Below are 72,089 nucleotides of genomic sequence, written 5' to 3' on the forward strand. Positions count from 1 at the left end.
GTACCCAAAGAAACTAAGTCTTCAAAATTGCCCACTACATCCTCCTGGATGTCATCAATGCCAATATGATCCTGGGACTCATCTGTACACACTGCCAAATATGAAAGATCATCAACACATTCCAGCAAGTATGGTCGACTGGATATATGAACAAAGCCCAACACCGGTGTATAAAAACTAATACCAACATCAGACAAGATACTGGCACAAGAAAAGACAACACTGTGTAATCTGCTAATCAATTCCATGATAGCACCCAAACAAACACTGCTACCAAAAAGTGTTAAAGATCTCCAGTCAACTGAATCCCAAACACCAATATAACAATCTCGAGTCCATATCCATAAACTAGAATCAACTGGTAACTCAAGCAAACTCCTCACCTGAGTAATATGACCAATACTGACTAACTCCACATACTTGTCATGATGAGGTAATGAAGTCACAATACTATCTTCACTCACCTTCAGCTGGCGGGATAAATCATGTGAAGTACTACCTGTCTCAACCTCATGTGATGAAGCATCTAACTGTGCCTGGTACTCTTTCTCAGCAAAGTCATGAATGCTCAATGTTTGCTCATCTTTACCAGGTATCTCACCATCCTGCACAACAACATCCTCATAATCATCATCTGAACCCACTACACTGTAGTCACTGCCTGTTGTAACTATACCATCCTGAATACCTGTGGCATCACCCTTTGACAACCTGTAAACAATTGTCTCAATTTGAGTATCAAGTTGACTGTTACTATCAATCTGTGTAATATCCTTTCCCACCACCTCCTGTGGCAAAGTAGAATCTGAGACCTCTACCTGGCTATCAGCTAGTTTCTCAAACTCCTCATGCAAGTTCTTGGGAATTGTGTCATCTGTCCTGTGAGAAAATATGCCAAATAGAAATCTAGTCAACTTATCCACCTTAGCTGGGTCAGATAACATGTCATTCATTATACGGTGGTGCTCAACCAACTGTTCAGACATGTCATGGCTTATTTTCATAAGTTTATCTCGAATGTCTAAATAACCATCCTTTCTACTATTTTGACTCTGGTTATCAATTGTCCAAGATCGTGTCCTCTGAGACTCTGTACTTTACCTGTACATTCTGGATAAAGTAGAGTGTAACCCCAATAGGATATAACTTCTTCAAACACCAAGAACTAACATGCAAATGATTAGAAGTAGCATGCAACCATAGATTTGGACATGCAACTAATTAGAAGCAACATGCAACCACCAAATTATGACATGCAAGATCTGGGTAGTTGTCAAAACTGACATGCAAACTTCTACAACCACCAAATTCACCAAGAACTAACATGAAAATGATTAGAAGTAGCATGCAACCATAGATTTTGACATGCAACTGATTAGAAGCAACATGCAACCACCAAATTATGACACGCAAGATCTGGGTAGTTGACAAAACTGACATGCAAGATCTGGGTAGTTGTCAAAACTGAAATGCAAACTTCTACAACCACCAAATTCACCAAGAACTAACATGAAAATGATTAGAAGTAGAATGTAACCATAAATTTTAACATGCATCTGATTATAAGAAACATGCAACCATAAATTATGACATGCAAAATCTGGGTAGTTGTCAAAACTGACATGCAAGATCTGGGTAGTTGTCAAAACTGACCTGCAACTTCTACAAACCCTCAGGCTGGCAAGATCATGGCTCTGATACCACTGAAATGTCCCTTTTCTGATTTTTCATGATATTTCCAACCTCTAATCAGATCTTTAAAATCAAACAGCTAATATCCCAAAGATCCACCAAATTCCTCAAAAAACCCCAAATCGGGTATGTTGAAAATAGTGCTAAAAGCTTCACAACTTCACAAATTATTAATGAATCTGAAAATGGAAATTTTTATAGAACTTTCAGCAGCATAACAGCCTACAAATTGACATTTCCAGATCCGTATAGCCTTTACACAACAGCTCAAAAATGTAGGACCAAAACTATGCTCATCGGGCTCCCGAAATAGCACAAAATATGCCCGGAAACACCACAAGAACACTAATAATCTATCTCAGAAGTTTAATCATGTCACAATATATATATTCAGCTCTATTTAAATATATTAAAGTATAAAATACAGCAGCAACTAAAACTGATATGAAATACTCAACCGGAAACACCAAACTCTTACAAAAATACACCCGAAAACTCACAAATCTGCACTGTTCAGCACAAAGGCAAACTCTGTATGAGCATGCACATGGAATGGATTCAAACTCCCGTCCTTAGCCTTCCTGGAAACCTACAAACTCCCATTCTTGGGTCTCCCTGGAAACCTGCAAACTCCCGTTCTTGGGTCTCCTTCTCCACAGGTTTGGCAGCCTCTGAAGAATAACAAAGAATGAGCAAAATCCCAGTTCTGTAATCCCCACCAAAATGCCTCCAAACCTCTTTAAAAAGGGCATAACTGTAACTCACATCCAAGAGAGGTTAATGAAACATATTTTAATAATAATTATCATTTATTAGTCCAACGGTTACCAAAGATTAACTCCCTTTTTCCGAAACTTCACTTTCTTGGGCCTGCCTGTCTTAGCAAAGATTATTATTTTTTAATTATTTGAAAAGGGGACATGACAGCTTTACTTATACTTTCAATCAACACCTTCTTCCATTTCTCTATTATATGTTTGAAATTTTTCTACCATCATTTGCTAGCCCATTTATTGCCAATGTTTCATTACTCTATCTCATTTTTAGTTTTGAGCTAGCTTGCCAATCATTTTTTAATGATCAATTAGCATAAGTAAAGTTTAGCTTTAATTTTTTCTTTGACTTGTATTGTTACTCTATAAGACTATAATTTTAATTATTTCATACCTTCAATGTCATTTCTTATCCTACTTTTATATTGGTGAAAATTTCTTTTCTTTTCCAATTATTCCCTTCGATTGATAAGTTTTTTAAGTATTAATTATGTCATCTACTAATGTAGGAGCATCTTGGGTAAGAGCAATCTTGCATAACCAAAAAATATTTTCTTTTCAGTCTTTTTTATTTTAATAAGGACTGGTAGACATGGTGGTTACTATTTATGAGAACTTGCTATTTTTAGTAAGTTTTTTATACAAGCTCAAAATGTTCTCATTTTTTACATGAAGGTTCATTTTGGAATTATAAGCCTAGCATAAAAATATAATTGCTCCAACTTAAGTATCAAAGAATTTATTGCAAATTTTCGGTGGAAAAATTTGCAAAAAAATATTCAAGCTCACTATTGGAGGCCTTACAATGCTTAGATGAGGTCCAAAAACTCAATAGAAGGGCGCTTGTGCAAGTTCGAGCATGTAAATCAAGAGCTAACATTTCCAAAAAGTGGTTATAATAGCCAATCAAAGCAATGGTTCAAGAGTTATGACCTTCCAAAGTTGGGCTACCAAAATTTCTAAAATAATTTGTCAAAAATGCATTTAGCCAACTCTACATGTATTCTTAGGGTTTGTCAGCCCTAGGTATTAAGTTTGAGCATCTAGAACCTTTTTGAATGGCATAAAATTTCCTATTTAAGAAAGACCAGAACATTGTCCAGGATAGTGAAGGATGGTAGTACATAGCTTAGTCTTGCAAATTTCTATAATCAAGGTGACCATGTGGGTTAGCATATTGTACTTGCAAATTCTATAATTTGGCATTTGAGACACAAATAAGAAGTCTATATTTTGTTCTCACATTTCTTTTTGTTTCTTTTTTTTTGTTATGATTTATGGTATTAAGGGAAGTAGCCTTCATCAGTGGTATTGGAGCTAGAGTTCTTGAGTGTGTGGATAGATCGCTGACCATGAGGTAGTTTGCACCAAGACTATGGTTTGGGTTGAGCATGTAGACAATTGTCGATTAAGAGGCAACTTGTACTAGGGTTTCAACAGAAGCATGAAAATGCCTCCATGAAGAGAGCATGGTAGAAGAGTTGTAGGTGTTACACCTAAGGGTTTTAGAGCTCTCCAAAGACAAATGCAAGCATTGGAAGAGAAAATGCATAGAGGAATAAATCTTCCTGTACGAGATGAAAGAGAGGATAAGGACAAAGTAGAAGAAAATGTAGAAGCAAAGGTAGCTCTAAACCTAGAGGAAGAGAGGGTTTTTAGGGCTATCTCCAAGATTGGAAAAGACCTAAGTTTGAGGTTCCCACATTTTCAAAAAATCTTAACCTAGAGGAGCCAATCGATTAGATCAATGAACTAGAGTACTTTGAGTATGAAGATATTGATGATCTTGATAGTGTCAAGTTTTCAAAGGTGAAATTGAAGAGACATAAAAAGATCTGGTGGCTAGAGGTTTAGTTAGAGGAAAATAGAAATGGAAAGGATAAAATAACCAAATGGGATCAGATGATAGCTAAACTGAAGTGACAATTCATTCCTATTTATTATGAGCTTGATCTGTTGAAGAAAATACAAGGGTTGAAGCAAGTAGGAAAACCTTTTCAAGAGTATACTGAAGAGTTCTACCAAGTTCTCATTAGAACTAGCCATGCAGAAGATGATAAGGAGAAAGTGGTATGTTATCTTAATGGGTTAAGCCCAAGTACTCAAGGAAAGTTGAGTCTAGTTTGAATGAACCATATTGATGAGGTATACTAGTTTTCTCTAAGAATTGAAAAAATTGAACAAAAAGTTTGACAACAAGAATAGTGGAAGAGGTCATGTTGGAAGATCTAGCAGATGATCTTATGGTGGCCATAATGACAATTAGAAGAACAATGATGAGGTTGGAAGTAGTAGTTAGAACTAGAGGGAAAATAATTACAATCATTTTCATGATCAAAACAATAGAGATCAAAGAGGAAGAGGCAGAGGACAAGGATCTAGAAGAGGAGGCTTCCATGGAAAATGTTTTCACTATGGAGAAGATAGGCATAGAGTATTTGAATGTTTGCAATGCTAAGGAAGGAAAAATCAAAGAACAGAAGGTCAAGCTAAAGTTGCACATATTGATGAAGATGCAAGATCCTCACATTTTGGAGATGCTGAAAGAGAAGTCCTAGTTAATAGAAAGGTCTTGATAAGTGGTGAGAATGAACCTTATCAAAGAAGGAGCTCGTTTAGCACAAGTTGTAGATGTGGAGATAAGTGTTGTGATGTGATCATTGATGGTGGAAGTACTAACAATATAGTGTCTAAAATGATGGTCACCGAGTTGAAGCTAAAGAGGCAGAAATACCCACATCCATATTGTATTGCTTGGGTACAAGATGACCATAATGTCATAGTCAATGAGTAGTGCTTAGTGAAGTTCAAGATTGGAAGCTACCAAGATGAGGTACTATGCCATATCATACCTATGGACATATGTCATATGTTGTTGGGTGGGTCATGACAGATTGATAGGCATGTTATACATGATGGGTGAGCAAATACCTACAATATGACCAAGGATTGAATAAAACATAAGTTGAATTATTGAAGGAGAAAGAAAAAAAGGTATGTAGTGCTGCTAGAATATTTTTTGTTGATGGAAAAGATTTTCTTAAAGGTATGAAGTGTGAGCATATGTGTTTTTATATAATTCAAAAAGATAGTAAATAAGAAGTAGAGGAGGTACCTTCAGAAGTTGTAAATATGTTGGGAGGGTTTTCTAATATTGTATCAGATTATGTGCTTGATGGATATCCCCCAATGAGGAAGATCAGTCACCAAATGGATTTGGTTCTAGTAGTCAATTTTCCAAACAAGGTAGTGCAGAGAATGCCACTAACAGAAAGTGAAGAGTTGCATAGGAAAGTTCATGAGATGTTGTAGAAGGGGTTGACTTAGGAGAGTCTAAGTCCATGTGTTGTACTACCCATATTAGCACCAAAGAAGAATGGAGATTGGAGGATGTGTATAGATTCTCATGCTATCAATAAGATCATGATCAAGTATAAATTTCCATTGCCAAGGATGCATGATAGTATGGACTATTTGAGTGGAGTTGAGTATTTCATGAAGATAGATCTGAAGAGTGAATACCATCAGATTATTATTAGAGAAGGTGATGAGTGGAAAACCACTTTCAAGATCAAAGAAGGACTATATGAGTGGTTGGCCATGCCTTTTGGGCTAACCAATGCTTCGAACACTTTCATGAGGTACTGAAGAAGTTTCTAGGTAAGTTTGTCAATGTTTACCTAGATGATATTTTTATCTTTAGTAAGGCATTGGAGGAGAATTTGATTCATATTGCCAAGGTGTTTGATAAATTGAGGGAAGAAAAGCTTTTGATAAATCTAAAGAAGCAAAGTTTTGTGAAAAAAGAGTTGGTGTACTTGGGATTTGAAGTATTAGTAGAAGGTCTGAAAATGGACTTAGAAAAAGTGAAGGCTATCCTTGAATGGCCTACTCCAAAGAGTGTGATAGAGGTAAGATCTTTTCATGGACTAACTACTTTTTATAGAAAGTTCATAAGAGGTTTTAGTAGTATTTGTGGACCCTTGACTGAAACAATGAGAGGAGATAAGAAATAATTTAAGTGGACTATAGGAGTGGATAAGAGTTTTAATCTATTGAAACAAAAAGTTACTAAGTAGCCTATTTTAGCACTTCTTGATTTTAACAAGGTGTTTCAAGCAGACTATGATGCTAGTGGTACTACAATAGGACCTATTATGAGCCAAGAAGGTAGACCTGCTACTTATTTTAGTGAAAAGTTAAATGATGCAAAAAGAAAATATTTTGTTTATGATCAGGAATTTTATGCTATAGTTCAAGCATTGAAGAAGTGGAGACATTGTCTTCTTCCTAAGGAGTTTTTATATATATTGATCATCAAGCTTTGCAATATTTGAATAGTTAAGGAAAATTAAACCAAAGGCATTTGAAGTGGGTTGAGTGTTTGTAGAGTTATACATTTGTTTTGAATCACAGGAGTGGGAGTCTAACAGAGTTGAATATACTCTTAGTAGAAGACAAATTTTGCTAACAAGAATGCAGATAGTGGTGGTTGGGTTTAAGGAACTCAATACTTTGTATCTAGATGATCCTAATTTTGGGGAAGCATGGAAGGCTTGTATAGAACCTATTACACTTGAAATGAAAAAGTGGCTAGATTTCATGGTTCAGGATAGTATGTTGTTTAAAGGAAGTCAATTGTGCATTCCCTGAAGCTTAATGAGAGAGAATCTCATCAAGGAGAAACATAGTGGATGATTGGTTGGGCATTTTGGCAGAGATAAAACCATAGTTTTGGTTGCTAAGAATTATTACTGGCCATAGTTGTAGCCATATGTGAAGAAGTTTGTACAAAGCTGCAAAGTATGTCAAATGGAAAAAGGAGTGAAGAAGAATACAAAGTTGTATTAGCTATTACCTGTACTAGAGAAGTTATGGGAGGATATCAACATGGATTTTGTTCTTGGATTACTGAGGACACAATGTGGGCATGATTCAATTTTTGTGGTGGTTGACAAGTTTTTAAAGATGACACATTTTATTCCTTGCAAGAAGACTAGTGATGAGTTGATGGGGCAAAGTTGTTTTTTAGAGAAGTGGTGAGACTACATGGTCTGAGAACGAGTATAGTTTCAAATTGAGATACACTATTTGTTGTGTATTTCTGGCATACATGGTGGAAGAAATTGAAGATAGAGTTGAAGTTTAGTTCATTGCATCATCCACAGATTGATGGATAGATAGAAGTTGTGAATCACAATTTGGGAAACTTGCTGAGATGTTTGGTTAGAGACAACCCAAAAGGATGGGATATGATTTTACCATAGGCATAATTTGTATATAATTATTTTTTGAATAAGAGTATTGGTAAATCACCATTCTAGATTGTGTATGGGAGCAGTTCTAAAAATTCTTCTAAATTGAGGCAGTTGGATAAAGGAGAGACCAGTAGTGCTGAAGTAGAAGAATTTGCTAAATATTTGAAGAGCATCCATGAGGAGGTAGGGAAGAACATCATAAAGATGAATACACAGTATAAAACTAAGGAATATGTGAAAAGGAGGTATAAGAAATTTCAAATTGGAGATGAAGCCATGGTTCATTTGAGAAAGGAGCATTTTCTCATGCATGTAGAGTGCATCCAACCAACTCCTCAATCCAAAAAAGAATATGTGATGCCGCTTTTTCTCTATTTTTGCTATTGAACCCCATTTGTTAAAAAATTTGACCAAATTGGGAAACCATAATTTGGTTGAAATTATGACCAAATCAAACAAAACGTCAAACTAAAGAAGGGTTCATAGGCCAATATAGCCTTTGGCCAAAAATTTAAGATAAAAAAAAGGGGAAACGTACTAGTGGGAGTGCAAGAACACATGGAGATTTTGCTAGTAGTAGCAAATCTGATGAAGAAAAGAAGATTGAGGAAGGAATATCCCTTCTTGTGAGAATAGAAAAATATGGTAAGAAAATATTTAAATGTTGGACTTGCAATGAATTTGGTCATTATGCATCTTAATGTCCTAAAAGAGAGAAAAAGTATAAAGGAAAGCTTAAGCCTAGACATGATAGAGATAGAGATTTTCTATATGCAAATGAAAATGAGGAATCTAATGAGAAAGGTCAAAGTGAAAGTGATGATGAATTAGGATTTGTGGCTATCAAGGAAGATGATCTTGATAGAGAAATTACAAAAGAAAAAGCTCTAATTTTCCAAGTGAAAAGGAAATTTGATTGGATAATTGACAGTGGTTGTTCACATCACATGACTAGTGATATGAGTAAGTTTGTTAAGTTAAAGAATCATGATGGGGGTATTGTTAGAGTTGGTAATAATGCAACATGTCATATAACAAGAATTGGATCCATTATTCTTGATGGTAAAACTAACACTGATGATATTTATTTTGTTGATGAATTGAAGAATAACTTACTAAGTGTTGGATAGTTGGTGGACAAGGGTTATTAGTTGCAATTTACTAAGAACACTTGCATTATCAAAGACAAAGGTGATAAGCTAATTGGAACTGGAACAAGATCCCAAGGTAATGTATTTTAGTTGAATCCAACTAAAATGACATGTTTGGTAGCTAAAGTTTATAATAGTTTGTTGTGGCATAGAAGATTTTGTTACCTAAACTTTGATAATATTGTGACAGTTAGTAGCACTTTTGCAGTCAGAGACTTGCCTGATATTACAAAGCCTACTAATGTTGTGTGTAAAGAATGTATTTTGGAAAAATAGAAGAAAGTGTCATTTCCTAGCAAGAAGTTCACTACCATAGAGAAGTTGGATATCGTTCACACAGATCTAAGTGGTCCCTCAAGAACAAGGGGATTTGATGGTTAAAGATACTTCATGATTTTTGTTGATGATTTCACTGGAATGATGTGGGTAGCATTTCTTAAAGATAAATCTAAAGCTTTGAGAAGCTTAAGATATTTAAGAATAGAGATCATAATGAATTTGGTGTTAAGATAAAGTGTTTGAGGTCTGATAGAGGAGGAGAATTCATCTATAAAGAGTTTAACATATTTTGTGAAGAGAATGGAATCAAAAGGTAGCTATCTTTGACTAGAACACTTGACAAAAATGAGATTGTGAAAATAAGAAATAAGTTTGTCATAGAAGCAACAAGAGTGATGTTATTTAGGAATGATGTTTCTAAGACATTTTGGAGAGAAGTACTCAATACAATAGCATACACTCTGAATAGAGTGCATATTAGAAAAGATACAAACAAGACACTTTATGAATTATACTTTGATCATTCACCATTAGTTAAGTATTTTAGAATATTTGGGAGAAAATGTTACATTATGAGAGATGATGATATTGGTAAGTTTTATCTAAGAAGTGATGAAGGTATTTTTTTTGGCTATTCATTGAAATTCAAGGCATACAAATGTTTTAATTATAGAACTAAGACAATAGTTAATTGTGAAAATGTAAGGATTGATGAAAATAGTGGAATTAAGCAAAAGATGATATATTATAATTTAAATGAAGAAGAAGAAAATTCTAGAATTGTTAAACAGATTGTTGAAGTTTTCTTTGAGACTAACAATGATGTGCTAACTGTTGAGAAAAGAGGAGAGAAAACATTTGAACCTAGAGAAGAGATATGAGTTGAGATGTCAAATCCTACTTCTAATAGGAATCTAACAAAAAATAACCCTCTTGGGTAGATAATTGGAAGCAAAGACAAAGGTGCAATGATAGGAAAAATAGTAAATGAGGAGATATGTTTGATATCTCAAGTTGAGCTTAAGAGTGTGGATGAAGCATGTAAAGATGATCATTGGATTCAAGCAATGAAGGAAGAATTAGGTAAAATTTTGAAGGATGATAGATGGGAGTTAGTTCCTAGATGTAAAGATAAGAATGTGATGGGAACCAAATGGGTATTTAGAAACAAGATGAACAAGCAAGGTGAATTTTTGTGAAATGAGGCTCGACTTGTATGCAAGGGATAGTTACAACAAGAAGGCATAGACTATGAGGACACATATACACCTATAGCCAGAATGGAATTAGTAAGGATGTTTCTAGCTTATTCAGCAAATAAGAAGTTCAAGGTTTATCAAACAGATGTTAAATAAACCTTCCTAAATGTAGAACTTGAAGAAGAGGTATGTATTGAACAACCTAAAGGTTTTCCCCTATCAAAAGAAAAAGATATGCTATGAAGATTAAATAAAGATCTATATGGTCTGAAGCAATCACCTAGAACCTGGTATGTAAGGTTGGATAGTTATTTGGAAAAGCTTGGATTTGCTAAAAGTATGATGAATAGTAACTTGTGTTTGAAAGAAGTTGAGAATGGTTTGTTGATTATTGTAATATTCATTGATAACATCATTTTTGGAGGTAATGATGAAGCAAGTCATAAGTTTTCTGAAGAGATGAAGAATGAGTTTCTAATGAGCATGATAGGAGAAATGAAGTTTTTCCTACAATTACAAGTTGTACATAATAGTGATGGTATTTTCATTTTACAAGCTAAATACTTGAATGATTTGTTATAAAGTTTTGGTTTGGAAAGTTATAAAATTGTTGGTACACCTATGATAACTAGTCACAAGTTATCTAGTAAAGATGAGACACCTATAGTAGAGCATAAGAAGTAAAGATCCATGATTAGAGGTTTGCAGTATCTGACTCACACCAAACCAGATATAGAAAATACAATTGGGATTCTAGATTTCAAGCTTATCCTAAGTATCATTATGTAGTAGATAGAGAATATTCAAATATTTGAAAAGGATATTTGACTATGGAATTTGGTATGAAAGATCAAGTGATTTCACTCTATGTGCATATACTAATGCCAATTGGGTAGGTAATATGGATGATAGAAAGAGCACCAATGGTGGAGCATTATTTCTTGGAGGAAGATTGGTTTCTAGGTTAAGCAAGAAGAAAGATTGTATTTCACAAAGTACTACTGAGGCAAAATATATTGCAACAATAAGTAACTATAATCAAGTTATGTGGATGAAGCAGATGCTTAAGGATATCATAATTGAGTTTGAAGAACCTATTATCATTTATTGTGATAACACAAGTACAATGAGTATGTCTAAGAATCTTGATTTGCATTCTAAGACTAAGTATATATCTATCAAGTATCATGTGCTGAGAGAGAAAGAAATCAAAAGGGAAATCATATTGGAGTAAGTGAGTACTAAAGATTAGATTGTAGATATATTTACGAAGCCTTTTCCTAAAGATGCATTTGATTATTTGAGAGTTATGCTTGGGGTTATGTCCCTACCTATTTTTGAGTAGGTGATATAGTAAATGCACCAGTCTAGTGGTACATAGCACTATTGTTAGTCTGGACTGAATGATGATGTTTCATGTACAGGGGAGTATTTATGATGTTTTGAGTCACTAAGGACTCTTGGTATTTAGTATTGAACAATGTCTTTGCACACTCGAGCTGGTTGAAGACTTGGTGCAACATATTAGTAATTTGTATTTAACAATTTTTATGTTTTAACGTTAAGATCAAAAACTTTGACATTGATGTCAATGGGGGAGACTATACATGAAAAACATCTTGTAGGTTATGGGGGAGAAAAACTCTTAAGCAATGGGTGAGAGATATCTCTTTAGAGAGATTTAGAAAGTTTGTGAAAGGAAGTAGAAGTATGCAGCTATTGTGCAACTACTATGTTGAGATCTATTTAGCATGTAAATAGCTAATATCGGTCCTAAAATCCAAAGGATTTTGTACTTGCTTAATGCAGAGAATTTGAGAAGATGAGAACAACAACAACAAAAAAACACTATTTGGTATTCTTGGAACTTAGATAATTTTTCATCTATGTTGTCGTCAATGCCAAATGGGGAGATTGTTAGCATGAATGTTGATGATACTACTTTGGGGGTGTATCCTAAGCATTGGAGAGTATTGACATGTTGAATTCATGACTTTGTTTGTCATTGATGTCAACATAGCATGGTTTCTATAAAGAATGCTTAAGTAGTAGACATAGATCTTAATGGTATGAACAATGTTTTGATTTTTTGGTGATGCATACTTATGGATATATTAGGCACAATTTTTTGAGGCATGGTTTAGTGAGCAGAGTCTAAGTTGAACTTGTATGAGACTTGTACTTGATTTACAAAGAGCAATTTAGATATAGAGTATTGCGAAAGTAGTTCTTGATATTTGCTAGCTATCTTAGACCAAAGATGTAATGAAGAGATGCATATTTGGGTAGTGATAGAGGAGAATATGCTAGTGATGTTAGCAAGTGCACAAGCCCTAGTATCACACATGTGAAGTTTTCAATAGATTGTGAGCCAATAGTGCTATTATAATTATAATTAACTAATTATCTTATTATAATTAATTGGGAAAGCTTCAAGGCCGACTTGAGTAATTATTATGAAGATATAATATAAAGGAAAAATGTTCTCTTTGATTGTAAGAAGTATCCATTTTTACAAGAAGTGTTGTAGTTCCTGCCCCTAGTTTACATTTCTATTATCATTGCCAAACTCTTTTAGGCCAATTTTATGCTTGATTAATAGTAGTATTGTATTGAGATTATCAGATATTGTTTCACATTCAATTGATTATATGATGAGATTACTTGGTACTCTATACTTCATGTATGCATGTTGATTATTCAGTGATTTCAATTATTGATGTTGATTAGTTAGATGGATAATCATGTGTTTTCTTACGGATACTTACTCCATACTACATGTGTATGGTGTGTGTGTGTGTGTGTGTGTGTGTGTGTGTGTGTGTGTGTTTTCTTAATGTATGGTGTTTCTGATGTAGTTAATGAAGGGAGTTGTAGTCACCTTCTAGTTGAAATCTACATGATGCACCACTTCCTACCATTGTCTATTTAACTTAGTAAATATGTGTTTGTACATACGTGGATTTTATGTAGATTGAAGGTACTAGGTATTAACATCCCTAAATTGCTAGGATGAGCGTACCCTATCACATTATCTCAATGGTAAAAGAGGGGAGATAAATTCTTAAGTCCAAATCCTAAATATTTAAGCCATTTTTCCTAGAAAATTAGGACAAGTATCTGAGTTGTTTACCTTCCAAATGCGTCAGACGATGTTAATCCATGATTATAACCTTATAGTTTGATATTTTATGTGTTTTTCTATGATGAGTTTCTATATTTTATTTTATGAGTCTTTAGTGATTTTTCTATTAATTAAGTCAAATTAAATGATTATATTAATTATTTAATTTAATGAAAAATTATAATGGCATTTCTAATATTTAATTATATTTAATTAATTGGAAAATTAATTAAATAAAAAGAATTAAATTTAAAGATAAAACTATAAGTTTAATTTTAGAACGTGATAATATTTATTTAATTTAATAATAATATACTTAGAGTTCATTTTTAAATAAATGCTAAATATTATTATTATTTAAGTTAATAAATATTTTATCAATTAACATTTCAAAAATAAATTAAAAAGTGGAAAAGATATTAATTTATTAAAATTTTAAAGATTGCATAAAGTGTACATGAGTTTAAAATTTAATAAATTAATTAAAAAGAGAAATGAAGTGAAAATTAAATAAAGTTATTTTATAATTCAATAAACGTGCATGGAAAAGATAAAAGAAAGATAAAGAAAAGATAATAAGAGTTAAAGTCTTATGAGCAAGGAATCCTCTCGAGTGAACGCATAATTAGTGACTCAATTTTAGGAGAGAATTCTTTATCACCAATTGAGGGTTCATTTTTGAAGGACCACGAATTTTGGAGGAGCAAAGGATTTTGGAAGAGAGAAGGTTTTGAGAGGAGAAATTTGTCTCACAATCTTCTTGGGTATAGTCATTAGCATTCTAGTCCAGGTAGATGCTTGTGATTATTTGCACAATTTATTATGCTTTTACCTTTCCTGTCATCTTCGTGACTGTGGATTGTAAATCCAAATTTTTTTGTGATGAACTCGGGAATATTTCTACATTGTAAATTCCTGAAGGCATGTTAATATCTTTTGTGTACGTGGAGGTTTAAAATATAGTAAAATAAATCTGATTTTGTAGATTTGGAATCTCAATTTTATTCGGGAAGGGTTTGAAATTATATGAAAATTTTATATTGAAAAGTTGACTGGTTCACTAAATTTTCCCTATTAGAGTTTGGTCATAATTCTATTTAAAAATATATTTTTAAAATAATTTAAAAGGGGAGGATTATTGTAAATTTTATATATTATACAATTTTGTAAACTAAAATTTAAAAAAAATACTATATATATATATATATATATATATATATATATATTTGGGAAGGGTGGATTTACCACACCCCCTACTTCTACCTATGACCATACGATTGTTGATGTAGGCTGCGACAATAGTAGTATAGCGTACTACTATGGTAGCAGACCCTATGATAGTAGGGTACACCGCTCGGTAGTCCCTTTATGGGAAGGCTAGTGGCCTTATTAAATTCAATGGGAGGTTATTAAATTTGTAGTTTTTTAAGTTCTTATTAAATTTAAATTTATTTAAAAAATTTAAATGTTAGTTAATTTTTATTTTAAATATTATTTATTAAATAGAAGTTTTATTAACTATTTTTGAATAATTAATAATTAATTTAAAAAATTATTATAATATGATTATTAATTAATTTAATATAATATAATATGACTCAATCAAATATAATATAATTTATTGATTTTATAATGAAAATTAGTTGATAGGGTTGTGGACTTATTTAATTTTGGCTTTAATAAAATCACAAAATATTTTATTGAAAATCAATGAGGATTATTCTAGTAATTTTAAAATAAATTCATAAATTATCCTTAGAGTATATTAAGGAAATTGACTTAATATATATATGGGGGTAATTCTATATTTTATTCAAATAAATGAATGAGTTAACTGGTAGAGCAAACTAAGAATCTTTTACTTGAAACATATTTTGAAATAAAAAATAAAACTTCAAATTTAATAGATCGTTATGTTTTCAATTCAAACCAAACTATGAAACCTACACTTTGTTATCTATATGTTGTTTATGTTTTGGGTTTGGGTTGACTAGAGCATTAACTAGTTTTAGGATGCCTACCAAAGGCTTGGAAGTTTTGTGAATGTTGTATTATGCTGAACTGAGCTTGATCTTTTTAACTCAACCATGGTAATGTGATGGTATGGTCTATGATGATTGTGATTATATTGTTGGTTACTATTTTCATTGTCATTATGGGATAGCAAGATGAGTGCTATGATATATTTGACTTAACCATTTGAGTCTTAGATTAGTATTCTTGGGATACTTTCCAATTGTTTGTAAAGAATTTATGGGTTTTGTGATTTATCATTTGGATGCTTTCCAGTCACTTGTATAGGGCTAAGGTGATTATAGTATGATTCTATGATTTGTGATTTCATCAACTTAGGGTAGGTTATCTATATGTAATGTCGAGAAGTGGCTTGCAATGGAGGTCAAGGCCCTAAGTGGATGCTAGGGTAACCCATTGTAAATTGTTTAATAAGTGAAAAAACTACACTAAATGAAAGTAAAATGAACCTAATAAGATTCTTTGTATGTTCTTATCCATGCCTCAAGTGCTAGTGTAGACTAGGATGGGAGTAGAGAGAATGCTTGGTTGTGACCATGCATTGTTAGTATGCCTTGTCAGTATGAGAGGATACTAGTGCCACATAAGATCACTAGGGGGCCATGGTCCTGAGAGACTACCAGGGTAACTCTAGCATTGATTCATGTGATAACACTTGCCCACTTACATAGTAGGTTTCCTACATGTCTTTGTGTGCTTCTAGCTCTAGATGTTGATTTATTTCGATACCTTTGAGTTAGTTACTTTTAGAATTTCTTAGACTTAGAGAGTACTTTTGAGATTTGGATTAATATCCTATTTGGAACTTGAGACTATATCCTTAGCATGGTGGGAGTGGGCCATTTAGGTTCCATGCAGTTGGATGGTAGTGCTTTTTACTCTTATCATTAAGATATGTCCATAGATACCATGGCTAGATTTTCCTTTTCTACATTTCCTTTCATTCTATCTTTGTATCATTATGATGGATGGTTATATCTTTTATGATGGATGGTTTCATTTATGGTCTTGTACTTTGTATCATGGATTTGAGGAGGATGATGTAATTATATTTATATTAATGTATATTCTTTTAGCCTTCCATACCCTGTGACATGTATAGTGGATGATTGAGCATTCCAAATTTTATTGCCAAGTGGCTTTTGGAACAAATGTATATTATTTAAATGGACTTTGGACTTTCTATTATTCTTTCATATGGATACAATATTTATTAGACTAGTATTAATTATATTTAAGTGTGATTCAACATCTTGGTATCCTTAAGGAATGTAACTTGTTGTGTATGCTAATAGATGATTGTATGTTATTGCTTCCGCTACTTTATGTTTGATGTGTATGTTATTCTTTCTTGTTAAAAAAAATGTTTGAAAAACTTAGTAAACTTTAGGTTAATTCTTTTGGATCCCTTGGTAGGGCGTTACATCTAGTATCAGAGCCCAAGTTTCTACATTGGGAGCTCTGGGTATATTGGACCACCACTAACTATTAACTAGTTGAACAAAAATAAAACTTAAAACAGTTATGTATATCTATTTAAAACTAAAACTCGAACTAGTTGAACTAAAACAAAATCTAAACTTTTAGTTGTATATTTTCATACATAAACACTTAAAATTCAAAAGTAAAATTATACACAAACCTAAAAATTAGGAAAAACTAGATAATTGAACTTATGTTGTTTTCAAAACATGTGTTTTTTATGTATGCTTTACAGTAGTAGGATTTATGGTTATTATAGCATCTTGTATCTTGGATATTATTGTAGGATGATATCTGGGACGAGATCCTCTATTAGAGGCCGTAGCCTTTGCAATGGTAGAGGTTGTGGATGAGCCAGAGCCATTAGTGTACATGAGTTTGTCCATGAAGGCCCTATTTAGAAAGAGAATAGGGAAGAGTATGCTAGTGAGCATTAGGAGGAGAACCATAGAGAGCAACAGATTGACTCTGAGGAGGTTGACCTTAGGCAAATGATGAAAACCATTATTGATTTCCCACCTCCTATTTAGAATTAGGATAGAGCATATCACAGAGGACATGAGCATAGACCTAGGTCTAGGAGCCCTTGGAGGGATTGACATAGATCCATAGTAGCTGCTTAGATGAAGGACCCTCAGAGGTCCAAGGTCAAGACCTTTAATGGGCATAGTTTAGGATATGTAGCTGAGCAGTGGCTTATTTCTCTTGATAGGTTTTTGCTATTCAGGACTTTGATAGTAATGTCAAAGTGAGGTTTTCTATTACCAACCTAGAACTCTTTGGAGCCACTTGGTGGACTACCAAAGAGAAGAAGTTGGGCATAGACATGACTAGTATAACATGGAAGATATTCTTGCAAAACTTCAATGAGTGATTCCTACCAGAGGAATGGAAGCAACATAGAGCAGATGAGTTACACAACCTAAGATAGTTCACTATGACTATAGTAGAGTATGAGCACAAGTTCTATGAGCTCATGCCCTTTTCAAGAATTAGTGATAACCCAACATAGTTGGCACAGCATTTCATCAAAGGCTTGAACAATCATCTAGTTGGGGATGTTAAGGTGTTCAAGCCTAAAACCCTCAAGGATGTGGTACATCAAGCCATTCTTGTAGAGTAGTGTCAACCTAGGACATGGGGGTTTGTGGGAGAGCCTACAACATCATGACCTAAGGACAGCCACAACTCAAGTGGGAATAGGAAGCCTCCTTTTCCTAAGGGGAATCAGAATGGCAACAACCTCAACAATCATAGCAGCAAAAAAAATCATACCCTCAAGCATAGAGTGGTGGTAGTGGTTCTAACTCTAAGAACAATTGCAACACACAGTACAATAGATGAAACTAGTACACTTAGCTTGAATAGAGCAACCAGTGTTTTCCTAGTAGGGGTAGCCACCAATAGTCAAGTGCACCTCCTATAGGAAGGGGATCTAGTAGAGGCATTGGATGTTATATGTGTGGGTAGATTGGATGCATTGCAGCTCAATGTCCATAGTGAGCACCTCAGTATTCAAGTTCTAGACTAGTAACATTTGAACCCACAATCGAAGAAGTAGGTAGAGCTCATATGGTATTTGCGTTAGTAGATCACTGTCAGGAAGACTATCAAGGGATCGTGGTTGAGACTATGTGAGCTATCCAAGATACACCTCTCTTTGTATTGTTTGATTTAGGTTCCATAGATTCTTTCATTTCACCATCATTAATTGCTTAGTGTAAGTTGGAAGTAGTTAACCAAAATTTTGTAGTTTAAAAGTGTGAGCTAAGTATAGGAGGGTTTGTGATGATAGTTGACTTTTGGATTATTCCTCTTGGCTCCTATGATTTGGTGTTAGGTATGGATTGGCTTGGCTCTCATAGAGTTAGTATAGACTAAAGGAAAAAGACCATTATATGTTAGTGTAACACCCTACCAAGGGATTCAAAAGAAATAGCCTAAAGTTTTACCAAGTTTTCCAAACATTTTTATTTATTTTGAACAAGAGAATAACATACACATCAAACACATAGTAGCAAAAGAAATAACATACATTCAACTAAAGCATAGATAATAGGTTACATTTCTTAAGAATCCCAAGACATTGAGTCATATTTAAATTTAAATTAATACTAAGTCCATCAAATACCACATGCATATGAAAGAATAACTAAAAAGTCCAAATTCCATTAAATAATTATACATTTGTTCTGAATGCCTCTTAGCAAATGAAATTTAAAATGCTCAATCATCCAATGTATACATTACAAGGTATGAAAGGCTAAAAAAATATACATATATGAAATAGAATACATCCTCCTCCTCAGATCCACGATACAAAGTACAATAAAAATAAAGGAAACCATCCACCATACTTGATATATCCATCCATCGAAAAAGATATAAACATCCATCATAAGATACAAAGATAGACAGAAAGGAAATTCAAACAAAGAATGCTCCAGCCATGGTGACTATAGATGAATCTCAATGGTAAGATTAAAAAGCACTACCATCCAATTGTGTGGAACATAAATGGCCCACTCCCACCGCCCTAAGGAGATAGTTTCAAGTCCCAAACAGGATATGAAACCACATATCAAAAATACTCTCCAAGTTTAGGAAATCCTAAAAGCAATCTAACTCAAAGGGTTCCAAGATAGGTCAACATCTATACCCAGAGGCACACAAGACACATAGGAAACCTACCATGTAAGCAGGCAAGTTTCATCACACAAATCATGCTAGAGTTACCTTGGTAGTCTCTCAAGACCCTGGCCCCCTAGTGATCCCTATGCGGCCACTAGTATCCTCTTGTACTAACAAGGTATACTACAGATGCAAGGTCGCAACAAAGCATTCTCTCTACTCCCATCCTAATATGTACTAGCACTCGAGGCATGGGTGAGAACATACAAAGACTCTTATTAGGTACATTTTACTCTCATTTAGTGTAATTTTTTCACTTATTAAAAAACTTACAATGAGTTTTCCTAGCAACCACTTAGGGCCTCGACCTCCATTGCAAGCCACTTCCCAACACTACATGTAGATAACCTACCCTAGGCTCATAAAAGTATAAATCAAGAATCATAAAAGTTCACCTTTGCCCTATACAAGTGATTGGAAAGCATCAAAAGATACTCATAATAACACATTAGCTCTCCACGAGCAACTGAAAAGCATCCCAAAATAATAATGATCATAGACTCCAAAATGGTCAAGTCAATTATGTCATATCATGATATCATTAAGAACAAATTATTCAAAACAACTCAGTCCTATCAAAGTGACTAGAAACCAATCCAAAAATAACTGATCAAAGACTCAAAAATGGTTAAGTTAGATATCTCATAGCATAAATCTTGCCATCCCACAAATGCACTAAAAACAGTAATCAGCAATATAAACACACTCAACATAGAGCATATCAACACATTACCATGGTTTAGTAAACATGATCAAGATCAAGTCAACATACTTTCACACTCATAGAACTCCCAAGCCTTTGGTAGACATCTTAGAACTAGTCAAGCTAGGACAAACCCCGAAACCCCAAATCATAGACAATACATAAAAACTAAATAGTCTCATAAATCGGTTTGATTTAGAAAATGCATCGCTGAATTAAAGTAAGGTTTTTAAGTTTCAAGTCTAATATATGTTTCAAGTATATAAAAATTCTTTGTTTATCCTATGTATATTTAACCAATCATTTATTTGGATACAACATAGAATTACCCCTCCATTATTTTTAAAACAATTTCCTAAAATAATGCAAAAGGTAATTATTTATTTATTTAAATTATTAAACTAATTCCCATTGATTTTTAATAAAAACATTTGCATTATTTTTGTTAAATAAATTTCCTCTTTACTAAGAAGTGACTTCCATTATTCAATAAATAAATTTAATTAAATCTAATGAAGTTAATTAATTTATTAAATACATATATATACAATAATTATATTTTAATTATATATTAAAAAAGCTATTAATGAAATTCTATTTAATAAATATTAACTAAGAAAATTAATATCAAATAATATAAAAATGAATTTAAAATTTAATAAAAACTAAATTTTTACAATTTAGAAATTAAAATAAAAAAATTCATAACTTTTAATGGCTGTCGGCCTTCCCTTAAAGGGACAGCCATGGTATGCACTACTACTATAGGCCTACGGTCATAGTGGTATGCTATACCACTCCTCCTGTAGTCTACAATAGCAGTCACACTGTGTACGAATTCGTAGGGGTGGGGGGTGTGGAAAAATCCACCCTTCCACTTAATTTTTATAAAATATTATGTTATATAACAAATAAATGAACACCCCCCCCCAACCACATTAAATTTTTTAAATATATATATATTTTATAGCAATCCTGACCAATCTCTGATAGGAAAAACACGGCCAACCGATCAAATTCTTCCATTTAAATTTCCAATTCCAATACAAAACCCTTCCCCATTGTATATGTATATGTATATGTATATGTATATGTATATGTATATGTATATGTATATGTATATGTATATGTATATGTATATATGTATATATATATATATATATATATATATGTGTATATATATATATATATATATATATATATATATATATATATATATATATATATGTGTATATATATATATATATATATATATATATATATATATAATTTTAAAATCTATGAGAAGGAATATTAATCATTTAAAACTTCCCATACTCAGACGAATTAACACACATAGCAGAAAATCTTAATATGATAAATTCATCACAAAAATTATCTAGACATCCATTTAATAGGCATGAAAGAGAGGAAAGAGCATATTAAAATATGCAAAAAATACAAGCATCTACCTGGATACTGATGCTAATCACTATGCCAGTTTTATACTTGATTACTAGTAGTATTGTTTTGAGATTATCAGATATTGTTTCACATTTAGTTGATTATATGATGGGATTACTTAGTACTCTATACTTCATGTATGCATGTTGATTATTCAGTGACTAAAATTATTGATGATGATTACTTAGATGGATTATCATGTGTTTTCTTATGGATATTTACCCCATACTACATGTGTATGGTGTCCGTGTATGTTTTCTTTATGTATGGTGCTTCTGATGTGGTTAAGGAAGGGAGTCATAGTCACCTACTAGTTGGAATCTACACAATGCACCACTTCCCACATTATCTATTTAGCTTAGTATATATTTGTTTGTACATGCGTGGATTTTATGCAGATTGTAGGTACCAAGTATCGACATCCCTAAATTGTCATGATGAGTGTACCCTATTGCATTATCTCAATGGTAAACGAGGGGAGATAAATTCTTAAGTCCAAATCCAAAACCTTTAAGCCATTTTTTCTAGACAAGTATCTAAGTTTTTTACTTCTTGAATGCATTGGATGACATTAATTCATGATTATAACCATTTAGTTTGATCTTATATGTGTTTTTCTATGATGGGTTTATGTATTTTGTTTTATGAGTCTTTGGTGATTTTTCTATTAATTAAGGAAAATTAAATGATTATATTAATGATTTAATTTAATATTAGAAGTTCTATCCATAATGCCCATTCTGTCTAGGGGCATCTTTGTATATATTTATTGATCCTGAAAAAATAAAAAAAAATTGATATATTTCAAAAATCCAAAAAAATGATATATTGTAAAAAAGTCTAAAAATTGAAAAATGTCCTGAAAAAAATGATCTTCTTAGTGACAACCTAGCAATAGGGACTTTGATGTATCACCAAAAAAAATCATATATTCCAAAAATACAAAAAAAAAAAAAAGAAAATCAAAAAATTCACAAACAAAAAAAATAAAATAGAAAAAGTGCCTTGGTGAAAACCTGGAAATAGGCACCTTGGTAACAAAAATACAAAAAAAAAATTATAAAAAGTACTAGAAAAAAGAAAAAGAAAAAAAAGAAAGAACCCAAGTGGTGAAAACCTGGAAACGGGTGCTACTTGAGGCCTTTGCACCCCTATTTCTTAGCGCATATCCTTAACACTTAGCCTTTCTTCATCACGCCTTGTCCTTGTTGCCTCGATTTGAAATTGGTCTTTGTCTAGGGAGCATAACTATGTTAGCTTTGGTCTCTTGGATGTGTTAGTCTTTAGGACACCTCGCAAATGGTGTTTTTCAACACCACCCCAATTGTATTTTTCAATACAACCTTTGACATCGAGTGTTTTTCAACACTTATTGGTTTGGTCTTACCCAGTATCATCATGTGATCTTCCCTTCCTGCAAGCATTTGATCCTTATCCTCAGAACTTAGTATCAGTTAACACACTTAAATTTTTAAATGCAAAACTCAATGCTTGACTTATGTCATGATATTTTCTTTGTGTGCTGACTATTATTAATTTTTGTTGAGTGTCCTTGTCTGATAAGTCTCTCCATGATGCATTGCTAGAGGACTTGGGGCATGGGACATGTTTTTATTTATTTTTTCCTTGCGGGTGTGGTCTTGAAACTCTAGAGTGTCTCTTGTTGTCCCTTTGAAACACTCAGGAGATTTGAGGCATCATCCTTGATTGTTTTTGCACAACCGTTCTTATGGTCATCTTGGCATCTATGCCTTGATGCGAGCATGGTTTTGCTACATTAAATTGGGTAAGCTAACATCGAAGTCATCTTGACCTTTATGTCTTTGATGCTTATGTTAGAATCTTTCCACATTCCAATTCGATATAAATTACATTCATATCTTCATAGTTGCACTTGTGACTAGTGATGATTGTGTGATTTTTGATGTCCGTTAATAATGGCCCAATGATGAAAATAAGTTCTTTTACATTCTTTAATGAATGATGAACACAAAAATCCTATGTAACATTTTCTCTTTTGCAAGTACACCTTTGCATTTTCATGTAGCTTGCATTATTAGACTTCATGTTAGTTTGCATTTTTAGGTTGCATTATGAGTTTGAGAGGGTTCTCCCTTCATCTTTATTGTAGACTTTTAATCAACTATGGTCACATTTTGATCTTCATTTACTTATCTTCTTTCGTGATCTCAATCGAAATTTCTATCTTAAAATAGTTGATTGATTTTGGGGTATTTTCTTTTCTTCTTTCTATTTCTTTCCATATCTTCCAAACTTCTATCTTCCATTTTCTTTTTCTCCACTTCTTTTCTTCTAAATCACCTTTGGGGCATTACATTTCATGCTTGATGATCTACCTTGGTTCTATGATTCTTATATCTTTCATCTTATATCAAGAACCTTATCTTTTGTTTGATTTGATCAAATTTAGCAATTTGTTGTTTCTCCTCTATCTCATTTTGATTTTGATCACGAGCAGGCAATAATTATCAAATTCAATCTTTGATTCATCAAATTCAATTTTTGATTCAGTTTTATCAATTTTATCCTTGACTTTTTCAAGTCAATATTTATTTGTATTCTTTTTCTTGTTGTGTTCCCAATTCGACCACACATCTGGGTTGTTTTGTGATCCCAAATCGACCTCACACTTCAATTTCTTTCTTTGATTACATGTGTTCCCAAATCGATCACACATTAGTCAAAAAGGTGCAAATGTATGCACCCTAAAATGGTCGTCTAGACTATGGACCCCCATTATTCAATTTATCAATTTATCAAATTTCCTAAATCAATGGTGTGTAATATTTTATTAAATCAATTCAAATCAATTTCCTTGATCAAATTCAATTTTTTTTTATTTCTAAGGTTAATCAATTTATCCTAAGTCTTATTTAATTAAAAGAACTTGCTCTCTTTTAATTAAATAAAATAAGTCCCCATTTAATTAAAAGAAAACCTCTCTTTTAATTAAATAGTTCATCCACATTTAATTAATTAAGAGAAAAACCTCTCTTTTAATTTAATTAAATATTTTCTATTTAATTAAAAGAACTTGCTCTCTTTTAATTAAATAAAATAAGTCCTCGTTTAATTAAAAGAAAACCTCTCTTTTAATTAAATACTTCATCCATATTTAATTAATTAAGAGAAAACCCTCTCTTTTAATTTAATTAAATATTTCCTATTTAATTATAAGAACTTGCTCTCTTTTAATTAAATAAAATAAGTCTCCATTTAATTAAAAGAAAACCTCTCTTTTAATTAAATAATTCATCTACATTTAATTAATTAAGAGAAAAACCCCTCTTTTAATTTGGTTAAATATTTCCTATTTAATTAAAAGAACTTGCTCCCTTTTAATTAAATAAAATATCCCACTTAAATCTCTTTTTGATGAAAGAGGAGTTAAAACAAATAGAAAATTAAATAAATCTTTTATCTACACTTAATATGGGACTTATCTTCATCCTTTCTCCACTTTCTTCTCAACCACTCCACTTTTCTCATTGGTGGATCTTTAGTTCACGTGGATCATTATTTCTCCACCCTTGATTAAATCTTTTTCCTCTCAATCTAGATCTTCCAATCTTCTTTATAAGGGAGAGCCCTCTCCTCATTTTAGAGACACCCATTATTATGCTATTGTTATGTTGCAGGTTTGGAGAATGATTTTTGAAGGAGTTTTGAATATTAAAGCTTTTGTGGAGAACTTCTATCTTCTTGTCTCATTCTCTCTTACATGCATGGCTTCCATCATCATGATCATACTTTGATTTTCATGTTAGCTTAGATCTTCCATTGATAGATTAGATATTGCTTTCATAGATTAGATCTGCATTGTTATTTCTTTTCATAGATTAGATTTTATTTCTTGCACTGTTTTGCATTGTTATCATTTATATTAGTTTTTCATTTCCATTTGCATGCATATTAGATCATTGAATCTCTTGTTTCGTGGTGTACTTGCATGGGCACAAACTAGGTCAGACTGAGGGCCTCCATTACAAACCCCTGCACCCCATGAATAGGGAGCTATGAGTCGCCATTCGAGACCTCATTTTTGAGAAATCTTGAATATAATGACTCATAGACGTGTGCCCACATTTTAGGCATAAAATATCTTTTATGATGGATGGTTTCATTTATGGAATTGTACTCTGTATCATGTATTCAAGGAGGATGATGTAATTCTATTTGTATAAATGTATATTCTTTTAGCCTTTCATACCCTATGAGGTGTATAGTGGATGATTGAGCATTCCAAATTTTCTTTCCAAGTGGCATTCAAAACATATGTATATTATTTAAATGGACTTTGGACTTTCTATTATTCTTTCATAGGGATGTGGTATTTATTAGACTAGTATTAATTATATTTAAATGTGATTCAACATCTTGGGATTAAGGAATGTAACTTGTTATGTATGCTTATAGATGATTTTATGTTATTGCTTCCACTACTTTTTGTTTGATGTGTAGGTTATTTTTTCTTGTTAAAAAAAAATGCTTGACAAACTTAGTAAAACTTTAGGTTAATTCTTTTGGATCCCTTGGTAGGGCATTACAAGTGTGAAGTCCAGAAAGGAGCAGAGTACTTATAGATTGCGTATAGGTGATCCAAGGGATTATTGGATTTGAGATTTGTGATCTAGTTACAGGATCTGAAGGAGAAGAAGTTTGGTTGATAGGACAAAGGGAGAGGAAGGAACAATACAATATAAATCTATTATTTTGCAAGGAATAATATTGAGATAATTTGGACAATGGGTTCATTGGTCTTGCCCTTGTAGTTGTTTGGGCAGTGGGTCTAGTTGTCTTCCACAATTCCTAATAAGGTTGGCATAACTCCTAATTGTAATGTTCTTGAATCAGAATAAACTTCACACAAGCATGTATATGGAATCCCAATGACTGGATGAGAAAGAATATTAAATTAGGATCATGTACAGACTGCTTGATGGTCATATGGCAGGTACTTGGAGGCTACACAATAGCTATGGGAGGGTCATACAGAATGGATAGAATAAAATGTATGGTGAGGGTGTGTTAGAAATAGGGTTGTATGGTGAGAGCCAATTTGACATACAGTGTTGGTAGGTATAGTCATACATTGTGGGAAAACTCATATGATGAGGCAAGGGAATCATTGTACATGAGGGGAGAGTGTTGTACAGAGAGTGTGGGGGGTATATAGTGAAGTCAATGACGTACGATGAGGTGAGGGCATTTTGGGTATGGTAGTATGGCGAGATGTTTGTATGGTGCAATTAGGAGGTTGTGCAGTGGAAGTAGGGAGGGATTCAACAATGCCACAAATAGCAATAATGTTCCTGCACATAGATAGTGCACCGAATTGCTCGATCCCAAGTGTTGAGAATATAAGTGATTACCTTCACTAGAGATACCAATAAGCATTAATAAAAGTATAAAATAACAATAAAAAATTGATATAGATATAAATATTTGCAAATAATGATGGTACTCCCATTTTCCAGATATGAACCATGTAATACACAGACAAAATAGGGTGAGGGATGAATCATGTTGAAACTGCACTAGCCAAATAGGGAAGATCTTTCACTTCTAAAATGGAAAACAATAGAGAATCCCAACTAGAATTCATAGTACAAAAGAAATAATGAAAATCACATACTAACTACAATCTACATGTTGTGCTTAAATACCCTTCGGATAAACATCCCAAGGGTTTACAAAAATAGCCAACAATCAACACCTACAAAATAATTAATTGAAAATGCATCTAAGATATACTAAATCAATCAAAACCCACCATTAGAAACATTTATAACTTGGGCCCTAGCTTTATTTAAATTTTGGGAACATTACAAATCCTTGCCACCCAAAAATTGCTTGTCCTCAAGCAATTTGCAACTCTAGGATCCCAAACCATGTGTGGAGGTCAATAGTTATATCTTTTGAAGTCTTCATGTAGCATCATGATCACATACACACACTTAGGAAAGGAGAGTAAATATTCATCAAGCTTTCATTGTGCAACTCTGATATAAACATTGCCATGTCCTTAGTCACTGGGATCCCAAGGATGACAATCATAACATACATATGTCATCATGTTCATCAATCTCTTCAGGTATGGTCATACACAAAGACATCGATGTTGATACAAACCCAACAATTCTAGCTATAGAAAAAACCTTGGTGGCACACATAACCCCGGTTAAAACCTCGATGATGGATAGAACCTCAGCAATGAGCAATATCCCAATAGTTGTAGCTACACTAGTAGACACACAATGATGACATGGATGACCATGACAATGACAACTAGCACACGCTCAATGAGAGACATAGACTTGGTGTTGGTGACAGACATAAACTTGGTGTTGGTGACAAGCATAGACTCGATGTCAGTGATGGACATAAACTCAATGATGGACTGTCATGCCCAAAATGTAAGGACAAAAAAACACACACATAATTTTTTTTTTTTGATTAATTAAGATAATGGGGTCGACAAATGTTCTTATGATTAACTAAGATTAAGCAAGACAACATGGTTGAAAAAGTTTTAGGGTTTAACTATAATGGAACTAATCATGATCAATTGTTACAACCTTAAGGATGTTCTAATTAACTAGGCCCTTACTACTAAATGAATAACTTGATTGTTGTTACATCTTTAATCCATTGCCCTAGGCTTAATGTCATGAATTAACTTCTTTCAACTTCATTCAGATTACCTTTTGAAATTTTAAACCAGAATCCAACTAACCTTTACTGTACATACCAAGGAGATAACAATATTAACGATTTTACTTTCTACGTTTTTTTTTTTTAATTTTCAAATTTATTTCCTTCGTTCTCATATCGATCTAATTAATTAATTTAATGTTCAATATAAGGTTGGTGACTATGTTCAATGGATCCATATTTTAATCTAAGCTTTATTCAAATTATTGCAATTTAAGTCCATATTAAAATTAATCTATGAAGCTCATAATAGAATAAAACTAATTAATGAGACATCAAATTTGTTTAAATTACTATATTCAATTTCACGTAGAGACTTTCTAAGACTAACAACTAAAATCTAAATATAGGTTTTAAAGTAATCCTCAATACAAAATATAACAATCTAACTTATATTAATCTATCTTTGCAATTTAAAAACTAAGATGAAGGTTAATTCAAATAAATCTACAAGTCAACTAAATGTCATTTAAACTACTAACTCTAATTTAAACAAGACTAATACTAATTTAAAAATGTAACTAACATTCTAACATTTAGAACATTGACATATAATCAACATCTAATTTCTCCAAGTCTTAGACAATATAGAAGACTAAATTCAAATTAACCATTAAAAATTTCTATTCATTGAAATACTAAGTACCTAATTAACATTCTAATGCTAAATTTACTTAAAACTATTTATAAAATTATGTATTTAAACAACCAATTCAATACTATCCTAATCTACCCTAACTACTAACCTAATTCCCTCTAACTAACAACTAATATCATAAGTCATACACAATTAAAAATACAAAAAAAGCACAAAGCTATATTAAATACCCCCCTTACCTTCCATGCAAGCCAAAGGCCTGACCACGCAAGTGGCCCCCTCTCCCTTGCATGCTACCCCAAAACCTATGCGTTGTCCAATGGCCTGCACCCGCAGACCTGTCCCCTCCCTCTGTCGCGCGTTGGATCTCGCGTGAGGCAGAGAGGAACATTGGGATTGGGGTGGGTGAAAAGCATAGGGGTATAACTATTATGTTAACCCCATTCACCACTCCCACAAGCCATCATGCCCCACGTCATCGCAGGTTTAGAAGATGCATGGGGAAAAGCGAAAACAGGTCTGACACCCATAAGAATTTAAAGAAAATTCTCATGCCCCTGCCAAGACTCGACCCCTGTACTTGCTGACAAGTGGTTGGGATAATTTTTCCTTTTCAAATATTAAAACCTTTTTATATGATTCGACTTGCATAACAAGTCTTATAGGATTAAATGCCAAAAGGATTTCTTATTGGGATGTTGAATTTAAAACATTATCATATATATATTTTGGGGCTTTGTATTCAATTCGTATTAAAGATATATTATTACAAGAATTAGCAATGATTTTTAATTTGCAAGGCAAGCAGGAATATTTGATGGAATATTCTCTATGACATGAGGAATTTTAAGGCTTCTCCATACATTTTCCAGAGAGGGTTTTTAGACCTGGAGATGCACAATTTGAAAGCCAATTTTTAAATTTTTTTTATTTTTGCCAAGTTCTAGCATGTTTTCTTGCTAAGTTCATGTTAATTCAACCATCTATAGGCAAGGTTGTATGTTTTCTATATAGTCATCATAACAAGATGTACGTTCTTTCTTCTTTATTTAAACTCAAAGATATTGAAAACTCTTAATCAAATTGCTCTTGTTCTCAATGAATCTTATCAAGGAATTATGAACTTATATTCAAAAATTCAAAAAGGTGATGAATAATTCTTATCCAATTTAATTGCCTCACTACTGTAACTTAACAATGAAAGTGCTAGCTTGGTGATCACAATATAGGGTTGATATTATAATGTGTTAATGTTCAAAACATTGAATTGAAACTTCAATACATCTATTTGCCTTTCATTATCATAATTGAAATCCAGAATTTCCCAATTCAAGACATTTACTATCATTCTAATTTCTCACATACATATGCCAAAGTTTTGAAACACATGAGGGCATTGCAAGAAGAATTCCATAATCTTTTTCTTTCCTTTATTATTCATCCTGGTTCAAGGCTCCATCGGGAAAGAACCAGTAAGAAAACCCGATATCTTTGCCACTACATCAAAATCAATTACAAATTACAAAATATTATAATTCAATGATATTTCTTCAAGACAAGAGAACTTTTATCAAATGTCTACATTACATCAAGGGTAAAGATGGAAGAGACAAGAATCAACATGGAGATAACAACACAAGGAGATAAGCAAATTGAACATGCATTCCCACCTGGTTGCACAATAGGTCCAACAATGGACCAATATAGGGGAAAGGTGGATTTTCTCAATAGGAGAAGTCAATCACCATACCTTCACTTAGCCCTTTCGGGGCTAAAACTTCAAGAACTTCCATTCTTTCACAAGGCCCTTTCGAGGCTATATCCACAAGGATTTTCATTCTATTCCACATTCAAGAATTCTCAATAACAACAAGGTATGGAATGACAAGTAGGGGCCCACACACCCTACCCTTGCTCCCTCCTCTCACCATGAGAGGAGACTCTACACCATTGAGGTCCAACTAAGGCTCTTTCCCCAACATGGCCACTTCTTCCCTATCCAAGGGTGAGTGTTTCCAAAAACATCCCCATGAAAACTTCTCAAAAACAAACAAAACATCAAGAAGGCATATGAATAACATCCAAAGAAAACAAGATAAAATCCCTCCCAAATCCACCCCCAACACACAACAAGAAATGCAAAACTACATAATGTCTCCAACATGATTCAAGCAAGATCCAAAATGTGAACACACATGAAGAACCATTCATTGAGTGAAGGACTCCTACCTTCATAAAAGAGTTATGGCAATGGTGGTTTGAGAAGAGCTTCCCTTTTTTTCCTTCAATCTTCAAGACTTCCTCCAAAACTAGAGGATTGGGTGACAAAACTAAACTCCCCCAAAAATGCCTCTAAGTATGGTCCTTGACTCCCCTAAGCTTCAAGTAACTCCAGATGGAGATTTGGTTTCACTAACCCCAGTAAAGAGCAACCCATTTTCGAAATCAGCCTATAATAGGGTTTTTAAGAGACCCTAAGAGTCAACCTAGGAGGCTAAAGGGTTGGAAAGTACCCCCACCCATACCCTTACCCATAGGGGTACTTAAATTTAATGTTTCTAAGCCTTTAAAGGCTTATTAGGAACATTTAAAAGTTAGGAGAATAGTAAGATCAAATTACAACCTTTAAAGAATTTACAATATAAGGTTAGCACAAAATTAACAAGTAGTTTAGCTCCGCTTTTCCGTTGAGTTGTCTCGGCTAATTTTCTTGCACACTCATTGCACACATTAGTAGTTCCAAAACCACATGCATAATGTGAATTACATATTAGAGGAATTATATGAATAAAAACATCCATTTCTTAATAAATAGTTGTTTATCTAATTCTACTCATATCTCTAACCTTTCGACTTGCATAACCAAATGTGTTAGTGTTGCATACATTTTCTTCATCGTTATGCATATTTATAAGCATTAAATGACAAAATCAAATAACTGAAGTAAACATCACACATCGTAAAAATAGCTTAACAATGTTCAATGTATCCAATAATGTTCTGACATAACAAGCATGAGTATCAAAATAACAATGTATCATCGGTGCTAGGATGGGTCGGGGCGAGGCCTCACATGGACACAAAATTAGAGTTGGTAACATACACAACAATGGTGATAGATGCAACAACAATGACGAATACAACAGTGTTAATAATAGACACAATGATGGTTATTGACAAAATGATGGTGGTAGACGCAATGATGATGATGAATACAATGATGGTAATAATGGTGATAGATATAATGATGAAGATGGATACAAACTTGATGACGGTGAAAAACACAATGAAAAAGACAGACATGATGGTGTTGGACATAATGGTGACTGACAGAAACTCAACAACAATGATGGACACAATGGTGACAAACATGATGGTGATGGACATGGCGATGGACTTTGCAACAGACATGGTGATGATGATAGACATGACCACAGCCACGATGATGGTGACGAAAACAAACACAACTATGGTGACAGATACAACCAAGTGATGGACATACAACTTTGGTGACAGACATGACCATAGTGATGAACATAGCTTCCGTGATAGACAAACAATCTCAGCAACAACCTTGGTGATGGGCATAACTTGATCTGTCCATGTCTTCACAAGATATGTGCAAGGAACCTCTTCATTTTTTTGGTGTTCTCCTCATGTTGGTGTAGTAGAAAGATTTAGCAAATCCTCTTAGAGTGGCCCTGTAATCATGCCTTCATTCTCCTCATGTAAAGCATCACCCTTATCGTTGTCATCCAATTTCTCCTACTTGTGCAAATAAGATATTAGTTTTTCTTCACAATACTTGAAAACATTACTAACCAGTCTATATGCTTCTATAGAGGGGATACATTTTGTATTATGAACAACCCACAACATAGATGTGACAGTTTTGGATATCTCATCCATCTCTTCAATGCACAAAATCATAAGACTCTCCATAGCAATTGAAATCTTAGTATAATGGTCTTCCTTGATGGTGACCAAGAAGTGATGAAACATATCATGGACCAAATTTTGTAAATCAAGATCTAAGAGAAGGTTGCTTACCTTGACATTTGTACAATTCTCTAGTATTGTAGATCTCCTACCAAACAGGTCACTATTGAAGTCATTGAGACTCTGAAAGCTATCAACTATCAATTGCAATATCTCTATCATGGTCTTATCATCAAATGGTTCTTTAGAAGCCAAAATTCTCAAGATCTCATTAAGACATGCTATAATTGTCAATCTTTTATCCTTGTCATGGTGTCTCAAAAGCTTGGGTTGACTTAAGGCATCTTTAATTGGTGAGAGGATTCTCTATATAAATCTTGAAGGTAATTGGTTAACCTTACACAAACATACTTCCAACAAATCTAATGGAAGATCAATACCTTCACTAACCTCTTTGCCAATCCCTTGTAGTGTCTTCAACCACCACTCTTCATCACTACTAGGTGCCATAGCGCTATCCCAATCCCAAAATCTCTCAATCATCCCAATGGGCTAGCAAGATCACTAGCTCTGATACCAGTGTAATGTTCCCAAATAAAAATTAAATTCACACAAGTGTGTATATTGAATTTCAATGGGCTAGATGAGAAGGATGGTTGAACTGGGATGGTGTACGGACTGCTTGATGGTCATATGGTAGGTACTTGAGGTTGCACAATAGCTATGGGAGGTTGTACAGAATGGATAGAAGAAAATATACGACGAGGGTATGTTAGAAATATGGTTGTATGGTGAGAGCCAATTGGACATACGATGTTGGTAGGTACAGCCATATGGTGTGGGCAAATCCATCTAGTGAGGCAAGGGAATCACTGTACATGAGGGGAGAGTGTCGTATAAAGAGAGTGTGTGTGTGGGGGGTGGGGGGTGGGTATACAGTGAAGTCAATGACATACAATGGGATGAAGGTGTTTTGGGTATGGCAGTATGATGAGATGTCTATACAGTGCAATTAGGAGGTTGTGTGGTGGAAGTAGGGAGGGATTTAGTGATGCCAAAAATAGCAATAATGTTCTCGCACATGGATAGTGCATCGAATTGCTAGATACAAAGTTAAGCCATACACAACAGAATACAAGTGATCACCTTCACCAGAGATACCAATAAACACTAGTAAAAGTATAGAATAACAATCACAAATTGATATAAATATAAATGTTTGCAACTAATGATGGCACTCCCATTTGCCAGATATGATCCATGTAATACACAGACGGAATAGCGTGAGGATGAATCCTACCGAAACCGCACTAGCCAAATAGGGAAGATATTTCACTTCCGAAATGGTGAACAATAAAAAAAATCCCACTATAATTCATAGTACAAAAGAAATAATCCAAACCACATACTAACTACAATCTACATGCCATGCTTAAATACCCTTTAGATAAACATCCCAAGGGTTTACAAAAATAGCTAACGGTCAATACCTATGAAACAATTAATTAAAAAGGTGTCTAAGATATACTAAATCAATCAGAACCCTCCAATACAAACATTAATAACTTGGGCCCTAAATTAATTAAAATTGGGAACATTACACTAACAGGGTTGGAATTTCCTAACAGGGATTCAAAGTCTCCTAATAGGGACTCATAAGTACTAAATGCATTCATAGAGTCCTAATAGGGTCCATCCTCTAACAAGGAACATTTATATTAGTACATCATCTTGTAGGTACCATCCCCACCAAGGTTTTCCTTCTTTTCAAAGGTTGTCGTAGTTAACATATCTAGTGTTAATGTGTATGAGTATCTTGATATGGTTTAAGTTTATATTTCTCATACGCTTAAGTTTGTTTAAGGATGATAATTGTGATAATAGTTGGATAACTAATTTTCCCCCTTCCACCCCTCTCAGTCATATTAGTGGACTATATATTCTAACACACACCTATCCAACTATAGTTGAAGGAACATTTTTTTAAAGGCATATCTTATAATTATTATTATAGCTTGACTTTAAATTTTCATTCGAAGTAGTTTGGGTTCATTTCCTCCTTAAGATTTTAATAAGATTTAAGGACATTCTAAAGCTTAGTAATATGGAGATTTCAAAGAATTTAGAGAAAGGCTTGAAAGTGGGAGGAGATATAGTCTAAATTCAAGCCTCTAGAATTGAGTGCTATACCAAGAAGCCTTGTACCTAGATGGCCCCTAGTGAAGGTAGTTTGGTGCCCTTCATAAAAGCCATGACTGGGTATGATGATAATATTTTGGCTTAGTTCATTGATTCTTGGGTGGATAGGAAAGTTACCATCAATGATATTTCTTTCCATGTTAAAGAAAAAATTATCTCAATCATGAATGGTCTTGATATGGATGTAAGGAAACTAAATGGCATAAAGTTACCAAGGTTATGGACAAGAATAGCATGAAAAAATTCTTCGAGAAAAATAAAAATCTAGTGAGGTTCTATGATAGGATTTGTAGAGAAAGTCTCCCATCCACATGGAATAAGGTATGTCTTGTCTTCATGAAATATTTCACCTTAGAGGGTAGATTCAGAGTCTACTATTTATATCATTCCCCCGTGTTTAACCACTTTAGACACCACGATGAGATTTGTACATCGTTATTTCTCCTCCATCACCTTGAGGTAGTTGTAACTAATGTTAGGGATAGGAAAAAGTTATGTCATTTTGTATCAAGGCTTAATTCTCCATCTCAATAATTTCTACCTTGCACTCACCCTCATCACTCTATTATAAAAAACTAGGACCTATCCCACCCTCTTGGAAATGATCGGGGTTACTGTGCAGCCCCTATGCAAAATCCCTCTTTGCCATCCACTCACTCGAGAAACCCTAAAAATATGGCTCCCAAAAAAAGCCAGAAGTTGAAAAGAGTGGGGAAATTGACCTAGTTGATTTAGAGGGAAAAAATGAGGGGGTTAGGAGAAGTTGAGGAGACTTACAAAAAGAAGGGTTGCGATGAAATAAAAAAGCCTCTATGGATTGAAAAATTAATGAGGAAACATAGTCTAAAACCAGTGATAGGGAGGAGAAGAAATGAAAAGGAGAGGGGAAAAGGGTGACGAGCTTGATGAAATGAGGCATGAAGAGACCAGTTCTACCTTGGAGGAGATTAGGAGCTATAAAAAGAAAAAGAAAGCCAATCACGACACAACCCATGTGTCAGCTAGCTTCACTATGAATATGGTGGATTTGACTATTAGATTGGTCTCTTCCCTAGGAAATTAGAAAGATGATTTACCCTGTGCATGTGGATTAGAACATTAAAAAAATGGTTTCTACTAATCCTATGTGTTTGTAGGTTAAGAATTTGAGGGTTGAGAAGGGTAATTGTGCTCATTGCCAAGAGTTGTTTGGCAATCCCAAAGACATTAAGGAGATTGGGGCCCTTAAGGAACAATTTGAGGCAATGGATGAGAGCGTTACTGTTGTCTCCAAATTTCTGGTCAAGGTCACTCATCCTAACATAGTCACTCTTTAGTTGTTGCAACAAGAGAATGAGGAGACCAACCTTGGGACGAGTATTTGGCCAAGCTCTATGGCTTCTTGGTAGATCTAACTAGGCCAAGGTCCTACTATCTTAGAAAGGGAAAGAGAAGGCTGATGCTTAGGCCTTGTGTATTTATTTTCTCTATTCATGATACTCATTTGTTGGTTATGTCCAACGATTACTTTTATTTTCACGTTGGGAGGTTTAATTATGATAGTAGATATGTTGGTACATGTCTAGTTATTTTTGAATGTGTCTTATCTACAATCAACTAGATAAATACTTTATTGGGTCTAGTTGGTTTATGTGTTGTACATGTGGTTTTAGTCATGACACCGGTCATTATGTAAATATGCGTGCTTCTATCTGGGATGGGATCACTATCTGGATTAATATATTTTTGATGTTTTTGGATAGAGTGAGTTGCTAGTAATGTTTTGATATTACTATGCTATTAATAGTGTTACTATGATAATGTAATGAAGATCAACCCCCTTATTCTTGGTTGTTATTAATATAAAAACTATAGAGAATATATATCGTCTCTAATTTCAATATTATGAAATAAATAATGTTAATATTATTTATAGAAGTCAAATGTAAAATGAAAAAGTTTTTAAAATACAATATTATCAAAACCAAAAAAATATTTATAAACAAATTCCAACCCATATTTCTCACTCCTTTTTTTGAGAAAACTGGATTCCTAAACATTCTCTCCTCTTCAAATAAATATGCTTACCACAACATTGATTTGTAAAATGGGCAACACATGTGCTGGACAAGAATAAACATCATGTTCAATGGTAAGGGTTGTTCACCGACTCTATTGGCTAAATCAATATGTAGGATGATAAAATTTGTGGTCGGCAACCGAAGTCTTTGCCAAATGATTTAGCAAGAGAATTTAAATGGGATACGGATTTCCAATATTTACAATCATAACTTTCTTTTCACTTTCCTTCCAACAAGCGCACTACCTTGTTTGGTGGTTCAGTTCTTACTATTCACCAACTTGCAATGTCAAATCACAAATGTACTCTTGAAAGCCTGGAGATTGCTGATAAAACAATCTACATTTCCCGGATGTCTCTTTCCCACTACCACCGCCCGTTGAAGTTTCTTTTCAATAACATTCCAAGAGAAATTTGATTGATGGCGTGAGCATCTCATTTGCCACCACATATCATGATATTTTACCTTTCCCACTTGAAATTCTCTCCTACGCCTACATTGGATTCCTCAATCCTCATATCCACCCAACGCAACATAATTGAATTATTTCCAAGATTTTGATCATGCATGACCCTCATTCCACTTTAAATGTTCTCTTCTGAATTGCCGTACAAACTATTTAGATGGCTCACATGCCAAAACTAAAAGTAAATTATTTGAATGCTTGGCGCATTGTGGCCAGTACAAGTGCCCAAGGTAGCTTCACTTATGTAAATCCACGAGGTCTCTATGAAAGAACAAATCATGTCCTTCATCACGGATGGCAGTGGTGTGTTGAATTTGGATACCACTGTCTATGTTTGCTTTATCTTTTAATAAGAAAATTCATGCATTAATGTCTCTACATGGGAGGAATTGTGATGAATAATATTTGATATTTTGAAGAGGTAGTTGTAAATTTTAATGCAACCTAAAAATACAAACGATTTAGATGAAGAGGGAGGTCTACTCTAAGGAGATGGTTATTTAATATGTATACATAAGAAATATTGAATTTTAATGAATTTTAATCAGATAAGTTTATCTTTGGTTAATGGATTGGTAAAATTATCTAGAATTTATTTATTGGTTTATATATAAATATCAAATAGATGCGTATAGTAAATTGATAATATTTACTTTAACTTATTTTATTGGAGGAAAGAATTTTAGATTTGTAGATAGCTCCAAAATATTGGTATTGGTTTGTTACATTATTATGGAATCTTGTTCTACGTGATCAAGACCTTAAGAAGGCGTTGAAGGCATGTAATACTAGGCATGTCCTTAAGATCCCCTCATTATCTCTTTCAATTGATAATAACATAATATTTAGTCACTTCTTATAAGTTTACACAAAAAGGATAGATCAAAGATTAAAGTAGCAGCAAAAAGTTAGTTTTGGGGAGTTCTTGCAAGCTACTCAATCTAAATCTAAAGAATGAACTAATTCGAAGTTTTGTTTCCTTGATGATATCTAAGAGTTTACTTTACAACTAGTTAATTATCTTATTTTGGAGAAATAATGAATAGGGATATGATTCCAACTACACAAGATATGTCTAAGGTGATAACATTAAATAAAACTATAAAATAAAACTAAATGTGGTAAAAAAAACTCTTATAAACTCGCATTTACTATACTACGATTTTCATATTTTCTTAACCTTATTCTTATTTCTATTAGTTTTGATAAATCTTTGCATTTTTTCATTCTAAAGTATACAAACATTTCTTTGATATACTTGATTTGAGAAAGAACATTTTCACAGAATTTGTCATACTATAACTTTAAGGAAGTAATCTTATCATGTAATACCATGTATCTGAATTCTGATTTCTAAATCTCCTATGCATCCATTGATTGTTCATAATAATTAGGATAATTTAGATCATTTTCATTTAAAATTCTTCTTCTTCGAATTTTGATCACCAATGTAGTTCTTAAATCCCTTCTATTGAAAGTATTTGACAAATTTTGAAAATAGTGCTCATGGAACCTATATCAAACCATAAAGTATGATGCATTGGTTATGATCTTTCCCCTTTTCAATAAATCCCAGTGGTTTTGTCACATGCCATGCTTTTGTGTTAAATCTCAGTTTAAGGCTACCATTTTTCACATTCACTCAGCAAATTTCATGATATTATTGTGAAATAAGTTAAATATTCTTTTTGTAAGACTATTTTCATTTAGATAAAATCTTTCATCAAATTAAAACCTTCAATTTGAATTTTATTCGTTATGTACCAATCTTGATTTGTGCTAGTCAATTAAACTATTTTATATTTGAAATAATGCCTTCATAATAAGGGGTAGCCATTTTCATGCATATTTGTGATAAACTAAATCAATTATATTTTATTTCAATTTATTTCATTTTATGTCTATATTACCACATGAAATAATTGTAGCCATTGAATAATTGTTCTCAATGTCGCTATCTAATAGGGAGGATGATTATTAAAGAATGATTTATATAACCTTCTCAGAAGATTATTAATTTGTAGATCGAATGCTGAACTTGATCTTTAAATAACTACAGTACATAACTGTTCCAATTTTTTTCAAACAACTAATATGACATGCATAATATCTCTCTATATGTGTGTGTGACTTTAGGGGGTTGTGATCATGCCATTGTTTGATTTATCGGTAATATATGGGTAATCTTATTGAAATAACTGTTTCAATTTTCTTCAAGACATGCATAATATCTCAATATATGTGACTTCAAGAGTATGTAATCATGCCATTGATTGATTTATCAGTCGTCACATCCTAGAATGATGTTTTTTTCACTCTTCTAATAAAATTTGGTTAAGATTATTTTAATTAAATTTGATCTCAATATACTCTAAACTAATTCTTAAAATATGAACCGCTTCGAATTTGTTATTCATAATATAGACACATATGATGGTTAACTAAAGAAATGAATGTTAACTAAACTTTACCATTTTCTAAATTTGTTACACGTAAATAGTCTGCAACGTTTATTCAAATTAAGATTTTAAATATGGTGAAACCCGCTAGAAATAGGGAACTCAGTGTCAATCTGCAGGCTTGGTCACTATTCGAATTCTCAACCTATGTTTGTCAACCTAACAGATTTACTGCCTGTTAACAAATCTGCACAAATAGAATTATTTGATCAAATATACCTCACAAACTCTTCAAGAACTCATATATGAATATAAATATAAAAAGTCCTGTGAAAAATGCCATGTTTCAAACAATATTCTATCACGATGCAACATTGCAAGGGATCCAATTTTTTGAACTTGTGCAAATTTTCATTATCACATGAAAGTATCAAACACCCATCAAAACTTTTATCCAGTACCACACTTAAACACAGATCTCTTCAGAGATCATTGGTGTAATTATCTGAAACCTTCTCTTTCACCCTCATCCTTCTCCAAACTTTCGGATTCACTGTTACATAATTTCCCTTTCTTTTCAAGATAACCTTTCTTAGACAACTGGTATAATCTTAACGAGGAGTAAAGTACCATCTGTCTGATAAGATTAAGATCCTCACTATTAATAATGTCAACAACAACAATCCAGCTCATGATCAAGGCCGGATCAAAACCCTCATGAATTACAACACTAAACACATCCTTGTCCAGAAGAACGTTACAGCTGGCACGCTTCCGTTTAACCTGAGAAAATTTCCTAAATCAAATCATTTTTTGAATTTATCTCTGTAAATGTCACTTAAATTCTATGAGTGCCAAGTATTCCATTTATTCTTATGAAAGATGAAAGATGAATCAAAGAATTCAACTCAAAAACTATACAGCTAAATCCTGATAGCAATATCATAATCTGACTTGCCACAGATAATAGCTAAATCCTGATAGCAATATCATAATCTGACTTGCGATAGATAATAGCTAAATCCTAATAGCAATATCATAATCTGACTTACAATGGAAAATATACAGCAAACATTAGATTACACACCTGGGCCACAATGTTTCTTGAGCGGTTGTAAATTGCACAAGAGCGCTCTCTGAAAGAGCCCTCAATGTGATAATCACACTGCCTTGGAAAATAGTTAGTCTGGGAACAATTCAGAAAGACGTCAATGGATGTCATTGCAGAAATAATTGAAGATCTCTTTATGCTGAAAGCCCGCACTTTCCCTGATTCGCCATTGCAGATATAGCCATTCCATCTGTGGTGAAGGCTCACAACCTACAGACATTAAAATGTTAATAGAAATTATATTAGTTGGTATTGATATGTTATAATTGTTAAATTGAGAAAATATTATTGTTGATAAGTAAGAGATATTTTTCCACAGCAGGTTGAATTGTTGTTCGGATCAAGGTTCAGACTATTATAAGATCACTATTGTTAAATAAGGTTAAAATCCTGTAGAAGGATCATGATCTCAGGGATTCAATATAACTCATAATAATAAAAATCCTTTACAGTTGTATAAGGAAAATAGAGAAAAAGATGTGAGAGATAATCTTCATACCTTGCGGCGTAGGAGCAGAAGAGGATTTCCAAGAGCGTCCATTATCAGTAACTCACGTTTAACAGTGGGTGTGGAATCTTCGACCCTGAAAATTAGGTTTCCTGAAGAATCAAAGGCTGCAAAACCTACGCCGGTGAAGAAAAGAGCTTTCTTCCATACAGTGAAGGTTTTTGGGGAATGGTGGTTTTGGGTGGTGTCAGCCAGCTGATGGGGATAAACTTGAGACATCTTTAGGTTTAGGTTTTACTCTGGTGTTGAAATTCAACAACATGCAATGGGATTTGAAATTATAAGTTTGGTTGTTTTAAAGGAATGCGTAGTGGAGTTGTATAGATTGGATGATTAGTGTCCTGTTGGAGGTGGAGGATGGTGTAGCCCTCTGGCCCGCATTGCATGCCTATGTCGGCAATAAAGTACTTGGGACACAGGTTTTGTAATTGGTGGTAGATGTAATCATGTGGAAAATACAATTGACAATCATTTGTTGTATTCATCTTCTTCTTTTTTAATCCTTTCGCTTTTCTTTTATATTCTTAGTCAATGGAAGGCTACTTTGAAATGCTCACGTCTTTATATTTTAAAGTAAAGTGTTTAAAGGAAATTTATGGGTAATAGATCTTTTTCTTTAGAGAAGTTCACTCAAGAGTAATCTCTCTTTTGTTGCAAAGTGTCTACAATATAATGATGTAATTGCAAGTGTGCTTCAAATACATTCAATCTTTCACTCTTCATCAAAGATATTGGTGTATAACATTGCATGGCTTCACTAAATAATGTGGTCTCACTACTTCTCTTCTTTACTAAACCATTTATTGGTTGATTCTTGTAGCCTTCTCAAGGTCTCCCCAGTGATATGTTCTACATTCCCGAAGAATTCTTAGAGAAAGCCTAACACTTTGATTCCAAATGAATAGTGTTTTAGCCAATTAACTCTGTCAATTAACCAATACCCAAATTTTCTCTACCAACCAAGATTCCTTCACACACAACTCTATATGACCTTAAACCAATTGGTTTTGAGACATCTTGTTTATAGGAATGATGGGTTATGTTCATATTTCCAAGACTAAAACAATCTTACGAGGGGACCTAGAAGACTTACTAGAATTAGGCTTCCTATTGGAGTTGTTCACCCTTAACTTTCAAAATTTCTAGACAAGCCTAAAATATTTTTGCCATTCCTAGAACCGATTTATAGTTGACACACAATTTTGATATGGTTTTTCCTTTTAGGCTAGGTAACCCTATTTGGGCTCTTTCTTGGCTCATTAAGCATTCTTGAACAACTTCTTGTTAACCTCCAATCTTTCTACCAATGCAACAACTTATCAATCTAACAGGTGTTAGGGCTATGTACGAGTCTAATGATCTCTAATCCATCAAAAAACTTCAACATTCAATTTATTTTCACACTATAAAGTTACCTTCACTAGCATTCCATGGCTCAACACTACCAAGTGATTAATTTAAGGATTGTAAGTACAACTAGAAAACCAAGTTTGACAAGTCCAAAACTAACAAAAGTAAAAACTAAACATTCTATCCTAACATTCCACCAAGTCATTTCAATTTCTAATTTTGGAATGTTAGGTTGGATGGTTTTTGTGCTAAAACCTATTGGCAATATGGCTAAGGGTTAATAGGCTTGTTATTTATGGCAACTTATCACTCATTTTGAGATGGCATAACTCAAGGTTAAGTTTGGAGTTTGTATACTTAGAAAATTGGTTAAGTATGATGATAATAAATATGGAAAAATTAGATAGTTTTCTTTGGTGAGCTTCATTGGAAGCACATAAATCTATGCAAGCTTAGAGGAAGGTAGTGTAGTCACCAAAGAGCACACATACAAGGTCATAAAAAGTAATTTTGAGTTTTGAGGGGGTGGTTTACCATAGATGGCTTTTACAATACATAGTATGGTAAACAAAAAAAATATTTAAGCTTAGGTTAAAATATTATTTTGACTTTCCAAAATAAATATTTGACAAGGTTGGGATGACATCCTAGATGTTAACCAATGAAGTAGTTAATTTTGAGTTTTGGATGAAGTGCAAGCATTGCAAGTCCTAGTAGAGTAAAGCTTTTGAAATAAATGACTTATATTTTTTTGTTTACCAAAGTATGGAATTGTATTGTAATGATATTATGTTCATATGCACACTTTGTATGATTGGAATTGATGTGAATTTGATGTACTAAGAAGAGAAGACCATTAATATGACTAGTTTCTAAAGAGGAGCTACAAGAACCGGTAATATATCAAAGATATCACCAATAGTCAAAGGTTTTTGTATCTATCTCTATAGATAGCATTGTATAGTTGATTACATGTCTGGGGGATGGGCTCAACTTGTATTTTTTATTCTAATAAAAAATCCTAACAAAGTTAAGGCCTCTAACAAGGCCTAATCCTCTAACAAGGGAAAATATACTATATGGATGTAATAGGGTATGTGCAGGATCATGGTGTGCCAAAAAGTGGCGATGTGAAAAAAAGAGAGTTTGAAGACACCTAAAAGCGCTTCAAAATCCACTCTAACTTTTTTTTCACCTATCCAAGAACCAAACCTGGAAGGTAAGGCTGAGCCTTATTAGATATCCGATTTAAAATTGTCGAATATCCAACATGTGACCGGATATCTGATAATTAGAGTAATAATATTATACCGCTATTATTATTATTATTATTTAATATTATTATAATATAATAGTATGATATATTATTTAATATTAATATTAAATAATATATCATAATATTATATTATAATAATAATATTATTATTATAATTATTATTATGCTATAATATAATATAATATAATATAATATATTATAATAATATAATATAATATTTAATATATTATAATATATAGTAATGTAATATAATATATATATATATATAAGATATAATATAATAATAAAAAGTAATATCTTATAATATAATATATAATAAAAAAGTATAATATATTATAAATTATAATAATATAATATAATACACTATAATAGTATAATATAATAATATTATTATATAATATAATATTTTATATTATAATATATAGTAAATTAATATAATATATAAAAAATATAATATAAAAATATATATAATGTAATATAATGTAATTTATATTATATGTTATATGTTATATATTATATGTTATATTATATATATTATATTCATTATATGTTATTGTGGCCATATTGGATATCTGATACCTGCGCATAGGATAAAATAAAATCACAGACCCACGGGCCCTCATTTCATGTGAATTTGGGGCCAGTATTACCATTATCCATCAGATATCAAATACGAGATCAGATATCAGATATTTAGGTATGTTTTTTTTTTTTTTCCCAACTCATTTTTAACCTAAATTTAATAGATTTTAGGATGATTTTGTTTGTTTTAGTTGAATCTAGGGTTTTTTTGACAAAAATGTTTAAAATTTAGATTTTTAAAAAATATATATTACGTTTTGCAATTCAATAGGAATGGTTGATTAGAATGATGACACTAAGGCAGGGAATAATATTCCTCGTAACCCACCACCAAACGATCTAGTACCCCCACAAAATTGTCCACCAAATGATCCTCTACCTCCTCAAAACCCTCCTCAAATCGAGGATTTGATAAATGAAAATCTCACCGAGTTGAGAGGTTTGCATAGAACATATAATAATGTACTTGCAGTGGCTCCTATGTTATCCACGTTAAACACCATAGTGGATAACATTGAAACCCTTACGAACCAACAAAATGCCGCTCTTCGTTGGCATGATGAAATGCACCAGATGTTTGATGATGGTTTGGATTATGATGAGGTCACGTCCCTCAACATAACCAAAGATGATTTGGATAGCCTTTTTGCTAACCCGAAAATGGGTATACTAGTTGACCCAAAAAAAACCAAACTATTGATTAAATGGTGCACAAATGACGCCATACGTGCAAATTTTTGGGATCGTTGGTGGATGGTCTTTGATATCCCTCCACATGGAAATTTAGACATACCATTTTATTTCCTTAGAAAATTATATGCAAAATTTGTGTTGAAACTTAAAGTGAACTATTGGAGCATGAAGCCTAACATGGGCTTAGGACTAGGAGCTCCTCAGGATAGACCCTCTTCCCAGAGGAAGAAACTTGGCACTTTCCTCCCCCCCCCCCCCCCCCCCCCCCCCCACTGATATCTCCCCCCCTCCTTGAGTGCAACATCCAGATATTATGGCAAAGGCTAGCTCTCAGACCATCAGAGCCATTCATAGGCTAAGTAGCCTAATGATATCTCAGGCTAGGTCAGTCTTGCCTCCTCGTGTTGATGATGTTGGTGCCAGTTCATCATCAGCTAGTTCATCACACGTTTGTGTGCCTCACACTTGCATTACATGCAAGAATATTTGCTTGGGTCCCATAGGTGATCTTCCTGAGTATCATTTTTTACTAGACGAGGATACACCAGACGCACGTGTAGAGGCTACAGACCTTGATGCGAGAGAGGAGGGGAATGCAGAGGCATGGACTCTTTTAGTGTTGGTATGTGTATACATTTTTTGTTATGACATATGCGATTTAAAGTTAATTTTTATAATAGAGTAATTTTAATTTTTAAGCCATACTGACTTTTACATGTATGTGATCTTAATTCATGTTTAGTTGATGACCGAGGAGGAGCTCAGACAGATAGACGATGCTACACTCTCGGCCATTTCATTTGGCCTTGAGACATCTACGGTACATTATGTTGTGTTTGCATTTATTTTTTCTATTTGATATTGTAGCATATATGGTTGCTAATCTTTCTTTTATCTTGTAGATACCACCTGCCCCAGGGGGATAAAGTGCATGGGGTGAGCCAGCATGCACTGAAAAAGGAAAGGTAATTAGATGTTTTTTATTTGATTAAATATCGATGCATTCTTGTAAAATGTTTGTGGTAATCCCATTTAATTACATTCTTTATTGTATATAGGGTGTGGCTACTAGTGATGAGCCTATACAGATTTGGTGTCCTAGATCATCAGGGATTTCAATTCTCATAGAGAGCCCCATTGTATATATAAGTATCATTTATTTTTTATTTTTCTTATTGATGCAGAGGAAAGTATGATTGTTGTTCCATACAATTTCTGTGATTTTTTCCGTACCAATAATGATTCATGTCTTGCATATGTTCATTACAACTTAAATAGGCTTATATGCACCTGTCCAACTGACCAAGTTGGTTACAAAGGTTTATTTAATCAAACAAATACCAAATTACTACTTTCCCTCCAAAACTAATATGACAGTTTGAATTTGAAATTCAAATTTCAAACTATAGTTTTTATGCATTCCCTAACTTTCAAAACTATTCCATTGACTCAAAATTGGTCATATGGATTTATTAAATGCAACTAAGTATGAAACTATCCTAAGACTACCCCATATTGCTCTTTTGGCCATTTTACATCATGTTTTCCTTAGGTCCTTACTAGGACTTTTATGACTATTGTCTTTCAAAGTACATTGTTTATTACATAATTCCATTATTGGTTTTAATATATCCCAATTAACAATCAATGATGTCTTTGATCCTCTATCTTCATCTGGTACCAAGGCTCTCTTAGATGATTTAATAGGTGTCCCTTCACCAAACACCCCACCTTCAAAGCAACTCTTGTCCCAAGAGTTAAGGGGTACTATCTTCTTTCCTCCCATCCTTTTAGAGGGATGTTTGCAACTTTGCACCTGCAATGTATTACCCTGCACACCTACATACAAATCATTAGAAACAAAAAGCATTGGATCCTTGTTACCAGTCATGGTAACCTTACTGCCTGCTAATTGTGAACAGTCATGTTTTATCCTTGACAAAGGCTGAATAACTTGTTGCCTGAGGTCATGCTGACCTTGTCTCTTATCCTCCATGGATATGTTCACTTCTTTGTTCACTCTCTTCACCAAAGGACACCATACTATTCCTATCATCACTCATTTTGTTGTCACTGTCTGCTTGTAAGTAGAATTCTGAGTTTTGTCTTGAACAATCTCGTCCTTCATAACCAAAAGAGATGGCTTCAGTGGCAGATCTGTCATATCATGTTTACTCTCCCTCTGCTCCTATAAGTCCAAAAACTCTTTCTTGCCAAAACAAATAACTCTTTCCTCATCATGACTAGTCAAAGGATTTAGCTTAAACTTCACACCATCTTTGTGTACTATATAAACATTTGATGAGCCAAAATGAATAGTGTTCCTTGAGGCTTGCCAAGACCTTCCAAGGATTACATGGTAGCATGTCATTAGAATGACATCACATATAACTTGATCTTTATATTCTCCTATCGAGAAATCCACTATTGCTTGCTCCCTTACAACAATATTTTGTGCATCACTGACCCAAGATGCCCTATATGGTCTATCAATAGGATACTTCTTCAATCCTAGTTTATTTACCATTTCATAAGACACTAAATCAAAGGAACCAGAGTCTATTATCATCTTACAAATCCTACCATGGCTCATGCAATTTGTCTTGAAAATGGATGGTCTGGTCTCCTTTTGCTACTGCATTTGTGGTCCTCTTCTCACCATCAAAGATTCTCATTCAAGTTCAGGGTCTGCATTATCGTACTTCTTTTCTTCCTCTTCTCCTTGGGTCAAGGTGACTCTCCTCTCCTCCTTCCTGAAATCCACACCTTTCTCAGGGCACTTGTAGGATTGATTGCCTACTCCTCTACATGTGAAGCATTTACCTGTGAAAAAACTATTACCTCTTCCACTTCCAAATCTTCCTCCCCTGAAAATTCCTCTTGTCTCAGATGTAATCTCTTTTCCATTATCTTTGTCTTGATTGTTTGAAGTGTCAAACTGACTTCTTACACCTCTTCCTCTCATTGTTCCACCTCCTCTCTGATTTTCTTGCCTCTCATTCTTTCTTTTCAACTTCTCCTCTACCGGGATTGCCAACTGAAAACATTCTCCAATTGTCCTTGGTACATTCAATCTTATTTAATCTTGAATATTGTACTTGAGGCCATTAATGTATCTAGCCACCTTCTCATCTTCATCTTCCAGTCCTCCCCTAATAGTTAGGGTATGAAATTTCTCAGTATAGGACATGACATCCATATCCCTTTGTTTCAAATTGTTCCTTCTTATCTTTAAATTTGGATTGCTAAATCAGATGGCAAGAATTGATTTCTCACCATGGTCTTCATTCTCTCCTAATTTTAAATCTTATTCAATCCCCTTTTGATGCAGATTCTGCAACAACTACCTTCCACAAGCCAATAAATGGCTGTCATAATCCAACTTAGGATTCTAGGACTTCTCACAAATCCTCTTACCCACTCCGGGTATACTCAACCTCCAAGCCAAACAAGGAAATCCCACTTCAAAAGCCTCACCAACTATCACTAGAAATGGAGACAATCCTGGACATACTATTCCAACCCAAACTCATCAATTTGTTTGGTTCCACCAAACTCCCAACACACCTTTGCACTTCTAGGCCTACAAACCTTGTAGCCTTCCAATTAGCTTCTTTGCACTTTTATCCCAGTATCCCTTAATAGCATAGGGACTTCTCCATAGGTCCAAACACCCTTATTGGCACCTACTAAGAATCCAAAAGCTTTTGGGCTGATCTTTCTCCAGCACCCTCCAAACTGCTACTTGGTACGTAGGCCTAGTTGATCAAGTTAGGCTAGGGCTTCAAGGAAGAATGGGCAAGGTGGGTTCCCAAGACCCAAAACACTTAATGAAATCTCCAACACAGTCAATGCATCCAACTCCAGCACTCAAACTAATCAGAAGTGCTTACAACCATGACTATCACCAATTACCTTGCAAAAACTGGTCAAGCACATGGGCTTGCTTGACATAGGGCCGACTTGGAAAAATAGTTGCCCTTCTCTCCAGGCCTCCAACCTCTGGCATTATGTTGTCTAGTCTCCTAAATTTCATATCTCTAAGTTTTATAGGGTGCCACTGGTGGGAATGCATGTTAGGGATGCATTTGTGGAAGGGTCTAGGAAACAAGGCTTTTCAAACCACCTTCTACTAAAATGTAGATAACTTTTAAACCCCAACTCCTTTTTGAGTCAAACCAAAACCAAAAGTTTCCTAACTCACCCCTGCAACTATTTCATACACTTAGCAATCATAAAAGTTTCGTACAGATCTGTACCAGTGTAATAGCCGAGTGATTACCAGTAAATTTCCAGAAAATTGAAGATTTTATTGTTTTTTCTCCAAACCACCGTACACTTTGATCTCCGCCTTTCAACTGAGATCACATATGACATATATAAAGGTCTACATGATCATTGGAACAACCACATAGGCGTTCCCAACCATAAAACAAACAAACAACCACTTTTTGCTAATATTGTTTAGACTCTAAATACCCTATTCTAAGGCCTTTTGGTCCCATGGAGTCACTTGGTTTATAACCACACAAAAATTCTTGTGGGCCTTACATGTACCTTTATTACAAAACATAGATCAACTTGTGAAATATGGACCAAACCTTTATTCCAACTTCCTAATCTACTTGAATCCTCACTTTCATGGAGTGGCAAGGTGTCCGGCAACATAAATACTTGTTCCCCCCTGCCACATAGGTTAGGTGCTCTGCACCACCTTTCCTCTCTCTCATTCTAAACACTAGTCCACCAAGTGAGTGATGTTCCTCTCAGTCTTGCTGTTGCTACTTTTACCTTCTTATCTGCCTCTTTGTCTTCAAGATCAAAGTAGTTCTCAAGGGCCTCTATCCACCCTAGCACTTCTTCAATATCCATTTTACCCTGGTATATTGGAAAATCAATATGGTTCTTCCCACTATTACCTTGTACTGCCTTAATGATTCTCATAAATCTCCTTTCTTCAGGATCATCTGTTGTCTCATGCTCTTCCCTTGCATTACCAACCTCTTCTTCTTCATGGTTCTCTCCATGATTTCTTCCTCTAACCTCTTCTCCTCTAGGTTCTTGGCTTTCCTTTTCTAAGGATCCTATCCTTGCAATAAGCTTCAGCCTCTCTCTTCTCATCTATCTTTCTTCCCTCACTCTAGATGCTTCAAGTTCTCTTCTCTCTCTCTTTTCTCTTTTGCCAACTCTTCTCTCAATTCTTCAAGTTCTCTAGCCATTTGATTTTTAGGAGGCATTTTCACAACAAGTTTTCTTCCTTCCCAAGGGCCAACTCACCGATTCTCTTTCTTTCCTCACCAAAAAATCTCTAGACACCACTTATGTACCTTTCAACTCTGGGACACACAAGGAGGAGTTAGACATGCCAAGGCTTCAACAAAGGGACCAACACACTAAGGATTTTCAAGATTATAGGTCTTGGTCACACTCCTAAACACCCAAACTTAAAAACCCTCCTTTAAATGGTTTAAAAACTAGGGCCTGCTTGTTCAAACCCCAAAACTCAATTCTAGAACGTTTTGACTTGTCTAATGACAAGATATGATCATGAAAACCTACATGAACCTATCAAATGACTCATCTACCATATGAAATCCTAAAATCCTATCTCATGCCCAATTACAACTTTTTTCCACATATGAGTCCAACATTATAACTTTGTATGCTTCCATGAGCCATAATTGGTGCAAGGATTGCCCAATTGACTTCAAGAGATGTTCCATGACCTTTGTAATGCCTTAGATCTTCAATTTTCCCCTGATGAGCATGAGATGCTCTTGCATCACTTATCTTCATAAATAAATTCAAAACTAATTTTTGTGATATTAACAACTACTATTTTGTATATCATAGGAGACTCCTAGTGCACATGAGGTTCGATGGGATAGTTATGTAGATTTGATGATGCGGCCACTCACTCCTGAGGAGGAGCCTACAATAGTAAGTTGTAGTTTGAATTCATGATTTAATATGTTATAAATTTAGCATGCTATGAATTATAATTTTATAGTTTAAATTGTAGATTCATCTGACAAAGGTATTTGAACATATACAACCCACAATCAGAGAGGTACCAACATTGCCAAGGGCATACGAGAGGACTTCTGACCGGTGTAGGAGGTTGACGAGAGAGGTATTTATTATGAAATTTTGATAGTATTAATCTCCATTACGGAAAAGATCATTATGCATTTGAGTAATTCAATGTTAGATATGTAGAATCATATAAATTTAGTAGTCTAACTTTGGGTTTTCCTTTTTTGTTTATGTAGGAGGCATCCGATCCACCTAGTGTAGCGAAGAGGCTGCATTTTGATCATCCACCAACACCCTAGGATAGTATAGTTTTTGTAGGATGCATCATGAGACATTTTGAAATGGAATATGCCACATTGTATACAGAAACATTGATATTATACACATTCTGATGGCAGGATCAGACACATTTTGTATATGGATCTATGTATTTTGATATACATATATATATATATATATATATATATATATATATATATATATATATATATATATATATATATATATATATATATATTTGAGTACTTTGTCTATGGATACATGATCTTTGATATATATTTGTGTAAAATTTTGTCTATGGATACATGTATTTTGATATATATTTTTATCATTTATGTGCACAATGATATACATATTAATTTAGTATCTAGTATTGTTCAATTTATCATGGATCATGTGTCATGCCCTAAATTTTACTAGTAAAAACACAACAATTTTTTATCTTTTTTGTAGCTTATGAAGTCGCATAAGAAATTACATATTGTAAAACAAGGTTATCATTGAATAGGAGTTCAAGACTCATGTGGATAGTGTGAAGGTGTTAACATTTTAGTCATAGGTGGTTTTCAAATAGATTGGATGACAGTCTAGTTCAAGTTAGCGTCACGAGTCAAACGAGCAAGTTCAAGATACAACACTCATAAATTAGTGAGGTAATTCATATCCTAACAAGCCTCTGATACTAATATTCTATTAGGGTCTGTCAATTGTATCATATGGACTGTTGTGATTCTAGCATGTAAGGGAAGGGGATCAGAATTACTTATTATCCTCATTACCAATGTACACACATTCATTAATCATTACAATATATATTAATGTGACAATTACTATATGGTGTGGAAGTGTAGTATATCTTAATCAATTAAACACATGTATCTAGAGAATTTAGATTTAGTACTCATCACATGAGCACCCTTAGTCAAATAAGAAAATGTGCACTTATCTACCACACTATATCGAATCTAACCATTGGAAATTAGAAAAGATATGCCCCAAAGGTAGCTTCAAAGTCTACATGATGGAGAAGGGGCCACTTGCATTGATAGTATCCATCATTCAACACATTAGTTACACAACTTATGGAATAAACAATTTGTTTTATGTGCCAAATGTGTATCATGTGCTTGCATCCATATCTTACTGGTTACAGGTCCTCTCGAAGATTGGACCAATACTGAGTCATTTTCTCCCTCTTTACTCTATTTAGTCATCCTTATGCATTCTATCAACATTGCTTCCTCACCAAATTAGCACTCATTACAGTTTTCTAAACACAAAAATTACTATTTCAATACATAAATTAAACTCACTCTAACAAAAGATAATTACTAACTATCTAGCTCATCAACTACTAACTAATCTAGCTACATTGCCATGCTTTTACATTTACTATTTTAATTACTATACTATTACATTTACTTTTTACATTATTACATCTAACTATTCACCATAAGCTCACTTTCTCACTATCAATATTATTATTATCAAAGCATGTTAAGATTCAAAATAGTTTCATAGTACGAATTAGTAAGCACATAAAATGAGGAACTCTTAGTAAGTCTAAGGGCCAATTCAAAGTACTTAACTCAATAATAATTCACGATCTATATTTAAACACATCCTACTACACCATCGTATTGAGTGTGTCAATTTAAATTTGTTAGATGAATTGTTTATGCAAGGATTAGGTGCAAGCGTATAAATAAGGTTTGTATATAACATACCTTGTCGTTCTGACATATATGTATCAATGTATCAATGTGCTTTATTGACTAGATAAAACTAGATTTGAGTTATTATTTTAATCCACCATCCATCCTTATCCTTGATTCTCCAATCCCATCATCCTGACAACTTACTTCATATTAACCGTATTATATGTACATCCAATCAATCTTGGTTTTTATTTTATTTTTGAGTTAAATATTTGAATTTTTCATATTCTCTAACATGCACACTAATATGCCTTTATTTATTTAATTACTAATTTATTATTTGAGTGTTGGATGTGACTTAGAGGTCACAAGATTGTAATGTGTACCATTCTGTCACTTAGAAAATATATTAGTCTAGGACACTCATTAGTCTCTATATGCTATTATTATTTTTATTTTTATTGGATAGCAGTCTAGAATCTGGGAATATTCTTTAATATTTTATTGCTCTGTATTAAGGAAGGGATTTATTTGCCTTTACCATACATTTTCTAGAGAGGAAAATGCATGCCTACAACAATGTATCTCATAGATTTTATTATGTCTTCTCTTACAACAAACTTCATTTTGTTATATCATAAAATTAATTTGATGATTTCCTTGCTTAGAATTGCATTAAGCTTGGTAATTAAAATCAATGTTATCCATGCATGTGATATGAACATAAAATTTTCCTTCCAAATTATTGAGTGCACAACAAGATTGTAAGCAATCTACTAAGTTTTAAATTTATACAATCAATGGTATCTCATAACATCTATGGATTGTTATTATCAACTAGTCATTTACAATAGCACAAGAAGAAAACTTTCTTTCACATTTTCAAATGATAACAATGATGTCAAAGAAAATCTGTGACTCGTACCAATGCTTTCATAAAAATATAAACTCCAAATGAAACATGCATATACAACCTTATCAATTATTTCTTCTACACGTACATTAGGTAACAATGATACCACCCCCGCGCTAGGGAACAAGGCTCAAACTGGGATACAAATACAATCTTTCAATGCATAAACATTACATTTCAAACTTGAACAATTTCCCCCCAAGACTATTTCACAATGGCTTCACAGATGGAACCATAAACATAGGGTGAAGGTGTGTTCTAAAATGGAGACTTGGCATACCAAACATATTTGCAATAAACAATTTTCATGCCCTCTCGGGGCTATCATAATTCAGAAAATTTCATGCCCTCTTGGGGCTATCATAAATGAACCATTTAATGCCCTCTCGGGGCCTCCACATTTCCTCCTCCAAACCCACTACCATCAGCTGTAACTCCTCAAACTTCCTTTCTACACCATACTTTCCTTATTACCCCCAGCAAGATATGAAATGTTATGGCATACAATGGAGCCCATACTCCAAGGTTCTCAATACTTTTTTCGAACCCAACTTAAGCCCGTCACCCTGAACTTCTCTTCCCTTCCCACAAGGGTGAGTGTAAGTCCCACACCCATAACAATACTCAAGCATAAAATAAGAAAACAAAACCAAGTAGAAATAAAACAAGAAATTTTCAAGAGCACATCACATTTTCACAACACAATATCAACACCCATAACACAACAAGGAAATAGATGAAATCCAAACCTCATACTCACAATACTCCACACAATACAACAAGATGCACAATGGTGTCACACTAATCTACATGGAATGAACACCATTCAAGCACTCACATGAATGCTACTCCACAATGCAATGCAATGCATACTCCATTGATAAACTCCACACTTGCATATTTGCTTAACCATGCTAAAAGAAAGAAATGGAAAAGAAGCAAGTTTGAGATACCAACCTTGGTCCAAGCTAGGGTAAGGATAGTTGTAGTAGAGCTCCCCTAATCTCCCTCCAAAACCTACCTGTCTCTAAAATTAGAGAGTGGGCAAACACCCCACTAGTTTGGCCAAGACCCTCTAATAAAGCCTTCCCACTAACTTATTTTAGCAAAAACACTAAGCCACTCCATTCTTATAAACTTTTCTCCTCTAACGGTTCATTGATAGCCCTCACGAGCTCTGAGTTATGACCCTCAAAGGATCGACCTCAAAATGCACTTAGAGCACCTTGAAGACTCCTCGGTACGGGGTGGCCGCAAATGATGGATGGTCTTTGTGGCCAGAACAAGGGTGTGACTAGGGTTCACCCACCCATTTGGAGCTAATGGCACTGATGATTCGATGCTAAGATCAGCAGTTTCAAAGTTACGCTGTGGTGCACCTATGAACTAAGGCACACTGCGAGTTTTGACATCAAGCGAGATCGCTGTGCTAAATCCAAACAGAATGTGATCTCTCAAAAATGAGATAGATTATTTTAGGCCTCAGTATCACTGTCTTGTAGCATTTGACAGTTCATTGATAGCCCTCATGAGCTCTGAGTTATGACCCTCGAAAGATCGACCTCAAAATGCACTTAGAGCACCTTGGAGAGTCCTCGGTATGGGGTGGCCGCAAATGATGGATGGTCTTTGTGGCCAAAACAAGGGTGTGACTAGGGTTCACCTGCCCATCCGGAGCTAATGGCACTGATGATTCGATGCCAAGATCAGCGGTTTCAAAGTTACGTTGTGGTGCACCTATGAACTGAGGCACACTGCGAGTTTTGGCATCGAGCGAGATCGCTATGCTGAATCCAAAAAAAATGTGATCTCTCAAAAATGAGATAGGTTATTTTAGGCCTCAGTATCACCCTCCTGTAGCATTTGACAGTTCATTGATATCCCTCACGAGCTCTGAGTTATGACCCTCGAAAGATCGACCTCAAAATGCACTTAGAGCACCTTGGAGACTCCTCGGTATGGGGTGGCCACAAATGATGGATGGTCTTCGTGGCCAGAACAAGGGTGTGACTAGGGTTCACCCGCACATCCAGAGCTAATGGCAGTGATGATTCAATGCCAAAATCAGCGGTTTCAAAGTTACGCTGTGGTGCACCTATGAACTGAGGCACACTGCGAGTTTTGGCATCGAGTGAGATTGTTGTGCTGAATCCAAACAGAATGTGATCTCTCAAAAATGAGATAGTTTATTTTAGGCCTCAGTATCACCTTCCTATAGTATTCGATAGTTCATCGATAGCCCTCACGAGCTCTGAGTTATGACCCTTGAAAGATCGACCTCAAAATGCACTTAGAGCACCTTGGAGACTCCTCGGTATGGGGTGGCCACGAACGATAGAGGGTCTACGTGGTTGGAACAAGGGTGTCACTATGGTTCAGCCACCCACTCAGAGCTAATGGCACTGACTTGTAGCTGTTAGGAGTTAGATTTTGAAAAGTTGTCAAGAAAGGTTGACCCCTTTGACTTGTATGATGAAAGGTTGCTTTGTGCCTTGCTTGATTGTTTGAAGACTACTCCATGTGTCACTATCTTTCTTGGAAAAAAAATTGCTTTTGAACATCAAGCTTGCAATATTATCAATTATTGTCAAACTTTTTCAACCAAGTCAAAATGTCAAATGCAAATATTTGTTTGCATGTTTTGCTAAGGGGAGTTTCATAAATTGACTTTGATTTTCTATGTCTCTAGTGCTTGAACATGCTTAAAATCACTCTTTGGTCTTAGAGCTATTGGTATTTTCTAACTTCATGGTCTATGATATGCATACTAAGAATTTCTTTCACTAAATGGTTTCCTTGATCTATTGACTACACTTAAATTTGTTCACTTTTCATCTCTCTTTCTTTATGTTCAATACAAAGAGCTAGAAGAGACAAATAATCTTTCAAACCTTCATCTCTCTAAGCACATGATAGAAATCAATTCTAAACTTGAGAAAAGGTTAGAGGAGAATATTGCATTCTTAAATTAATCTCCCTTAAGACCTTTACATACACATGGGGCATTCTTAAATTAATCTCCATGGAAGAAAATTTCATAAAACTAAAGATTCCATAGTGTTGAAACATAAAATCCAAGATCTCATTTATGATGGGATTATTGATACCTCTAATGACTCATGTGTCACAAGATCATGCTGATGAACCTATGTCAAGTGATGATTTCCTTGACACCTTCACTTCTTATAACACTAATGAACCTCCTAAAGTGTCAAAGCTTTCAAAAATGCCTCCACCAAACAAAGAACCTAATTCTTTCCATATAGACCATGCGTACCCTCAAGGGCTACAACTAAAAAAAAATCAAGCTAACCATGTGTACCCTATTTTACTTTCTCATCCACTCATAGCCTTCATATCATGTCATTATGCATGTGCTATCTTGCTTATTGGCTTTAATTGCTTATCCTACATGCTATCTTCTTTCATGGATTTCATGGCTTATCCCAAATGTGCTTCATACAACTTTTCAATATGAAAGTCTTTCAAAACATTATACAATATTATGATTCTTTATGCTTTCAAATGCTATGATTGGTTGCAAAATGGAAGAAATCAAGTATTCTAATTGTTCATCCGTACTTTCTAGATTTTTCTTATTTGATTAGTTTGATAAAAATAGTTTTAATAATCATAATGTCAGCTTTATGTCAAATAAGGAAAAAACCAAATTTGTAATAAGATATCCGCATGCAATTATTTTTCATATAGTTATAAATGCTCTTAAAATTGTCGTTATAGCCTTGTATCACATGCAAATATGATTTGGAAGAACTTGTTCAATATCTTCCTCTTATAATTCCTTACAAAGAACCTACCAAAATACAAAAACCATATACAAAAAACTACACATTTTACATCATAATACATCATAAATTTTAGAAATTCTCCCCAATACCACCCCCTTCCAACTCTTCATGATGTACCTACATTCCAATATCATAAAAAAATTAGTAACTTATTGTATTAAACAAGATAATCATCAATTCATTAAATCAATATGAAGAAAATAACATAAGAAGTATATATACCTAGTCGAGTATTCCAATAGGGTCCTCTCTCTGTTTTAGGGTCTCCAACAAGGCTTCATGATCAACATTAGCAATAGTAAAAAGTTCTTTTACTTTTGGTCTTCCTTGATGCTTCAATAACTTTACATTTGTTGCTATAATAAGATGTGAATATATGAGAATTACTTTGTGCTTCTGATAGTCTTCGAATGCAGGAATTCCGTTCCTTCTAAGCATGTATGTCCACAGCCATGTTCCAGCAACAACCACTGAACCAGTAGGATACGTGAATCCATCATCATCTGTGATCGATTGTGCAAGTTTTTGTTTGCCTCTTACACAACGTGCTAACCAATAATCAGATTTCTCATCATTCCCCTATGGTGCAACCAATGCAAAGACATGTCTTGGCTAAAGTAGATCTGATAGATGGTTATGCTCAAGTGAACTTTCCATGTCATCATTTTTGATAGAGGGTATGATAGACAATGGAGTAAGATAATGTGGAGCCCATGTGTCCACCCACTCACTTGACTCATAGTGATCCCAATCACACTAAAAACAAGTATGACAAAAAAAGCTAGTTGTCGTGTCCAAATGGTCCATGTACTAGAATTAGAGCTCCGAAATGAATGCATTTTTGATGAGTCTCTCACTGTAGCACAATCTGATCTATCACTTATGGACCCTTCCTCAACCAACCAAAAGAACCTGCGTACCACTGAATCAAGAATCCCCCCCCAGTGATAATGCTAAACTACACCAATCAACAATGCTACGAGTATCAAGAAGCTCTGTTGTTGAAATCTTCAGTTGCTCCTTAACTAGAGCTCTCTTCACACATGCCCCTGCTCCATCATGTTCCCCTTTTCCATGGCCGGACTCAAAAAAACTCCAAATATGAGGCACCCCTCTCTCTACGTGCATCCTACACAACCAATAAAATATGCGAGCATTCTTGAATTGACCTGTACAGTTATCTGACCAAATGATATGTCTATCCATAGCAATTGCATGCTCATGTAAGAAATTAAAAAATTTCTCAAAACAATGTTGCACAAACTCGTGAGAGTGAGATCTATCATCACTCATATAAAAATGATACTCTCTAATAATCTTTCGATTATCTTCCGCACTATTAGGGGCATGTCTATATGTTATGTGAACAAAAATTGCAATCTGAATGGAGTTGTAATATTGAGATTGTGTCTCATTTTGAGGTCGCGATGTGTAGTTCTCAGCAAAATCAACAACTGATATAATAGTGCCAATGGGAAAAGTCTCCTTACACGTTCTAAATTGTTGATCCAACCACTGAGACCTGTGACTATGTCTTGCATACTTGTAAAAAAGATTTGCCTTGAAATTTGAAATAAAATTAGCCACACTGATATCTTTTCCAACCAATTCACATCTAGAGCTCTCACTCCCACTCTTCAATATGTATTTCACTGTTTCATATACATTTTTTTTTTTAGTATTGTCTTTCCAAGATCTTGTTCACACCCCTCATGGAAACATGTGTCAAACTTGGATAAGCCACCACATTCTGAACACTTCTCATTTAAGAAAGCATTTCTATAAAAGGAACAACCATCAACTCTACGACATAAGAGTTGATCTAGCAAGTCTCTTGATGATTTTGGAAGCCCACTAGCCCCACAATCCTCCAACATTTCTTTACTATGCAAAGTAGAATGGATAGAGCATAATAGTTCATGGCGCATAGAAAACTCAACATGATATTTGCAACAACATGTATTTCAAATTTTGAGTGGCACACAATAAAATGGCTTCAAAGATTCAAAAGCTCTTTGTGATATATGAAGACTTGGATGGCTCTCTCTAAATTGTTTGAACAACATAGTTTGACTTACTTCTAAATGGTGTTTAGGATGTGGCATGCGATCTCTGATGCCAATTCTCAACTTTAAGACGTCTTTAGCATTGGGTGATACTCGTGAGTTAGAGTGCCAAAATTGTGTAATTTCTTCCTTCACATCATCAGATAGCTTCTTATCAAAACGTGGAAGTCTCCCACCAAATGCCCATGTTTCATTTTGAAGAGGATCGTCAATTTTCTCTCATGGACTAAGTGTTCTTCTCAAAGTAGTACGATTTAGATTCAAATCAATACAAGTTTGTCTCATATATCTACCCTTTCTAAAATGATGACTTACCAAAGAGTTTTTAATGACCCTTCGAGCAGCTCTATTATCCTTCTCTCTGCTATTTTTCCCAATGCTATTGAGAGCACTGAAAAGATTGTTCACGATAATAGCATTTCTTTCCAACTTTTTATTGACACGAATCTTCAATTTGGAAAGCATAGGTCTCATCTTTTGCATCTTTAATAAGTGCATGAAAAGCTGACATTGCTCTACCACTGTCTTGTTTCCGAAAAACAATTGATATAGTCTTGAAGCCCATAACCGAATGGTTCTTTCTGATTTTTTTCCTTCCAAACTAGCAATAATTGTTTCATCAATTTCAATTATCCATTTTGGTTATTTAGAACCTTCATGCCTTATTATAATTAGGAGATATGTAAGGTTCTTGTGCATTAGGTTCTTTTGCATTGTCATCTTTGACATGGTTAGTTATGCAATTTGGATTATGACTTGGTGGCATTTCTTCTTCAAAATTTTCATTCTTCAAATTTTCAATTTCAGCATTATCATTTTCAATAGGTACATTTTCATTCCCCAACTATACATATTCATTATCTGATTCTATGATTCCACCTTCGATTAATTCATCATCAACTTGACTGATATTTAGCATACCTTGTCTTTTTCTTTGGTGTTCCATTTTCTCCCTTTCTCTATATGTCGCAATGTCTTCATTGGATATCTTCCTTTTGCGTTTATCCTTTCGACGACTGTTGCTCCCCATTTAGATGACAAATTCGAACACCTAAGGGTATATTTTCAAATTTTTTTTGATTAGTTGGGCCCCAAAACGCGACTTTTTTCAAAACCCGTGAAAAAAAAGTGGAAAAGTGATGTTGTTGGGTCTGTAGGACAGGGAATTATTGGGAATTGGTGCCAGTAAAATCGGATATCTGATCCTAAATTGGATATCCAATTTGAAATCGGATATCCGATATTGCAAAGTGAATTTTTGGAGGGAAAACTTGCTATAATTTCCCTCTTTTGCCATACTTATATTAATATTATCAAAATCAAAAATTGCTATAATTTTCCGACTTTGGTTTATTACTAAGCTAATAGTATAGTAGTATTAATATATAATAGTATTAATATAAAGTATCAATAGTATTAATATATAATAGTATTAATATATAGTAATATTAATATATAGTATTAATATAGCTATAGTATCAATATTATTATACCCATAATATTATTAATATTATTACTATAGATATAATAGTCTAAATATTTAGTGTTTATTTATATTATTATTATTATTATGCTACAATATAGTATTAATATATATATATTATTATTATAACTATAATAGTATTATTATTATTACTATAGATATGATAATATTAATATTTAATGTTTATTTATAATATTATTATTATTATCATAAAATAGTATAAATACTATATATATCCTTTCATTTTTTAACCCATATACATACGAACGATTTGAATATGTCCGTAGGGGTCCTAGGACCCTAGGGACATATGTCGTCATTTAATGGGTCAAAGAGGGTCGTAGGTCACCCTATGACCCCCTTTGACCCATATGGCCCATTCGAATATGTCCCTAAGACCCTTAGGGACATATGTCATCATTTAATGGGTCAAAGAGGGTCATAGGGCACCCTATGACCCCCTTTGACCCATATGAATGATTCAAATATGTCTTTAGGGGTCCTAGGACCCTTAAGGATATATGTCGTCATTTAATGGGTCAAAGGGTGTAATAGGTCAACCAATGACCCCCTTTGACCCATATGAACGATTCGAATATGTCCCTAGGGGTCCTAGGACCCCTAGTGACATATGTCATCGTTTAATTGGTCAAAAGGTGTCATAGGTCACCCTATGACCCCCTTTGACCCATATGAACGATTCGAATATGTTCCTAGGGGTTATAGGACCCCTAGAGACATATGTCGTCATTTAATGGGTCAAAGGGGGTCATAGCTCACCCTATGGCCCCCTTTGACCCATATGAACAATTCAAATATGTCCCTAGGGGTTCTAGGACCCCTAGAGACATATGTCATCGTTTAATGGGTCAAAGGGGGTCATAGGTCAACCTATGACCCCCTTTGACACATATGACCCATTCGAATATGTTCCTAGGGTTTCGAGGACCTCTAGCGACATATGTCATAGTTTAATGGGTCAAAGAGGGTCATAGGTCACCCTATGACCCCCTTTGACCCATATGAATGATTCAAATATATCCCTAGGGGTCCTAGGACCCCTGGAGACATATGTTATCTTTTAATGGGTCAAAGGGTGTCATAGGTCACCCTATGACCCCCTTTGACATCTATGAATGATTCGAATATGTCCCTAGGGGTTATAGGACCCCTAGAGACATATGTCGTCATTTAATGAGTCAAAGGGGGTCATAAGTCATCCTATGACCCCCTTTGACCCATATGAACAATTCAAATATGTCCCTAGAGGTTTTAGGACCCCTAGCGACATATGTCGTCGTTTAATGGGTCAAAGGGGGTCATAGGTCACCCTATGACCCCCTTTGACCCATATGACCCATTCAAATATGTTCCTAGGGGTCTAAGGACCCCTAGCAACATATGTTGTCGTTTAATGGGTCAAAGAGGGTCATAGGTCACCCTATGACCCCCTTTGACTCATATTACCCATTCGAATATGTCCCTAGGGGTTCTAGGACCCCTAGAGACATATGTTGTCGTTTAATGGGTCAAAGAGAGTCATAGGTCACCCTATGACCCCGTTTGACCCATATTACCCATTCGAATATGTATCTAGGGGTCTTAGAACTCCTAGGGACATATGTCATCATTTAATGGGTCAAATGGGGTCATAGGTCACCCAATGACCCCCTTTGACCCATATGAATGATTCAAATATGTCCCTATGGGTCCTAGGACCCCTAGGGACATATGTCATTGTTTAATGGGTCAAAGGGTCTCATTAGCCACCCTATGACCCCCTTTGTCCCATATGAACAATTCGAATATGTCCCTAAGGGTCTTAGGACCCCTAAGAACATATGTCATCATTTAATGGGTCAAAGGGGGTCATAGGTCACCCTATGACCCCCTTTCACCCATATGGCCCATTCGAATATGTCCCTAGGACCTTTAGGGACATATGTCGTCATTTAATGGGTCAAAGGGGGTCATAAGGCACCCTATGACCCCTTTTGACTCATATCAACAATTTGAATATGTCCTTAGGGGTCCTTGGACCCCTAAGGACATATGTCATTGCTTAATGGGTCAAAGGGTGTCATAGGTCACCCTATGAACCCATTTGACCCATATGAACGATTTAAATATGTCCCTAGGGGTTATAGGACGCCTAGAGATATATGTCGTTGTTTAATGGGTCAAAGGGAGTCATAGGTCACCCTATCACCCCCTTTCACCCACATGACCCATTCGAATATGTTCCTAGGGGTTCGAGGACCCCTCGCAACATATGTTTTTGTTTAATGGGTCAAAGAGGGTCATAAGTCACCCTATGACCCCCTTTGACCCATATGAATGATTTTAATATCTCCCTAGGGGTTATAGGACCCCTAGAGACATATGTCGTCGTTTAATGAGTCAAAGGGGGTCATAGGTGACCCCCTTTGACCCATATGAACAATTCGAATATGTCCCTAGGGGTTCTAAGACCCCTAGAGACATATGTCATCGTTTAATGGGTCAAAGGGGGTCATAGGTCACCCTATGACCCCCTTTGACCCATATGACCCATTTGAATATGTTCCTAGGGGTCCGAGGACCCCTAGTGACATATGTTGTCATTTAATGGGTCAAAGAGGGTCATAGGTCACACTATGACCCCCTTTGACCCATATTACCCATTGGAATATGTCCCTAGGGGTTCTAGGACCCCTAGAGACATATGTTGTCATTTAATGGGTCAAAAAGAGTCATAGGTCAGCCTATGACCCACTTTGACCCATATTACCCATTCGAATATGTCTTTAGGGGTCTTAGAACCTCTAGGGACATATGTCATCGTTTAATGGGTCAAAGGGGGTCATAGGTCACCCTATGACCCCCTTTGACTCATATGAACAATTCAAATATGTCCCTATGGGTCCTAGGACCCCTAGGGACATATGTCATCATTTAATGTGTAAAAGGGTGTCATAAGGCACCCTATGACCCTCTTTGACCCATATGAATGATTCGAATATGTCCTTAGGGGTCTTAGGACCCCTAGGGACATATGTCATCATTTAATGGGTCAAAGGGGGTCATAGGTCACCCTATGACCCCCTTTGACCCATATGGCCCATTCGAATATGTCCCTAGGACCCTTAGGGACATACGTATTCGTTTAATAGATCAAAGGGGGTCATAGGGCACCCTATGACCCCCTTTGACCCATATCAACAATTCGAATATGTCCTTAGGGGTCCCAGGACCTCTAAGGACATATGTTGTCATTTAATGTGTCAAAGGGTGTCATAGGTAACCCTATGACCCCCTTTGACCCATAGGAACGATTTGAATATGTCCCTAGGGGTTATAGAACCCCTAAAGACATATATTATCGTTTAATGAGTCAAAGGGGGTCATAGGTCACCCTATGACCCCCTTTGACCCATATGAACGATTCAAATATGTCCCTAGGGGTCCTAGGACCCTTAGGGACATATGTCATCATTTAATGGGTCAAAGGGTGTCATAGGTCACCCTATGACCCTCTTTGACCTATATGAACAATTTGAATATGTCCCTAGGGGTTATAGGACCCCTAGAGACATATGTTGTTGTTTAATGGGTCAAACGGGGTCATAGGTCACCTTATGACCCCCTTTGACCCATATGAACAATTCGAATATGTCCCTAGGGGTTCTAGGATCCCTAGAGACATATGTCATCGTTTAATGAGTCAAAGGGGGTCATAGGTCACCCTATGACCCCCTTTGACTCATATGACTCATTCGAATATGTTCCTAGGGGTTCGAGGGCCTCTAGCGACATATGTCATCGTTTAGTGGGTCAAAGGGGGTCATAGGTCACTTTATGACCCCCTTTGACCCAAATGAACAATTCGAATATATCCCTAGGTGTCCTAGGACCCATAGGGACATATGTTGTCGTTTAATGGGTCAAAGGGGGCCTATGACCCCCTTTGACCCATATGAACAATTCAAATATGTCTCTAGGGGTTATAGGACCCCTAAAGACATATGTCATCGTTTAATGGGTCAAAAGGGGTCATAGGTTATCCTATGACCCACTTTGACCCATATAACCCATTTGAATATGTTCCTAGGGGTTCGAGGACCTCTAGCGACATATGTTGTTGTTTAATGGGTCAAAGGGGGTCATAGGGTGACCTATGACCCCCTTTGACCCATATGAACAATTCAAATATATCCCTAGGGGTCCTAGGACCCCTAGGGACATATGTCATCGTTTAATGGGTCAAAGGGTGTCATAGGTCACCCTATGATCCCCTTTGACCCATATGAACGATTTGAATATATCCCTATGGCCTATAGGACCCCTAGAGACATATGTCATCGTTTAATGGGTCAAAGGGGGTCATAAGTCACCCTATGACCCCCTTTGATCCATATGAATAATTCCAATATGTCCCTAGAGGTTCTAAGATCTCTAGAGACATATGTCATCGTTTAATGGGTCAAAGGGGGTCATAGGTCACCCTATGACCCCCTTTGACCCATATGACCCATTCGAATATGTTCTTATGGGTCTGAGGACCCCTAGTGACATATGTCATCGTTTAATGGGTCAAAGAGGGTCATAGGTCACCCTATGACCCTCTTTGACCCATATTACCCATTGAATATGCCCTTAGGGGTTCTAGGACCCCTAGAGACATATGCTGTTGCTTAATGGGTCAAAGAGATTCATAGGTCACTCAATGACCCCCTTTGACCCATATTACCCATTCGAATATGTCCCTAGGGGTCCTAGAACCCCTAGGGACAAATGTCGTCGTTTAATGGCTCAAAGGGAGTCATAGGTCACCCTATGACCCCCTTTGACCCATATGAACGATTCGAATATGTGCCCAGGGGTCCCAAGACCTCTACGGACATATGTCATCGTTTAATGGGTCAAAAGAGGTCATAGATCACTCTATGACCCCCTTTGACCCATATGAACAATTTGAATATGTCCCTAGGGGTTCTAGGACCCCTAGAGACATATGTTGTCGTTTAATGGGTCAAAGGGGGTCATAGGGTGATGACCCATATGACCCATTCAAATATTTTTCTAGGGGTCCGAGGACCCCTAACGACATATGTTGTTGTTTAATGGGTCAAAGAGAGTCATAGGTCACCCTATGACCCCTTTTGACCCATATTACCCATTTGAATATGTCTCTAGGGGTTCTAGGACTCTTAAAGACATATGTTGTCGTTTAATGGGTCAAAGAAAGTCATAGGTCACCCTATGACCCCCTTTGACCCATATTACCCATTCGAATGTCCTTAGGGGTCCTAGAACCCCTAGGGACATATGTCATTGTTTAATGGGTCAAAGGGGGTCATAGGTCACCCTATGACCCCCTTTGACCCATATGAATGATTCAAATATGTCCATATGGGTCCTAAGACCCCTAGGGACATATGTCATCGTTTAATGGGTCAAAGGGTGTCATAAGGAACCTTATGACCCTCTTTGACCCATATGAACGATTCGAATATGTCCCAAGGGGTTTTAGGACGCCTAGGGACATATGTCATCATTTAATTGGTCAAAGGGCGTCATAGGGTGACCTATGACCCCCTTTGACCAATATGGCCCATTCGAATATGTCCCTAGGACCGTTAGGGACATATGTCATCGTTTACTAGGTTAAAGGGGGTCATAGGGCACCCTATGACCCCCTTTGACCCATATGAATGATTCGAATATGTCCTTAGGGGTCCTGGGACCCCTAAGGACATATGTCATCGTTTAATGGGTCAAAGATCGTCATAGGTCACCCTATGACCCCCTTTGACCCATACGAATGATTCAAATATTTTCCTATGGGTCTTAGGACCCCTAGGGACATTTGAATCGTTCATATGGGTCAAAGGGGTATGTCGTCGTTTAATGGGTCAGAGGAGGTCATAGGTCATGAGTCAAAGGGGGTCATAGCTCACTCTATGACCCCCTTTTACTCATATGAATGATTCAAATATGTCCCTAGGGGTCCTAGGACCCCTAGGGACATATGTTGTCGTTTAATGGGTCAAAAGGTGTCATAGGTCACCCTATGACTCCCTTTGACCCATACGAACAATTTGAATATGTCCCTAGGAGTTATAGGACCCCTAAAGACATATGTCATCATTTAATGGGTCAAAGGGGGTCATAGGTCACCCTATGACCCCCTTTGACCCATATGAACGATTCAAATATGTCCCTAGGGGTGCTAGGACCACTAGAGACATATGTCATTATTTAATGGGTCAAACGGGGTGATAGGTCACCTATGACCCCCTTGACCCATATGAATGATTCAAATATGTCCCTAGGGGTCCTAGGACCCCTAGCGACATATTTGAATCGTTCATATGGGACAAAACCCCCTTTGACCAATATGACCCATTCGAATATGTTCTTAGGGGTCCGAGGACCCCTACCGACATATGTTGTTGTTTAATGGGTCAAAAAGGGTCATAGGTCACCCTATGACCCCCTTTGACCCATATTACTCATTTAAATATGTCCCTGTGGGTTCTAGGACCCCTAGAGATAGATGTTGTTGTTTAATTGGTCAAAGCGAGTCATAGGTCATCCTATGACCCCCTTTGACCCATATTACCCATTTGAATATGTCCCTAGGTGTCCTAGAACCCCTAGGGACATTTGTCGTCATTTAATGGGTCAAAGGGACCTATGACCCCCTTTGACCCATATTACCATTTGAATATGTCCCTAGGGGTCCTAGGACCCCTAGAGACATATGTCATTGTTTAATGGGTCAAAGGGGGTCATAGGTCACCCTGTGACCCCCTTTGACCCATATGAATGATTCAAATATGTCTCTCGGGGTCCTAGGACCCGTAGGGACATATATAATCATTTAATCGATCAAAAGGGGTCATAGGTCACCTTATGACCCCCTTTGACCCATATTAACCATTGTAATATGTCCTTAGGGCTCTTAGGACCCCTAAGGACATATGTCGTCGTTTAATGCGTCAAAGGGGGTCAATGGTTGACCTATGACCCCCTTTGACTCATATATATTAATAATATACATATCTATTAATAACATACATACATATATATATATATATATATATTACATTATTATATTTAATAAAAATATTACGTTATTATATATAGATTAATAACATATATATATGTATTTCTTTATTATATTTAATGAAAATATTATGTTATTATATATATATATATATATATATATATTAATAACATACATATTAATATAATAATATATATAATACATATTATATATTTATATTTAATATTTTATGTTATTATATATATATATAATATTATTATGCATATTAATATAATAATATATAATACATATTATATTTAATGAAAATATTACGTTATTATATATATATATATATATATATATATATATATATTAATAACATACATATTAATATAATAATATATAATATGTATTATATATATATATATAAATTATGTTATTATATTTAGTAAAAATAATAATAATATAAATTATATTTATAGATTGTAATAAGATTAACATAATATATTAGTATATATTGTTAGATTATATCTTATATCTTTACATTACGTTATTATGTATATATATATATTAAAATACATCTTTACATAGTAATATAAGTGAAATAATTTAGAAATAATAAGTTGTGACATTTAAACCCAAATTTTCCTCCAAAATGGGTTGAGATTTTAAATTTGCCCACCTCAACATATCGGATATCTGATTTCAAATCAGATATCTGATTTATAATCAGATATTCGATTTAAAATCGGATATCCGATTTGCAATCAGATATCTGATTAGGCTTGGTAAATACCAAGCCTACCCGATGAACCCAAAAGACGTGTTTGAAGAGGGTTTTAGTGATACTCAGACTTCGAGTAGCTGTCTGACAATGTTATTTTAATCAAAATTGTATAAAACGAAAAGGGTTTTTAATATCGATCTCTAGATTCCATAAATATAATTTTTGTCAAATTTTGAGTTTGATAAGTATTTATTAGTTAATTATCAATGAAGATAATTGTAAAGTTCTAATTGACATACTGATTGAAAAATAGCTATAACTTTCAAACGGTATAACATTTTTAAAATCTAACAGTTGTGTCACATTCTATACTTTGGCTAGTATAAGAAAAATAAATAAATTTAAATTTGGTAAAATTTTCTATTAGTTAGGGTGGTCAGACACGGGACTTTTTTTTTCCAAAAAAGTTTTGGTAGAAAATTCATAGTTAATTATTTATTTGGAATAAAAATACCAAAAAATATGCGTCACATCCGGGCATGAGTCTACTTTTCATATCTATAATTATATTAAAAAAATATTATGATTTGATTTTGATTAAGGTGGTCAAACATACACCTACTTTTTATTTTTGCCCTGAAATTTTCTTAGTACCGCATTAAAATTCAAACTTTTGACCAATTAATTATTTTTTTTCTCCTAATAAGGCCTAGTAGTTTAGAAACTAAATTCAATTTCTTATAGATTATTTTCTTACAAATTTTTGATATAAAGTCCATAACCATTTCAAAATTATGTGTCAAGTTGACATAAACCTGATTTGCTGATTTTTCACTGCCACTTAAGGCCATAGTTTGGTACACCATGATCCTGCACATACCGTTCATTGGAGATGAATTCACCACCTCTATCTGATCTTAAGAATTTCAATCTTTTCCCTATTTCCTTTTCTATTATTGCTAGATACCATTTGAACTTCTCAAATACTTCTGACTTCTCTCTAAGATACATAATAGATATCATTCTTGAATAGTCATCAATAAAAAGAATAATTTTTTTTTCTTCACTATAGCTTTCTATTCCAATGGGTCCACATAGGTCAATATGCACAATTTTCAAGACATCTTCAGACTTGTAATTTTTTCTTTTAAAATTAGTCTTTCCCATTTTGCCAATCTGATAATTCTTGCATAAACCAATATCTGGTTTCTTCAAACTAGGAATACCTCTCACTTTTCTGAATTTTCTTATCTTGACCATATTATCAAAGTTTACATGACATAATCTTCTATGCCATAACCAACTTTCTTCTATTTGAGCAATAAAACATGAACAATTACCAAGATAAAGATAAAATAGGTTACATCTTATTTGTTTGTTTGATCCAATCAGATTACCTTTATCACCCAACAATCTTGCCTTTCCATGCATGAATTCCACCTTGAATCCAATTTTGATCAGCTATGCCACACTTAGCATATTATGTTTTAGTCCTTCAACCCAATAGGCATTGTCACATACAAGTTCTTTGGTTAATGAGATTTAGCCTTTCCCTTTTATGCAACAAGGTTCATTGTTTCCAAACCTTACACTACCACTATCATAGTCTTCAAAGTGTTCAAACTTTGTTTTGTCTCTAGTCATATGATGTGAACATCTACTATCTATGATCCATGTGTCATTCTTACTGACATGAGAGATAGGTGCCATCTTATCTTCTTCTTCATCAGGTTCATCTTTCATAGCAATGTATACTATTTCATCTTCACTATTATTAGAATCTTTAGCCATAAAACAAGTCTTCTTACCATTGTCCTTGAATAATTTGTGATTTTTGAAATCCTTCTTACCATTGCACTTGTGACTTTTCTTCTCATCCTTGCTTTCTTTGTTTGGGCACCTAGCAGCAATACGACCAATTTTTTCACATGAAAAATAGATTAGGAGAACTTTACCTTTGTATTTTCTTCTACCTGTAGAATATTTCCTTGCAAGTAAAGCTTGAATAACTTCAAGATCAATATCAAAACTTTTCTTTAATTCTTATTCACTTTTTGACTGAATGTCCTTTATTTTCTCATCTTTCTCTTTGAGTAAAAGTTTGGCTTCAAATGCAGATTCAATATTCTTGGAAGCTAGAACATAATTGTCATAGTTGTCTAGTACAAAAGTTGTCAATCTTCATACTAAGGTATCCAAAGTTATCTTATTATTTGTCTCACACCTCCTTTCTTGAATATCAGATACTCTAATTCCATAGGTAGGAAGTAATGTTTTGAGAACTTTACTTACAACAGTTTCATCCTTGATTTCTCCTCCAGACACTCTGATTGCACTAACATT

At 34.5% G+C, this 72,089-nt stretch overlaps 1 protein-coding gene across 1 annotated transcript; it reads right to left on the bottom strand.

Annotated features, from left to right (window-relative positions):
* Positions 1 to 40,515: 40,515 nt before the first annotated feature.
* Positions 40,516 to 42,166, bottom strand: LOC149565180 (protein LURP-one-related 12-like). Its single transcript, XM_089817041.1, has 3 exons — positions 41,836 to 42,166; positions 41,313 to 41,546; positions 40,516 to 41,008 (listed from the first exon to the last, which is right to left on the bottom strand). Exons 1-3 carry the CDS (start codon positions 42,061 to 42,063, stop codon positions 40,727 to 40,729), a joined length of 744 nt encoding a protein of 247 aa, XP_089673167.1. The 5' UTR covers positions 42,064 to 42,166; the 3' UTR covers positions 40,516 to 40,726.
* Between the last annotated feature and the right edge of the window lie 29,923 nt (positions 42,167 to 72,089).

Source organism: Cupressus sempervirens, chromosome 3 (assembly GCF_028749045.1).
Source record: "Cupressus sempervirens isolate cs-2001-9-10 chromosome 3, ASM2874904v1, whole genome shotgun sequence".
In the NCBI taxonomy this organism is placed as follows: Eukaryota; Viridiplantae; Streptophyta; class Pinopsida; order Cupressales; family Cupressaceae; genus Cupressus; species Cupressus sempervirens.

Coding starts and splice junctions, on each gene's coding strand:
- LOC149565180 (XM_089817041.1), bottom strand. CDS start 42,063: ATGTCTCAAGTTTATCCCCATCAGCTGGCTGACACCACCCAAAACCAC. Junction 41,547..41,835: donor TTCTGCTCCTACGCCGCAAG/GTATGAAGATTA, acceptor TAATGTCTGTAG/GTTGTGAGCCTTCACCACAG. Junction 41,009..41,312: donor CAAGAAACATTGTGGCCCAG/GTGTGTAATCTA, acceptor AAATTTTCTCAG/GTTAAACGGAAGCGTGCCAG.